Raw genomic sequence first — 69,699 nt, forward strand, 5'->3', positions numbered from 1 at the left:
GTTGGACGATCCTTGAAACCGAGGCACTAAGAGACCCTGCATCAGGCCTCAAGAACCTGGATGAGGATCTGTCGTCCCTCATAGACAGATCCGGGGACACTGAGACCCTGGAAGGGAGAGCTGCCTGAAGTCAAACAAGTATACAGGAGCAGAGGCAAAACCAGGGCTGAGTGCTGTTTGGGGGTGGGGTGGGGCATCACTTTTTAGTGGCCTGATGGAGGAGCTGATAAGATGGGGACGTAGGAAGTTGCTTAGCTCACCGCAAACCTGCAGGGTGGGTGGAGAAGAATCCAGGGGCCCGCAGCAAATTGTCCCTGCTTGCAAAACCCAGGAACGTTTAATCCGTTTAAAGAGAAACACGGGAGACTGCCCAAGAGGCCAAGACGCCTCAGGAGGCTTTTTGGTTCCTAGTTCCGGCCAACCGGGCGGGCCTTGTCCTCTGCCTGGGGAGGGCGGATGGGGAAGACGCCATCTTTGGTCTCCAGGTCCAAGGTCATTTGGCACCATCTCTCCCGCCTACCAGATTGCCGGCAGGGCTCCGCCGGTTCTTCCCCTTTTCTTTCCCTGCAGTGGAAGCATGGAGTCTTAACCACTGGACCGCCAGGGAAGTCTCCCCCCACCCCCTTTCTTTCGGGGCCTTTTGCACTACACCCGCAGGTCTTCCATAGTCTTTTTGCACAGAGGTTCCAGATTGGTGATGGAAAGACTGAGGTCTGGGGCCTCTCCGGGAATCAAGAAGGAGCAGGAACCTCAGTGGTGCTTCTCAGACCTGCAGGCCAGAGATCACCTGGACACAAAGCCGTTTATTTTTCCTTTTAGCTCGGAGGATGAAGAGAGAGGGCACTGCTTTCTATAGAGACACCGAAAAGTCCTTTCTTAATTCCCCACCCCGCCTCGGCAGGCGGAGGTGACCGGAGATTCTTAAATTTTTTATTTTTTAACAGCCCCTCCTGAGCGTGTCCAGCTGTTTAAAGTAAGGCCCCGCGTTCCCAATACTGGCAGAAAGCGAGCGCATGTGGGAACCTGTGCTGGGGGGAGGGATGGGGGGCGCTGACAGCCCCATCCGCAGCCAGGGAAGGGTCCATCCGTTTAAGGCCCCATCACCTCGGGGCCCCGCACAGCCTCGAAGTGTTCCTGACCGGATCTGGGAGTCCCACGCACCTGGAGGGCGCTCGGTGTCCACTCCCAGAGGGCGCTGCAGACCGTCGCCCACAGTCGACAACCAACTGCCGCCCCTCCCGCCACTCTCCCGGGCAGAGCCTCAATACCCTGGGCCGGGGCGCAAAGGAGTGCACTCGGCCCCCACCACCCGGGAACCTTGGAGCTGCTGAGCTGCAACGCCGGAACCGCGGCCAGCTGGGAAGGTGGCTCTGGAGGTAGGCGAGGCTCTGCCCACGCACCGCGGGCCGGGGGCGGGGCGCTCCTGAGGGGCCGGGCCACTCAGGGGGCGGGGTCCTAGGGGGTGGGGACTGGGGCTGGCCCCAGGACCTGGAGAGCTGGGGGTGGAGGGCTAGTTTTTGCAACGGCTAAGGGCCTACGGCTTTATTATAAGGCGGAGCTCGGCGGGAGAGGTGCAGGCGGGAGCCGAGCTGAGCGGGGAGGAATCCAGCCGTAGAAAGGATTGCAGCCGGCGGATCCCGCAGCCCTCACCTAGGACAGCCAGCCGCGCGCTGGACATCGCTCGAAGGAGCTGCGCGCAGCGCAACCCTCGGAGCCGACCCGGAGCCCCGTGCAGTCCGGGCAGCGCAGCGCAGCCCTGACCCGCGCAGCTCGCCGCGCTCCAGCCGCCGGTCCGGGCAGCATGAGGCGCCCGGCGCTCTGGCTCTGGCTCTGCGCGCTGGCGCTGCGCCTGCAGCCGGCCCTCCTGGTGAGTGCGGCCCGGGGCCGGGCTGGGAGGCGGCGGGAAGCCGGGGTTGGCAGAGCCGCCGATGTCGGCGGCTGCACGTGGAGGGGGAGGGGAAGCGGGGACTTGCCTTCTTCCCGCGCTAGCCCGGCGGGCCCCGGTACCCGGAGCCCCGAAATCAGGGCTCCCGCCCCAATTACCTCCGCCGTCGGGGGGCGCCGCACGGGTGCCGCCGCTCGGGGCGGGGACCCGGGGCCCGCGGCGCCCAGTGGAGCGGAACCTGCGCCGGGGTTCCGAGCTCAATTAGGTAAAACGGTTCCACAGGCGAAGGAGCCCGCCAGCCTGCGGCGGCGCCTGGGGTCGCCGGCTCCCACCCGGTCACCCCGGGCGCCGCGGCGGCCGGCTCCCCCGCCCGTGACCCGGGAGGATGCGGTGATCGCGGCAACTACGCCCCGTCCGCGGACCCTAATTCAAACCAGACTCGCCGAGCCCCGGCTCCTGGCCCCTCGGGCGGAGGCAAGTTTGGGCGCAGCGGTGTCGGCGCGGGAGCAGGCGGGCGTGTTCGCTAAGGAGCCCCAGCCAGGGCTGCGAGGGGGACTGGGGCGGGCGGGCGGGCGGAGGCGGGGTCCTTGGCTGTCCGTTGGCTGCCCGAGAGGAGCCGGGCCGAGCTGGTAGAGGGAGGTTCCGGGAAGTTGGCCCCGGAATGCTAGAGACCCGCAAGAACCCAACTTCTGGGCTGCTGAAGTTGTGCTGCCCGGGGAGGGACGCGAGCCGGCGCTGGGCACCGCCGCGGCGCGCGGGCTGCTTCCCTGAGAGTGGACCCGCGAATGGCTCTTCCCCTCCCCCGGCCTGGCTTTGTGCTGGAGCCGCGCCGAGGGAAGGCGGGTCCCTTGGCCCGCCCAGTGGAGCTGGAGGAAAAGGGGGACAAATGTGGAGCCCGAGGCTGGGGGGGAGGCCTTTGGGTAGGACTCCAGCATCCACCTTTGGCGAGGGGTGAGTCCCCTCTGAAGAGAGACCTGGCCGACAAAGAGCATCCCGAGGGTCCCCAGAAAGTGATCTCCCGCCTCAGCCGCAGTCCGCTGGCCCGCCTTCCCCAAAGGGGGCGCTTTGTTCTCGGCCCCTGTAACCCTTTCCTGGGAACCGCCCCGCAGCGCCGTCCCTAATATGGGCTGGGACCTGGGCTGCCGCCAGGTGTCACCCCTGGCCGCCGGGTGGTCATGTCCACCCCCGAGTCCCCACACCCATTGCTAGAGTCCCGGGGTCCTCCCCGCGGGCCGGGTCGGCCATCCCCCGGGATGGAGAGGGGAGGTGCGGACCGAGGGGCTCTTCCCGTGCCGGAAGTGGCAGTCTCTGGCCACCACATCTGGACGGCTCGACTTCCCTAGCTCTGGCAAAAGGAGGCACGTGGGAGGAGGGGAAGGAGCGGCTGCCGGGAGTGGGTACTCCGGTCCTCCACTTATAATGTATTATCTGGACAAGTCCCTCAGCAACGCCAACCCTCTGAAAGCGGGTCCCTCCATAATAATAGTAGCTCCCAGTTATTGAGAGCCTTGCGGTATTTTGCAGGGTCTGGCTCAGGTGAGGTGCTTTTCAGGCTGATATGTGAAGTGCCCTCCTTGCTTCCCAGGTGACTGTTATGCTTGGAAACATTTTGGAGTCCAGGAAAGGGTCCCTAATGCCGCTTGAACTGCTGATGAGTTGGAGTGTTCATGTGGGGTGCCCTATCTGGGGGAGCCGTGGGGAAGGACAGGATTTCTGAGCTGGGTCTCCATAGCACTCCTGGCTTCTAGGTCCAAGAAGTTGGCATCTGGCTTCTCCTTCACTCTTGAAGAGCATGGCTTCTGTGGGATTCAGACTGCACCTTGAACCAATAGTTAGTACTCTGGAGAAGAGGGTGAAGGTGTTTGGCTTACCTCCCTGGCCCACCTGGCCTTTCCTGGCTGCCCCACTCTCTCCAGGCACAAGATGAGGCCTCAGCAGTGCTCCACCTATTTCCAGCCAGAATCAGGAGTGCTGGTGGTGGTTCCTTTGCTTGCCTTAGGTGAGGCTGGCATTCCTGAGCGGGGATCCCAGAGCGCCTTTTAACACGGGGAGGCAGATGGGATTAGAGATTCTCTGTGGGCCACGTTTCCCGGACTTTTTCTGTGTGCTGGGAAGGAGCAGATGCTGCATTTTTTTTTCTACCCTAGAAAATGTGATACATTATGGAAAGGCAGGGCAGTTGAGTTTCAAGGGGGAAACGAGGAAGGGAGGGAGGCTCTTTAGAGCTGCAGTGGTGGGAGGGCTTCCTGGAGGGGGTGGTTGAGCTGAGCCTGAAAGCACTAAGCTTTGGGGTCAGACACTGGCTCAGAACTTAGGTTTTTGTTTGTTTGTTTGTTTATTAAGTGTAGTTTGTTTTCTCTTTCCCAGCCCTGTCCTCTCCCTTTTACAGTGGCTGTCTATATTTGGTTCAAAGTGGGGGCATAAAATACCTTCCCAGAGCCCTCTTCTACTCTCTTCCTAAAAGAAATAAGGCAGTGGGATTTGCTGAAATAGGAGAAGGTGTCCACTGGTTGCAGAGATCTGGCTTCTCCCAGGGTTCACTTTGGCCCCAGTGGGAAGCAGGTCAGAATCCCCTGGGGATCAGTGAGGTAGGGTATGATCCTCGGCGCCTGACTTTGGACAAGGGAAGGCTGCTAGGGCAGGAGGTTGCTCAAAACCACTCCCAAGAGACGAGAACAGGTTTGTCTAAAGAAGTTTCCGTGTGGTTGTGTGTGTGTGAGATTCCCATGGTCTTTTGTTTTTGCCATGCAAGAAAAATTGCTTGTTCTGGAAAGTTATTTGCTGTTTCCTCTCTTTCTCTCTTCTCTTTCTTGAAAGGCAGAAAATCCCTTTTTGCCTTAATTATGGGGGCTAGTAGAGACATTTCCCGACGGCCTGGCGGAGTGGGTGGGGCTGGGGGAGGCATTAACTTCCTCCGCCTGGGCTCAGAGCCTTCTGGAGGTGATGTCACTCCTGGCTTGAGCTCCACAGGGAGGGTGGGGCTGGTTTAAGTCTCTACCTGTGGCTCATAGTGGGTTCCAATAAAACCTCATTAACCCAGATTGGTGGGGAGAGGGATAAGGAAGGGAGGGAGAGGAGCCTGGAAAGAATTAATGAAAAGCTTGAATTTTGGAGTAGTTTATAGAGGAATCTTTTTTTATTGCCGCAGAATTTTGGATTCTGAAGTCTCTTGAGAATGAGGTATCCTTGGTATCCAGTTTTTTTCAGGAAGCTAAGAATCCTTATTACCCTCAAAAATATTCTTACTTTGGGCGGGACTCTGAAATATTTATTTCCCTTCCTTTATTAACAAAAGAGTACTAAGCATAGTTTAATCTCTGGATGCCAGGGTCCTCATAGCTGTCACCATGTTAGGTTATGCCGTTTGTCTCCCGGGTTTACTGAGCTGTGAAGAGCACTTTCCCCCTGGGCCTGGTGCCCTTCTGTTGGTGCACTTGGAATTCTGGTTTGCTCTTTTTCCCCTTCCATCCCTGTCTGATAGCAGCCAAAAGTGACATTTGTGGGCCTAAGTATAGCAAGCGGCTTTTCAGTTCAGTTCTAACTGGCACTTTTCTCCAGCTGTACTAAGAAACAAGTCAGATTTGTTAGAATTATTTCTAAGACAAGAGTTTTCAGCGCTGAGTAAGGGTCTCACCTGTGAGCAATGACCTCTGTGGTGTCCTGATAGTACCTAGAATAACAAAGAGGCTGTCAAGGGAGGTGCTTATGGGCTCCCTAGGGGAACAGATGTCAGTGACCTCTGGAGTAAGCACCTGATGATGACCCCATGTTCCAAGTTCTTCCACCTGGCTGAAGTTGTAAATGACTTGCCAGTCATGGGTAGCCTGGACCCAGTAAGGCTAACTCCGTCTAAATGCTGGTTGGCAAGGGCCCTCATTCCTTTTTTTTTTTTCCTTAATTTATTTAATTAATTAATTTATTTTTGGCCACGTTGGGTCTTCGTTGCTGCGCGCGGGCTTTCTCTAGTTGTGGCGAGCGGGGGCTACTCTTCGTTGTGGTGCACGGGCTTCTCATTGCAGTGGTTTCTCTTGTTGCGGAACACGGGCACTAGGCACGCAGGCTTCGTAGTTGTGGTATGTGGGCTCAGTAGTTGTGGCTCGTGGACTTTAGAGCGCAGGCTCAGTAGTTGTGGCGCACGGGCTTAGTTGCTCCACGGCATGTGGGATCTTCCCGGACCAGGGCTCGAACCCGTGTCCCCTGCATTGGCAGATGGATTCTCAACCACTGCGAAGGGCTCTCATTCTTAGCTTGGGCCCTGTCTCTAGTTTTCACACTGTGTTTTATTTGGGTGGCAGTGTACCCATACTGTTTGGCAGGCCAGAAACAGCTTTGGGTGAGGTAGAGCCCTGGTATTGGGTCTCTGCTCCACCACTAATTTACCACGTAGTCTCAGGCGAGTCACTTCACAGCCAAGTCTTGATGTCCTGTGTAAAGAGAACATCATACCTGTTCTCCTTGTCATTCTTATTTGCGTATTCATTTCATAATGAAGGTGTGAAAGTGTTTGCTAATGAAAACGCCAGAGGAATGTTAGCTGTCGATAGAATTAGGATCACCTTTTTTTTTTTTTTTAAAGACACTTTAAAGCCTAGGTCTGACTTTTTATTTATTTATTTATTTATTTATTTATTTATTTAATTTTGGCTGTGTTGGGTCTTCGTCTCTGTGCGAGGGCTTTCTCCAGTTGCGGCAAGCGGGGGCCACTCTTCATCGCGGCGCGCGGGCCTCTCACTATCGGCGGCCTCTCTTGTTGAGGAGCACGGGCTCCAGACGCGCAGGCTCAGTAGTTGTGGCTCACGGACCTAGTTGCTCCGCGGCATGTGGGATCTTCCCAGACCAGGGCCGAACCCGTGTCCCCTGCATCGGCAGGCAGATTCTCAACCACTGCGCCACCAGGGAAGTCCAGGATCACCTTTAACTGAGTGCCTGCTATTGGGTGCTCGATGCTTTTCCTGCATCACTATTTCATATTTACCCCAAACCTTTACCATGTATGTCATTGTCCCCATTTTGTGGATGAGGCCTGCAGAGGTGAGCCCCTACAAGGGGCCGACGTGGGAGAACCAGGATTTGTACATACGTGTGTGCATATGTGTATGGCGTGAAGAAATTGAAGGACTGGCAAGTCTCCCCCATGAACCCGGCATAGGAGACTGGCTGAAACCAGCAAGGTTTGCCCTTGTGCTTGTCCCCAGGGCAACAACCAGCCTGCACTGACTTTCATCATGGACACTGGGGAGACATTTGTGGAATTAGTAGATCTTTTTTTAAGCCTCGAAGCTGGGCACCGTGGCCCCAGTGGGGCGACCAGAACCCAGGACTCGTGGCTCCTGTACTGGGCTCACCTCCCGGCCCCTTCAATGCCAGGTCCCGCCACCGCTGCAAGAGCAGCCATGAGGAATTGTCATTAAATGAGTTCTAGTCCTGGAACCCTGGGATTTTTACAGAACAAACGATTTCCTGATTTCCTCCTTCTTTTCAGCAACGAATTTTGGAGTCTTGGGTTGAAAGCCCCCCCTTGAGGGCCTGTGTAAGTGTGTCTAGAGAGAGGGAAGGGGATTAACAGAGTCTGTGGAAAGAGGGCTTTTGGTGCCAGGATCCTGCACCCTGGAACAGATTCAGTGCGGTGTCATTTCCCTCTCAGCTGTTCTGGCAGAGGTTGGGCGTGCATTCTGGAACCTCCCTCTGAGCGGCCATGAGTGCCCCGGCAGTGCGGAGAGAGGGCAGGCGTGTGGGCATCCCCTCACCCACAGAGGCACGACCCTGCGCTCGGGGTCACTTCAGCAACTATGCAACTTCCAGCTCCAGGTGGACGTGGGGAGCCCCCTCCACTGCCCCCCCAGAAGCGCTGGCTTTATCTGTGTGGTGTTACCACCTCTGCCTGTCCTTGGGATGCTGACATTGGGTGGGGAGTCAGCCCTAGGAAGTCCCTTGCATTTCCAGGTCCAAGGCAGGGGCACCTGGTCAGCTCCCTGGGGCTTGGTCCCCTGCGGGGGAGTGGTGCAGAGGAGGGGTGGCACGGGCCAGGGTGGGCTAAGCTTTTTCTGGAAAGGGTCCTGCTGCCTGTCATGCCGTTGTGGGTTTGGGGAGCCAGGGGGTCTGGCAGGGCCTCAAGGCTGTGGAGGCACTGGGCAAGTCGTGGGGCTCGGGGCCGTCGGATCAGGAGGGGGAAGGCTTGAGGGTCTCTCTCCCGCGTTTATGGCTCTGTGGTGCTGCCTAATTATATGGAGAGGCTGCTCTTCCTCTGGCCTTCAGCCCTGGGAAGAAACTCCTCTGCCCAGTGACTCACCTGAGGGTTGCAGCCCCACGAGAGGCCGTGCGTGCGCGTGCACGCTGCATGGGTTGCAGCTATGGCTGGGCTCTGCCTGGCCCGTCGATTTCCCCACTGGGCTTCCCCGCAGGTTAGGCTGCACTCTGAGATTTGGGGAAACCTGGTCACCACCTGTCTGCAACTTCCTCCTCAGAAACCAGGAAGCTGTCTTCCTCCCTCCCTCCCTTTTTAACTGCAGCTCTTCCTCTATCCCTGGCTTTAGAAGAGTGCGGAAGTTATTCCTACAGACAAGGGTGGCCAGGACCCCTGTCCCGCCTAGTCTCAGTTTAATTCTCCATGGTATGACTTGGGCAGGTCCGTGCCCCTCTGCGTCTCAGTTCCCCTGTGCACTCAGGGGGCCCCTCTTATCTGCTTCAGCTCTAACAGCCATGTGGTTGCAAAGAGACCTTGTCCTGGGGAGGGTGAACGTGGCCCTGGGGGGACCCAGCGGGGGCTCAGAACCCTCCAACATTATTCCTCTGGGGACTCGAGGGGGCACTGCCTGCCCGAGGGCTCATCTGTGGGGTGGAAGTCGCGGCAGGCTGCTCTTGGAAGGGGTGGACTTAGGGCTCAGTGTGGGAACCAGAGGTGGATGGAGGCCCCTGGGCAAGGTCAGGCTGGGGGTGAGGGCCGGGTGGTGTTCTCTGCACACGCCCAGGCCTCCTGGCCACCTGCCCCAGGTCCGCTCATCCTCAGGAACGGAAGCCGCAGCGGGCAGGTTGTGGCAGTTGGGCGGGCAGGCGTGCTTATGGCTCCACTCCTCGGCTGAGTCATGGTGCCAGGCCCACAGATCCTCCCCTGAGACTCATCCAACCAGCTTGCCCCTGAGCGCACTGTGTGTGAGGCAAGACTAGGGCTCGGGGGCCTGGCTTCCAGCCCGACCCTTTTTACTGCCGAGTGACTCTGGGCACGGGCCTCTCTTGGGCTCAGTGAGTCCGCGTGTGAAATGGGAGTGCGGCTGAGAGGCAGAGGCGAGGTCACGCATTTGGATGTTGGTGACTGTGGCTGTGTCACAGGGCTGGTGGCGTCTGGGTGGGGCCTGCCTCTGCTCCTGCTGCCTCAGGAGAGTTCTGCCGCAAGCGCGGGGGGTTGGGAAGCCTACCTGGCTTGACCAGATCTAAAGCCCAGAGCCTGGCTGGCTGCCTGCCGTGTGCACAGCCCTGAGCAGGTGGGGAGGGGTCCGCGCCTGGTCCGGGGCCGCGTGTAAGAGAGGGTGGCCGTCACTGGGACCAGACAGCAGGGTCGGTCTGTGCAGACAGGCCAGGGGGGCAGTGACCACCAACGGTCATTCAGCCTGAGAAAGGGTTCATCCCAGAGCCCCTCAAATCAGGAACTCAGGCCGTAAGGCAGGGCATTTTCTGTGTTAGGGCAGGGGGCCCCCCGATGGAGGCAGCGGGAGTGGCGGAGACTGCCAATGCTGCTCTGGGGCCCCTCTTGGGCTCCCTTCGTCTCCGGAGCAGTGCAGAGACTTGTCCCACCACGGAACGTTGAATTCACAACCTTTCCCGCTTGGGCTACCTGAGGCTTCCTGTGGCCATGCTGGGCCTCATTGGGTGCCTTCTGCCCCCCAGCAGGCTTAGGAGATGGGGTTCTGGGGCCTGGCCCAGGGTGGGTGGGGCGTGGGGAGGTGGAGGGGAACTTCTGGAGGGCCGAGGTGGCTCGTCCACCCCAGCTCCTAGCACGTGCTGGGCCCCAGGAGGCCTCAGGAGGACCTGAGGACTTGCACTGCTGTTTCCACGTCACGTCTGATGCCCTGGCCGCGTCTGACCTGTTTGGGGACTTGACTGTGTCAGTCCCGTGGCAGGGGCACAGAGTGCATTGCCTCTTCTTTCTAGTAGCTTCTCAACATCCCTGCTGCCCACAACACTGTCCAGGGCCTTGGAGTCCCATCTCTGGGGAGTGTCCCGGATGGACATGTGGTCAAGTTTGGGCTCGCAGGGTGTTTCAGGAACCTCTGAGACTATAGTAGAGGCTGAGGTCACTCCAGCTTCTCCCGGAGAAAACCGCTGGGGGCCATACTGCTGTCCCTGGTGACCACACTCCTCCAGGATGCCGTGGGGGGAGGGCCTGGGCAGCACGACCTCCAGGCTGGCCAGGGCCTGCGGGCTGGGAGAATGGGCCCGCTGGGGCTGAGCTGAGATCCTCGGGTGCTGCCCCTGCCTCTCTTCCCTGCCCCCCACGGGCACTGGGGAGCAGGGGACAGGGGTCGGAGGGTGAGCATAGGGCAGAGTTTCCCTGGGGCAGGCCTGGTTGTTGTAAAGTTCCGGGAGGGCTCAGGCCAGGAAGTCGGCCCTGAGGTCTTCATGGTGACTCTGAAGGAGTGGCTGAGGCCACCTGGGTTCTGGGAATCGTGTGAATAGCAGAAAGCCCCCAACCTAACCCCCTCTCCCTTCCACCCCTCTGTGGAACAAGATCATCCTTCCAGAGCCTCATCTAGGGGCTGGGCGTCCAGTGGATGCCCTGGTCCAGCTCTCCTCCCAGGGTAGTGGCGGCAGCCGGAGCCTGAATGTCTGAGTCTGCCTGCCTGTGGAGTGGATTTGGGGCCCCGTCTGGGGTCCTGAAACCTTGGGCCTGGGCAGGCGAGGTGGGACCCAGAACTGGCCGGTCAGTCTGCTTTGGTTAGTCCCACCTGGGGCTGGCGCAGAGAGAGGTGTTGTGCGGAGGCCGGAAGCGCACAGGACGTGGAGTCTGGGCGACCCACGTCATTACCAGGCTCCACCGCTTCCTCCCCGGAGCATCCTGGGCAGGTTTCGTCACCTGCCTCGAAGCTTCAGTTTCTTTACACGTAAAATGGGATTTTTTACGTCCTGCTTCGGAGGGCTTTTGAAGAGATCCTGTGGAATAACCTGTGTGGTGTGATTGGGAGCCTCTTCCTTGTCTGGGCTCAGAGGAGCAAGTCTGGGAGAGCTTTGGGGCTGACGCTGCTTAGGGAGTCCCCTGGGGAGAGCCCCCCGTGGCTGTGACTGGGGGGAGGGGCACAGCCTGACCTGACCTGTGTAGTCGTCACTCAGTGTGAATGGCCAGCTGGTCTTACCCCAGGGTGCTGATGTAGCAGGACCTACAAACACGGCTTTTGCCCCTTCTCAGAAATATGAGCCTTCTCTGTCAGGCCAGACTTTGCTCGCCTCTGCCTGAGCCTTTGCCAGGGGCCGGCTCCTGCCCCGAGGAGGTGTGGGCTAGGCTGGTAAAAAGTGGGAAGAGGCCCGGTGAAGCCAGATGCCGGGGCACCTGAGGGGGGTCTCAGGCCAGCTGAGCAGGGCCCCCTGGCTGTGGGGGACCCATGGCCTGTGCCCAGAACTGCAGACTGAGGGGTGCCCTGGAGTGGGAGCGGGGCTAGGCTGCAGGGTGGAGGGGGAGGGCCCCACCTCGAGGGCCCCACCCCCACCCCAGGGTCCTCCTTCCTTCTACACTTTCTCCTGTGCCGCCTCCAGTGGAAATGATGGCTGTTTTCTCCCTGAGGGTCAGAGAGCCCGCAGTCCTCCCTGTGATGGAGTGGCTAACTGCATGCCTGCTGGAGCAAGACTTCCTGGCCCCAGACCCCCTCTCTAAGCACTTCAGTGGCTGTGTGCCCTGGGACAGATGACTCATCCCCTTTGCCTCAATTTTCTCATCTGTAAGGTGGGTTTGGTACTAGAATCTAAGGTTATCATGAGGTGTAAATGAATTCGTTCAGGTAAAGTGCCTAGACTAGTACCTGGCACATAGTACTCAAGACATATTAGCCGTGATTACTATTTTTCCCCCCAAGACCTAATTCCAATATTTCTATTTTTCAAGTGACCCCCCCCCCCCCCCCCCAGCCCAGGTCAGATCCTTGGGTTCTTACTTCTGCCCCATGACTGTCCTGAGCCCTGGGCAGATGTTAGGGCTTCTTCCCCTTTCTGGGGTTTCTCTGAGTTCATAAGACTGGGGCTGCATCCACAGTCCTCCTTTTAACTGCCTTAGCACCTACTGTGTGCAGAGGCTGCCAGGGCCTGGGAACTCAGTGCCGGACATTTGAAGCTGTGCGAACCTTCTAGCCATCAGGAAGCCACTGGAGGAGGGCAGGCTGACAGTGAAGGGGCCCAGGCTGCTTTGCTTCTTATTGGTGGGGGTCCCACCAGTAATCTGGGGAACAGGCCCAGCCTATTCAGACCTGGCCTTCACGGGAAATTCTGCCTTCCATCACTCAGGCCGGAAAGTACCAGCTCTGCTCTGCCGCTGGACCCCTTCAAGGACACTCTGACCTTCCTTTGTCTTTGTCTGGGCTCCAGCAGCCTCAGTGCCTACTTGGTCTGAATCGTACTTTATCCCAGAGGCAGGTTCCCAGACTAGCCCATTATTCTTCTGGACGTGGGAGGAGAAGCCATGTACACCTGTGGCTTAAGCAGGAGCAAAGGGAATTTCGTCGTTCTTTCTTGGGTATGGGGTTGGCTGGCAGCCACATTCTGACACAGGTTAAAAAATTTGCTCTTGGCATCTTTCAGCCTCCTTTTTGCAATCCTTTCCCATCTTCCAAAGCCCCTGCCTATCCCCAGTGCCCCAGTTCCGGAGCTTCCCTTCCCCCGTAGAGCTAGTTTCTGCTCTGGTGTCAGTGACTAGCACCCCTTAGCCCTCCCAGAGTCATTTTCATCTTAAAAGGGATGCTCTGTAACTTCACGGACACTGCTGGGGAGATCTGGAGGATAAAGTGCTCCCCTCCCTCCGCATACACACAGCTGGAGCCCTGACCAGCGGCTGCAGGTGTGTCAAAAGCTGCAAGTTTCTGCCTCCTTGAAACTTGAAGACACTTTATTTAGCCAGAGCAGGGGGAGGATATCTCTAGAAGCCCCTATGCCAGACGTGTCAGGCCCCCAAGCCAGGAGGAGTTTGGGGATTAATCAGCTAGAGAGCAGCTCCAGGGGCCCTCGTGGGGTCCGACTGGGGGATCCTGCCATGAGCTTCTGGCCTTAGCTGTCTCGTTGGGACAGCCAGGGCGGGGGTGGGGGGGAAGAGGCTCTGGGGGCCTAGGCTGCTCATTCTGTCCCCGAGGGTTGACAGTTGCCATCTCCAGAGTCACTTTGATGTGGGACATCTCCAGCATCCTGCCTAGGCCATCATGCCCTTGGGAAGCGGAGAGTGGTGACTCCGAGTCACTGTGATCAAGTACCCCTCCCCCCACTTGCCACTGCGGGTCCTCCCCCTGCTGAGTGCCATGTTGGTGGTTGGCTGCCCTTCCCGGGCGGGCCGTGAGTCCCCACCCACAGACTTGGGACTCGGACCCCCCTTTCGACCTCTTGGCCAAGCCCCTGTCGTGCAGAAGGGCACCCTGAGGCAAGGTCTCTTCAAGGTCATCCAGTAAGTTGGAAATAGAGCCCAGGTTTTCCAGTACCAGGTCTGGTCACTCTCCCCTGGCCAGCCCTTGTCTGGCTCCCAGGACAGTGCTGGGCACAGAGGCTGGCTGGGCCGGGCCAGGCGGCCTTGCTCAGTGCCCAAGTGGAATCCTACCCTGCCTGGCCCAGGTTCTGGCAGGTGGGGAAAAGCAGAGGAACTGGTCTTCCAGCTCCTGGCCTCATACCCAGCCCTCAGCTGGGCCTGTTCTAAGACGAGCCTCGGCACGCGGGCAGTGAGGCAGGCGCCAGCTCTCCGGAGGGGTGGGTACGGGGGTGCTGGTGGCAGCTCTGACCTGGCTTGGGCATCGGGGCTGGAGCTGGCTGCCAGGATCACCCCTCCTTCAACACAAGCCTGACCCCTGGGATACTCCAAGGGAGAAAGGCTCTATGACCTTGACCTCGGGTTTCCCTTGTGAAAACCTTGACGTGCAGTGCCCTGGGAAATGCTACTGCAAAGGGTCTTTAAGCCAAGTGTGGATGGCGCCCTGCACCCCGGCCCTGCCCTGGAATCCCCCAGAGCAGTGAAGTCTGTCTCCTAGGGGCAGGGTGGGAACAGCTGAGGTTGGGTCGTGTGTGTGTGTGTGTGTGTGTGTGTGTGTGTGTGTGTGTGTGTGTGTGTATGGGGGGAAGGGTGCATGCCCAGGAGGTCCCCTGAAAGGTGCTCCTCTTCAGGGGCCCCTGTGGGTGCCCTCACCGATGCACGTTCTCAGGGCGAGGGCAGAAGAAGCCCCTTCTTCCCTGCCTGTCTGTTCCCGGGCCCCTCCCGCCTTGAGCTGTACCCATCACCCCTCTGCAGGTCCCAGCCTGACTTGGTTCTTGGTGAGCTGATAAATCACCATGCCTGTCAGGCCAGGAAATGCTGGTGCTGCCCCGAGGCAACGGTGGGGCCCCTCCCTCCCGGAAGTAGAGGGGGTAGGGGGAAGATTTCAGGGTCTTGAGGCCAAAGCCAGGAGATCCGGGCCTCCTCAGTGGCCTCGGCAGGCCTCCCTGGCAGCTCCCAAGTGAGGAAAGCAGCGTTCAGAGAGGAAGTGATTTCTCCGTCATCTCCTGGGCTAGGGGGAGCCCAGCGTCTTCCTGGGCCCTGGGCTGCGGTCCTGCCCTGCCACCCACCCCGCCATGACCATCTGTGGCCAGTTTATCACCCCCACGCCACTCTGGCCTCACTGGTAAGGAATTGGGGCCGCAGGGCCCAGCCTAGCCTGTCAGAACGCTGAGAGGGTTTAGGCTCTTCAGCCAAGCCTCTTGTGTCGTCCAGGCGGGAACCAGGTCCAGTGAGAGGCAGAGAGCTGCCCAGGTCCCCCAGCAAGGGAACAGTAGAGCAGGACCTCCGCCTGGGGTGGCCCTCCCTGGTCAGGACTCTCTTCCCCCGGCATCCTTAGCTCTGGTCCTTTCCCAGAGACCCTTGATCCAAGATGCTTTGGCCTGCTTGGCCCCTCAGGTCCGTGCTTAGGCCGTGTTAGCAAGGGCTGAGGGAGGGAGTGCAAATGATCCCTCCGATGAGGGAAGGCAGAGTCACAAACCCCACTGCTGCCAGGCACCAGGGCGTTTGGTGGGCCACGGGAGGGGGCTGGGTATTTGTAACATTCTCTTCCCCCGCCACCCCTAGGCGGGCAGGCACCCCGGGACGATGGCACCGAGGCTCTGCATCTCCCCATCCCCTCTCAGCTCCTTGGCCTCGTTGGTGGTGCCCCCCCCCCCCCGACTCCCACCCCCGAGAGAGGGCATCAGCGGCTCTGCGCGGCTCCTGTTGGTTTCAGCCTGGTCACTGCATCAGGCCAGCTGACGGGATGAGAGTTGCCCGGAGAATCAAGGAGGTCCTGCTCAGCCCCGGGCAGGCAGGATGGAGGCTCAGCTCAGCTTCAGGACAGACGAGTGTTGCTTTTCTTTGTTTCCTGTTTCTAGCACTACTGGGAATTGAGGGGTTCTCCCAGCTCTGCGGCGAGGCCTCTTCCTCAGACCGGGTAGGCACTACGGTGTACTGACTATAGAGAATGGATGTATCAGAAATGTAGAGAGAATGTTCTAGAACTTTCTCGGATCACTTTGTCCCTAGGACTTGTTTTCGGGGCTACTTGGTACCTCTTCTTTGAACACTGGACCTGAGTGGGGCTGGGGGTGGGGTCTCGCCTCCCCCAGCCCCCAGGCCACTCTGGGTGAGGCCTTCTCCTGTCCAGACTGTCGTTCTCCACGTGCAGTCCGCAGACCACCTACAGGAGCTGGAGCTTGCAGCGTGCAGAGTCCTAGGCCTTTGCCCCAAACCCACTGAATCAGCCTCAGGGATGGAGCTTGGAAGACTTCATCTCCAACAGTCTCCTGGTGATGCTTAGGGACCCCAAAGAAGAGAGCCCCTGGCCTGGAGGCAGGTGATGGTGTGAATGTCACCTTGGCCAGTTTGGCATCTTGATACACAGGTCAGGGGCAAAGGCTGAGGTTCTGTAGCCCAGACACCTCAGCCCCCGAGAGTTGTGTGGGGTTGGGGGAATCAGCTCTTTTCCCTTAGATCCATACATCTGACCAGGAAACCGAGGGGGGTAAAAAAGATTTTAAAAAACCATGAATCTCATTTAAGCCTCCCGAGAATGCCTGCTGTTGGGTGGGATTTTGGTGGGATGGGAACGAGGAGTGTTTATCCTGGTGTGATTGTGCTGCCCACCTGCCTTTAGACTCCTCAGCCTGGGCTCATGGAACAACTTGGGCCCCTACCCTCCACCCGCTGTCTTCAGCCCCAGCGCGGGCACCAAGGCTGGCCGCTTGGGAAAGGCTGTGACCTGGGCACTGTGACAAGGGGCAGCTCTTTATCCTTGTGGATTCAGTGACTGAGCTCCCACCACGGCAGCCAGGGCTTCTGTCGCCACACCCAAGCCTCACAACCAACAGATACCTAAACCTCCCTTTCCCACTTTGCTGCAGAGGCTGCCACATCAGTGAGGCCCCAGCGTCACCGAAGTTGTGACTCAGGGCTGAACGTTGTCCTAACCTCTCCGGGGTCTGGCTGGAGGCTTCATCTGCCGGCCCTAGCGTCCCCAGTGGGGTGACCCTCTGTACCCCAGCCTGTGCAGCTCGCCCTTCCAGAAGCATCCTGGAGTGGGGGCTATACCTGGGAGCTCACCAAGGCCAAGACGAGACCATTTCTTACCCTCTCTTCTCCCCAAAACCCCTGGATGATGGTCCCCTGAGTTTTGAAGTTGAAGACTCTCTTTGCTATCAAAGGACCTTGCGTGATATTGTACTTTTGGCATGTGACCTCAGTAATGCTTTTTTCTTTTTTTTTAATTTATTTATTTGGTTGTGCCGGGTCTTAGTTGCGGCAGGTGGTCTCCTTAGTTGTGGCATGTGAACTGTTAGTTGCGACATGCATGTGGGATCTAGTTCCCTGACCAGAGATCGAACCCAGGCCCCCCTGCATTGGAAGCGCGGACTGTTAACCACTTCGCCACCAGGGAAGTCCCTTCAGTAATGCTTTTTAAAGGATTTGTGTTTATCCATCACTTAGATCAAGCAGTGGGTAACACATTAGTGACTCAGGGTGTGGGTTGGAAACCACAGGTCTTTGGATCTGACGGCTGCGGGTTGATGGGGTGCTGGGGTCAGGGGTCAGACAGGCAACCTCTTCAGTCAGCCTGGAGTTAGAAGCCCTTCACCTGAACATCTCTGAGACGCCCACTTGGTATCCTGACTTGTGACCCTCCCAGGGAACTTTCATGCTTATGCCCAAGGTGTCTTGGAGGGATGCTGCAACACAGCCCCAGGCCTCCTGGGCCAGCCTGGGCAGAGGTCTGCTCAGATGGAGGTGGCCCTCCTATGGCCAGTGTGGGGTGAGCGATGGCAGGAGTGGGCTTGAGGCTGCCTTCTTGAAGCTTTCTCTGCCAGCCCTCTGCCCACAGACTCCCAACATGCTCTTGGGAATGGCTGACAACCTGGTGATGGAGGCCCTTAGCCCCTAGTAGCCCTGACCCTGCTTGTCCATGCCATCCTCTCTCCACCTCTGAAGCTGGGCTGGCATCTTGGTCTCAGCTGCTGGCAGGGGTCAGGAACTCTTTTTTTTTTTTTTTTTTAATGGTTTGCCTTTTTAAAAAATTTATTTATTTTATTTATTTATTTTGGGCTTCATTGGGTCTTCGTTGCTGTGTGCGGGCCTTTCTCGAGTTGCGCTGAGTGGGGACCACCCTTCGTTGTGGTGCGTGGGTGGCTTCTCATTGTAGAGCACGGGCTCTAGGCGCACGGGCTTCAGTAGTTGTGGCTCGCGGGCTCTAGAGCACAGGCTCAGTAGTTGTGGCGCATGGGCTTAGTTGCTCCGCGGCATGTGAGATCTTCCCGGACCAGGGCTCGAACCCGTGTCCCCTGCATTGGCAGGCGGATTCTTAACCACCGCGCCACCAGGGAAGCCCAGGAACTCTTACTTGTTGAGGATGACATGCTCATCCCATGGCTCCTGGGGCCTGCAGTGCATTGAGGAGATTTAGGCAAGTTTCCCTTAAAACAGCTGGACCATCAGGGAAGGTGGTCCTTCGGGGCAGGGGAGGGAGAGAAATGGCAGGTGAAGGGAGCAAACACTGCCTGCAAGTCTGCAGATACTTCACTGCCCGGTGACCATTGGCAAGACCCTCGCCCTTATCTCCGGGAGATGCTGATCTCAGCCCTGCCTGCCTCAAATCAAAGGATAATGGTAGGAAAGGGATGGAAAATGTTTCCAGTGTCAGAGAAGGCCTCCCTCCTTTCACACTCCCTTTCCTGCTCCGCCAGACCCCTGACCCCAGGTCCTCTCTCGGGGTGTCCTCCTCACGCCGCCCCAGGTGTGGCCCGGAGACCAGTGTGGCTGAGATGAGATGGGCTGGCCGTTCCTCTCGTGTTCCTTGTCCCCCAGGCTCCACGTGTCTGCCCCCCGACCTGAGCGAAAGATGCCGGCAAAACCGGGGAGACCCAGCCTCTCACCTACACAGAGAGGCCCCAACAGGTTAGCAGTTTCCCGAGAGAAGGGCTTCTCTCAGGACTAGATAAGACTTTGGATCTGCCCAGGCCCTAGAAACAATTTGGGACCATTTGGCTTTGGCCTTTCAGGCCCTGGGCTTCCAGGGTCTGTGCTGCGTGTGGGAAGGACCAAATTGGCCTTTGCCTTGAGCAGACCAAAGGTGTGAACATCTAGACCTTCTCATACGGCTTTTGATTTGTTGTACAAAAAACTGATTTTCCTGGGCCTTACAGAGGTTAAAGGGCCCCATTAAAGGCACAGCTGGCTCGCCTTTGTCTTCCCAGGCTGTTTGAAGTGGGTTCCAAACTGGGCCAACCCACCCCTGGCATCCCTGAGTTGTGGCCGTGTGGTCTCAGAACAGTGTCAGAGGCCATGCCGAGGAGAGCCCCATATGGGGCTTTGGAGGCAGCTGACCACAGGCTCGCAGCACAGCAGGCCTGCTGGTGAAACCGGAAGTCTCACCCCAAACTCCAGAGTCAGCTGGCACCTGGTGATCCAAGTTCAACCTCAGCAGTTTCTGCGAACTTCCTCCCCAGGGAGCTGAGGCTGCCACTGGAGGTTCAAGCTGGAGGTCTGGGAGATCACTACAGCCTCTCCCCTTGGTGGAGACCCAGCCCCAAAGGGGAGAGGCTGCCCTGAGGCCTGGGAGCTGGTTTCAGGGGAGAAGGTGTTTGCTTAAGAGCTTGTTGTATAAACAAGACTGCGATAAGGTGAGGGAACAAATGGTTTCTAGGGCCTGGGCAGATCCAAAGTCTTATCTAGTCCTGAGAGAAGCCCTTCTCTCGGGAAACTGCTAACCTGTTGGGGCCTCTCTGTGTAGGTGAGAGGCTGGGCCTCCCTGGTTTTGCCTGCATCTTGGGCGGTGCCTCCAGGGTGGACGGGGTCCTGGTGCATTGTGTTCTCTGCAGGCCTCAGTGCCCCCGTCTGTGAAACAGGGCCTGGGCCCGGGGACCCTGGCTTCTGCTTCACAGTGTGCAGCCAAGGCTGATATGGCTGCGGCCCTGGCCCCCTGCTCCAGGTCCAGCTTTCTGCCCAAGGCTGGGAATTGGAGCACTGCCGCCTAGGGTCTCCTCCAGAGCTGCGAGGGTGTTGGGCGAAGTGAAGGGGGGTCTTGGTGAGTGTGGGTGGGGCGTGTCCCCTGAATGCTTGTCCCCCTCAAGCTGCCCTGTTGGGAGCATCTGCCGGGGCCTGGGGCGGGGGTATGTTAGGGTGCGGGTACCCACTCTGCGCCTGCCTGGGGGACGGTGTTCTTTGTTACTGGAGGGGGTAGGCTTTGGGGAGGCGAGGGTCAGCTTCGATCGAAGCTCCGTGGAGGCAGGACAGGTGTTTGAAGTGCCACCTGGGGACAGTACAGACAGGATGTGGCCTGAGGCGCAGCTGGAGGCCAGGGGCTGTGACTGTGCATGGTGGATGGGCCGTGGCAGCTCATACAGGCCCTGCTGCGGCCAAAACTTTTCTCTTGCGGGGCGGGGGGGCGGTGGAGAGGGGAGGAGGTACAGTGTGCGTTTTGTACTTTCAAAGGAAGCCCAGTGGTATTTCAAGCCTCACGGTTTCTACACGTTTCTGAAGCTTCCCTCTGACCTGGGCCCTTGGGTGGAGCCTCCACCTGATCCAGCTCTGCCTCAGGAGACCAAAGGTCTTGCCTGTCCCTCCCTGCTCTGCTCCACTCAAGAGGGAGGCCCCGTGGCCCGTGGCCAGGACCTGGCAAGGCCTCTCGGGCTGAGGAGGCCCATTCCCTGGAGCCCAGCCTTGGGCGGGGCCTGCCCTCTGACAAGTCTGCACAGAGCTACCCATGAATTGGCTCCCTTCTGCCCCCTCTTCTCCTGAAACCCTACCAACCTCCACTCCCCCTCTTCCTAGACAGGCCCCAGAATCCTCTTCCCCAGGCTGAGTGGCTCTTGCTTCCCCAGCTTAGAGCAGCCACCACTGTTGGTGGGACCCTTACTGCGAACCAGGCTCTGTTAGGTTCTTTTCATGCATAACCTCATTAAACTTCTGCAACAGTCCTGGGATGTAGATATTACTGCCGTCCCCATTTTACAGATGGGAAGACTGAGGCCGTAAGAGGTTTAATGATGTCCTCAGGGCCATTCAGCTAGTAAGTGGCAGAGGTCAGGGGGCCTTGCGGAGCCCATGTGCTCTGAACTATGCTGTCCTGCTTCTTCATTCGTTCTTTGTTCTGGCCCTTGACATTGGGACTGCAGCACGGGGTCATTTGGGTCAAAGTCTTGTTGCTGAACAGGGTACTTAGGGCTACTCTTCCCACCACCTGGCTGCTGGGTCCTCCCTTCCCCATCTGCTGTCCTGGAGCCAGTGTTAGGGGTGGGGGTGGTCCCCCCAGCCGCCGGGTTTCCGCGCAGGCCAGCTCGGCTGTGTGTGGTGTGTGCTACCTCCGCCTGGTCCCACTGCCTGGCCCTGCTGGCACAGCCCCTGCTTCAGGGCCTGGGTATATGTTTGCAGTCTGGCACCTGCAGCCTCTTAGGCTCGGCCAGGCAGGCAGCATCCCTGGGGCGGCTCTTTGCACACAGGGCCCATCCCAGGCTCACAGACCATTTGCCTCCTTAGTGCAGGGTCCCTTCTAGATCAGCCTCATCTATCCCCAGGCTGATGGATGTCCTGTCCTTCCTTCCCCAAGTGGGTCTGGACCCAGTTTTTCCAGTGGATGAGAAAACAGGCTGAGTGTGGGAAGGAGCATCGTGGCCAGGCCTGCCTCAGCACAGGCAACTCACCCTGCGCTCATCCCTGCCCCTCCCTGCCATGGGGCCCTCGGCGTCCCCGCACCCTGGTGCTCAGCGTGCCTGGAGGTGGCCTTCCTGGAGCCAGGTGGTTGTGATGTTGTTCCGGGGTGCCCTTGAAAGCCCCACTCTTGGACCCTGAAGCTCCCTGGTCAGTGGCCCCCAGGACCTGATTCTCAGTGTAGGGTGGGCTTTGGTCCCAGGGGGGCCACAGTCTCTGTTCCCACCAGTGGTGTTGTCTGTCTGCTCCTCTGAGAGGTGTGGGGCGCCCTGAGCAGACTGAGCTTCTAGGGGGTGTGTGTGTGTTGGCAGGGAACCAAGGGGCAGCCCGGAACCGAGGGTTCCAGAGCCACACACGAGGGCTTCCTTCCTGTGCTGTGTGTAGTGGTGTGTGTGTTTGGGGAGCAGGGGGGGTGCATGATTTACTCAGCTACCTAGGATGGGGACCCCAGAATAGCAGGGCCCCAGCCAAAGCTCCACTCATATTCTTTTCTGATCATTTTCCAGCAAACTGTGGCTATAAATGTGCCCCCCGAAGATCAGGATGGCTCTGGAGATGACTCTGACAACTTCTCTGGCTCGGGAGCAGGTGAGTGGGCATGAGGGCTCCACCCCAAGACGGCAGCAGGCCGTGGGCTGGGGGTGGCGGTCAGACAGCGCCCATAGCTGGGCCAGAAGGGTGAGGCTAAGGAAGAGAATGGGCACCCTGCTGCAAGGAGAAAACATGTGTGGGTTGAGGTGGGAAGGGTGTGGATTCCACGAGGTCCTGGGGGCTGCCTGCTGCAAACAGACTTGGGCTCGTGTTTTCCTTTTTAACTCACTGGGCAATCTTTGGAAGGTGATTTGACTTCTCCAAGCCTCTATTTCCTCATCTGTACAATGGGAATAACATCTTGACTTCATAAGGTTGTTGGGAGCTGTTAGGCTGCGCAGAGCCTAGTGGGGTATAAATGTTTCTTTATCTTCCCTATTTCCCCTTTCCCTGGGGGAATGAAATCCTTGAGCCTAGAGGTGGTCAGGGAGGCTCTCTGAGGAGGTGCTCTTGAACTAGACCTCAGAAGAGGGCTATGGTCATCCCTGGGGAAAGTGGCCTAGGCAGGGGCCCGGGAGCTAGGACGTAAGACACAGGCCTCTGTACTTGGGAGGCTGGGGAGAGGGCAGGTGGATCAGGGAGGGGGCCAGAGAGGTGTGTGTACGGGGATATGGCGTTCAGGCCCCTAAGGATGCCCCCACCCAGGGAGCGGGCTTCGGCGGTCGCAGGAAAGATCCCTTCCCAGATGGCTCCAGAGACCAGGCTGTCCCCAGGCACGTGCAGCAGAAAAGGGCAGCTTTCCTAGTTCATTTTCCAAAGTTGAGTTTCGCCTTAGCCAGCTCTACCCCAGGAAACACAGCTTCTCACGGGAGGAGGGGTTTGCTGTGCTGGCCTGGAAGTCAGAGCCTCGGGTCCTTGGCCAGGCCTTCCTCATGGCCTGAGCTTGGCTGGTCTTGATGTTCAGGGGCCTCCCTCAGCTCGCACGCTTTGCTTCTGGTCCTGCAGGTGCTCTGCCAGATATCACCTTGTCACAGCAGACCCCCTCCACCTGGAAGGACAAGGGGCTCCTGACGGCCATGCCCACGGCTCCAGAGCCCAGCCGCCCGGACACCACCGCCACCTCCACCTCCACCTCCTCCACCTCCACCTCCGCCACCTCCACCTCCACCTCCATCCTGCCGACTGGAGAACAGCGTGAGGAGGGAGGGGTGGTGCTCCTGGCAGAGGTGGAACCTGGCCTCACCGCCCAGGAGAAGGAGGCCACCCACCCACCCAGTGAGACCACGCTGCACCCAACCACCCACCGGGCATCAACAGCCAGAGCCACCACGGCCCAGGGGCCTGCCACCTCCCATCCCCACAGGGACGTGCAGCCTGACCACCACGAGACCTCAGCTCCCACAGGTCACAGTCAGCCCGAGCCTCAGGCTCCCAGCGTGGAGGATGGAGGTTCTTCTGCCACTGAGAAGGCTGCTGAGGATGAAGCCTCCACCCAGCTCCCAGGAGGGGAGGACTCTGAGGAGCAGGTGGGTGTCGGCCCGCTGTCGTCCTCTGCATTTCCTGGGACGTTGGGTAGCCAGTGGGTAGGGTGGCCCTTAGTGCCTGGTGGGGCACAGTGCATTGGGTGGGGGGCACTGGCCTGGACACCTGGCACGGCCAACCCCCTACACCCTGTGAGCACGTCGTAATCCCACAGTGAAGGCAGGGTCCTGAGGTCCCATCCTCCCCTGCCCCCAGGGCTGAGCCCAGGGCGGGACAGACTAAGTACGAGACCAGTGCAAAAGGGCCCTTCAAGATCCCCGAAGAGAGGGCTTCCTAAAATGTACGCCTCTGCGGCGAGTGTGAAAGTTCTACCAGGTCTTATTTTTCGTCTTATAGCATCATGGTAATGTTACACTTTACACTAAAATGAGCCTATTTATTTTCACATAAAAACGTGGGCTTTATATCACTTGATGGGATACCTTTGCCACAGTCCAGCAGGGTCCAGTGTGATGTGGCAAGAGGGACCTGGGTTTGGGTGTGTCTGAGCTGGTGGCAGAGGTGACCAGGGAAGCTGGAAGTGGACCTGGATGCAGCTTTAGCTGTGGTCGCCCAAACCTGATCCCATACCTGCCCTCCCCTAGGACTTCACCTTTGACGTGTCCGCGGAGAACTCAGCCGGGGCCACTGTGGAACCTGGCCAGCGGAATGGGCCCCCAGGGGATCCCGGGGCCACGGGAGCCTCGCAGGGCCTCCTGGACAGGAAGGAAGTGCTGGGAGGTGAGTTTTCTCTCTGGTGGGTAGGATGGGGGACAAACTGCTGCTCTGGGGGTGGGGGGCTGTCTTTAGCCCTGGCGGGGCCGCCACTCAGCCCAAGGAGCAGCCGAGCTCAGCTCTGTCCTCCCCGCCCGCCCCAGGGGTCATTGCCGGAGGCCTCGTGGGACTCATCTTTGCTGTGTGCCTGGTGGGTTTCATGCTGTACCGGATGAAGAAGAAGGACGAGGGCAGCTACTCCTTGGAGGAGCCGAAACAAGCCAATGGCGGGGCCTACCAGAAGCCCAGCAAGCAGGAGGAGTTCTACGCCTGATGGGGGGATGCCTCCCCCTCCCCCTGCCACTCGCTAGGCCCCCACTTGCCTTTTCTGTGAAGAACTGCAGACCCTGCGCTCCTCCACCACGCCACCTTCCTGGCGCACCCAGCCCCGCCGGCGGCTCCCTTCCCGCGGAGTCCTGGACGTGCCGGGGAGAGGGCTCGTCTCCGCTTCTCTGACTTCTGCCTGGAGACTCGGGCACAAGGGCTTTCTTGCATATGACTGACCTTTCCATCACAGCCGGCACCTGGCAGCCCACCACGCTGACTCAGTTTCTCCAAACCGGAGCAGCCCGTCCCCAGGCCCAGCTCTGGAGAGAAGGGGACCCCGCTGCCCGGGACCCGGATGGCTGGAAGATGCTGTGGGAGGGCTGACATGTCTGTAGCACTTAATGGTAGAGACCAGCGGGCCTGGCTGGGGGTGTGTCCCGCTGAGTGGTGGGGACAGGAGGTCAGGGCTCTGTCGGAATTCACTTTGTTTTGTGGAGAGGTCTAATTTAGATGTCAAATTGTTTTTGCACATGTTTCCTCTAGTTTCTTTGTTTATAGCCCAGTAGACTTTGTTACTTCAGAGGTAAGTTAAGTAAGTTGATTTGGTTATCCCCCATCCTGCTTCCCTAATCTATGGTCAGGAGATAGCATCAGGGTTAAGAAGACTTTTTTTTTTTTTTTTTTTTTTGACTAGGAGAACCAAATCCAGAAGCCAACATATAGGCTTAGTTCGTGTGTTGTCTCTTGAGTTTGTCGCTCACGTGTGCAACAGGGTATGGAATGTCTGTTGGGTGGCCCTGTTGGTGGGCTGGCCCATCCCGGCTGCCGTGGGTGGTCACCTCTTTGAGCAGTCATGCCTGTGTCCATGAACTCGGGGCCAGGGCCATGGCCCAAGTGGCTGGCATGCTGGGAAGCCTGTGTGAGAATTGAATCCTGGAGCCTCAGGCTTGGGGATCGAGGAGAGAGGACCAAGCCCTTCCTTTGATGCCATCTCTGGGGGACACTTTCTCCTGGAAGGTGACGAGAGGGATCTTGGCCCTACCTGCCACTGAGCTGCCCCACGAAGGACCAGGTTCACTTTGATTAGCTCCTGTGGCCCGACTCCGGGCTGGAATCAGGAATATTCCAAAGAGTTGATAGTCTTTTGCTTTTGGCAAAACTCTGCTTAATCCAATGGGTTTTTCCCTGTACAGTAGATTTTCCAGATGTAATAAACTTTAATATAAAGTAGTCATGTGAACTCTACTGCCTTTGCTTCTTTCTGTGCTGGTCTTGTGGCCGTGACCAGCCTTTTCTCTAAACGCCAATGATATTGGGAAACTTGGCTAAAAGCTCTGTGCCTTCATCTTTCCCGTGGGGAGGGATTCTGGGGCCAGAGTCCCTCTGGTTTGTTTGTTTTTTTGTTTTTTGTCTTTGCTGAAATTATTCTGGAGATTGGTAGGTTCATTCAAGGTCATACAAGGCCTGATGTAAATTTCCGCGTTGCCAAGTTCGAAGGACAGTCTCCTAAATGGTGACGAAGCTGTGTCAGCCCCAGTCCAGTTTGATCCGAGGCCACGTGTCCCATGGAGGCCTGGAGCCAAGGCCTGCCTCTCAGACACCTTTGCTGGGACCAGAGACCCCCAGCCCTGGCTCCTGGGAACTCCTGTGGTTGCTTATTTAATTTGACAACGTTCCAGCTACTCTGTTGGCCGCTCCGAGAGGGGACCGTCTGTGATTTGGAGAGATGCCCTGCCCAACGAAGGGAACTTGTGCCCTGTGTTCCATACAGAGACTTTCTACCAGAGTGTATGACTGGACACGACTCCGGGGTGGAGAAGGGGCTGTGACCGTGCTCATCTCTGCTGGTCCATGGGACGGCGCTCAACCCATGGCTGGGCCCATTCATGTAGCTAATAAACGGTACTTGTCATTCGGGCTGTGGTGGTGGTTGAATCTCCTCTTGGCCTGGTGATGTCCTTGCCTGTCACCTTCTTGTGGGGAGCCTGGCTCTGTGCTGTGGCAGGATGGGAGCCAGTCCCGTTTGCTGTTAGGGAATCCGTGTCCACCCCTGCCCCCCTCCCCCAAGCCCTGTGTCAGATCTTCATCTCACCTCCTCCTAGGCCTTGCTCTCTGCCTTACTCTGTCCTGCCCAGCCTCTCCTTCTAGATCATTCCCTTCCCCAAGGACACAAGGCTCCCTGCTGACTCAAAGTTTGCTACCTATTCTGTTTGCTCATTGTTGTACAACTCCTGGAAACTCACGAGCAAACGGTCTCAGTGCCAAAGGTCTAAAAAAGTCTGCATGTTAGGGGAAAACTATAATGAAAATTTGGGGGGTTGAAAAAACGCAGTGCGCTGCAGGAACCCTAGTGTTCTAAGGGCATCTAGCCACCCTCCCCTTGATTCTCGTCCAGACTGCTGACCCCCTCCCAGCCCCTCAGGTGCCCCTCCATGGCAGGTCTCCCCACCTGGGGCCCTTGGCACCAGACCTGCTCTCTGGCCCTGGGTGCAGGCCAGCCCCTGACACCAGAGCCCGAGTGTGTCCTGGGAACACAGAGCGGGAGGGACTATTGCTCCCAGGGCCCTGCACCTGCTGGTGGGGTGGGCACTGCGGGTTCAGGGCGGCTTTGCAGAGTGAGTTCTGTTCTCCCCGACACATTGTGCTTGAACCGACACATTGTGCTTGAAGGGTTCAGAGGCAGAGACGAAGTCCTCAGATCATTCATTCAACAAACACTGTCTATTTTCTGCCTGTCCCCGGACTGGACAGTAAGGGCACAGTTGCAGAACTGGCCACCTGGATATTAATACTTTCACTGTGGGCTGGACACTGCTAGACATAGCACCTGGGTGATTTCATTCACTAGGAAAAACTTCAGCTGTGTTGGAGACACACTTCTATGACTTATCCTCGCTTTGCAGGCAAAACCTGCAGTATGGAGGGTAAGTACCCTGCCCATGATTGCATGCCAGAGAGCAGTGGAGCTCACAATGACCCCTGAGTCCGCAATGGTGACCCTGGGTGACAGTAGGACTGGGGAGGACGTCCCCGCAATGTGGGACCTGCACAGCCCCAAGACCCCAGCCTCCTGGGCCACTTGCTTTCCTCGTATTCAAATGGGCTAAACCGCGCCCCGCCTACCACTCTCCTCTCACTCACTCTGCTGATACCCCTACTGCTCTGTGCTTGCCCCGGATCCCCCCAATCCCAGGGCACCGCCAGCACAGCGTGGTGCCATAAAACAGGCTTTCCTGAGTGTTTGAGACGAACAGTGAAGAAATGAAAATGTGAAGGGGTTCCTCTAGCGTCCTGGCCTCAAGCAATTTCTCTCTGCCCATCTATCCTCAGATGTCAGCTTGCTGCCCTACTTCCCACGACCTTGACCCCCTTCTCCTTCTCTCTTTTCTGCTTTCCCAAGATTCTGCCCTCCCGCCCCGCCATGCCCGAGAATGGAGCAATTGAGCATTATTTCATTTTCCCCTCACCTTTAGATCACACCCATATGGCCTGTGTGTGTGTGTGTGTGTGTGTGTGTGTGTGTGTCCATGTCCGCGTATGCCAGTTTGTACATTGTATGGGGATGGGGGACTTGCTGCATTTCCACTGAGTTCTTTCAAGTTATTTTCTAAACTAATGAGCCATCTTCTCTTAGATTGATTGTGTTGCCTTCTTAATTTGCAGCCAGTTTCTGCTTGAAATTGCGTTTTCTGCCTTGCTTGCCTCTTGGGTTTTGCTCTGGAGAGCAAGCACTGTGTTTTCACTTATAGAACAAAGATGCGCAGCCCTGCTCTCAGGGAGGTTGCGGTCCAGGGGGAGACGGACACCGAGAGAGTGGCGTCAGTGATAGAGCTCGGTGCGGGCTGGAGGGGGAGTCAGGGCACCTCGGTTCCCAGAGGTGGCACTTGATCTGAGTCTTGAAGGACAGATTCAGATCAGCCTCTCAGACAAGGGGGAGAAGGCATTCCAGGCAGAAGGCACAGCTTCAGCAAAAATAAGGACTCGAGGTGCTTCGTGCTGGATGTGGATTGAAAGCAGGTGTGAGAAGAGAGGGGGCTGGAATGTGGTGAGAAGGTGGCAGTGACCTCTTCAGAGCGAGCGGATGCAGGAAAGATTAGGAATTGCAGAGGGATGGGGGTTGGGTGGGGACGGAAGCCCGGGGACAGAGGAGGGCTGAGGTGGGGAAGGCTGGGGAGGAGGGGCTGGACTGGAGAGCTTGTTAAGAGGTAAAACTGGCAGGACCTGCGAGGCGTGTCTCCACCTCGCGGGGCGTCACCTTGCTCTTCCAGTTTCACATGGAGCCCGAGGGAAAAGGCACCTGTGATGAGGTGGTCCTCGGAGCTGGCGGTCAAGGGTGGGGTCTAACAGGGGCAGAAGGGACAGTAGTCCTAGAGCTGGGCCTCGAGGAGTCTGGTCTCACCCCTCCTAGGTTAGACACTGCTGGTAGACCTCAAAACAGCATCTGGGAGAGAAGGCAGTTTTGAACAGATGCAGGGAACTCCTGCACGGAGAGGCGCCCCGGGGCCACGCTCCCACCTCTCTCCCCATCAACCCCACCCACCCCCTGTCCCTGGAGCCTGGCAGAGGAGAAAGTCAGGCTGAGTTGACCTCGGGAGGAGGGGAGCTCCTGGTTCCTGGAGCTACAGGGGCTGGGGAGGCCCCAGCCCAGGGAGCCTAGAGGGGCTTGGGATTCTGCCAGCTCCGCCGGGCCGTGGGCACAGCCCTCGCCTCGCTTTCTGTCTTCCTCCCCCTCCCTAACAGCTGCACTCCCTCACCCCCAGTACTGATCCTTGAGCCATGCCAGCTTTGCACCCACTCATGGTGTGTAGGTGTGAGAGTGAGTGTGAGGGTGCCCCCAAATCAGGCCCTCGGCTGTGCTACCCCAGTGCCTGCGCGACTTCAAGGCTCGGCTCAAAGCTCCTCCAGGGAGAGGCCTTGCATCCCCTGTGCCCCTGCATCCTCTGTGCCCCTTGCATCCCCTGTGCCCCTGCATCCTCTGTGCCCCCATAACTTCTGGGTCACTGCTCTCGGCACCTCTCGCCCCATTACCGCAGGTGTCCGTTTCCACGCTGGCTGCCTGTTACCTCGGGTGCTTCTTAAGGGTAGATGCGTTATTATGAGCACAGCATGAGGCGTGGCATGGGGGAGCTCGCTGCAGATATGGGAGCCTCTGCTTTTGGGTTTTCCTTGTGGACGCCTGGTGCTGCTGTCCTGTTCTGCAAGTCAGGTGGTTGTTAGAAGCTTACTAACGGTGCAAGACACTACCACACACCCCCCAGAAAGGCTGACGTTAAAATTGGACGATTGTTGAAGGGCCCGTGGAGCCACCGGGAAGCTCCTGTGCTGCTGGAAAATGTGCCAATTGTATGAGCACTTGGGAAACTAAAGCCAAACCTATGCCTATGCTATGCTCCAGGCAGAAGGAGAGCACGTGTCTGCGGAAAGGGGTGTGTGAAAAGGTCCACAGCAGCCTCACGCATCACAGACCAAACGTGGAAACAACCCAAGTCTCCACCAACAGGAGAACAGATAAATAAATTGTGCTACGGCCCTACAATGGAGTACTACTCAGCGATGAAAAAGAACCAACGACTGCTACGCATCCAACATAGATGACATCGCAGGCTATATATTAAGCACAAGAAGCCAGACACAAAAGAGCCCAGACTGTGTGATTCCATTTATATAAAGTTCAGGAACAGGCAAAACTAATTGGTGATAGAAGCCTGTGGTACTTCTGCTGGGGGTGTGGTACTGACAAGGCGGGGGCATGAAGGACCCTTCTCTGAAAGGTTCCCTGGCTTGTTGTAGGTGGTGATTACAAGGGTGTATGTATCTATAAATAAATCATCAAACTATACACTTAAGAGGCGTGTACTCTGTTTTATTCTGCAATAAGAAAGTTAAAGGGAGGGGGAAAACAGCTTATAAAAGGGCTTCTGAGATTCTAATTAGTTCCTTTAAACCCACTGTAGCTTTTTCAGCAAAAATGAGGGAGGCCGGCATGACCCACGTTCTCTTCAGGATCGCAGAGGATTCTAATTTATGGGCGGAGAGGCCCAGGACAAAAGCCTTCCAGGGCTGCTTCCCGACCAGGAGGGTGGGCACCGCCCAGAGGGCAGCCCTGATGACCCCCTCCTCCCCCAGCTGCAGCCAGACCCCGCTCTTCCTCTGGTTCCTGGAACCTGCCCGACCCAGCGGTGTTTCCAGCACTTAAGGCTGGGAGCTCAGCCGCTCCTCCACTCCAGGAAAATATTTGCTCAGGGACTTGGCACCCGTAGAGGAGGAAATAAAAGCCACCTTGGAGTCGAGCAGGCGGCCCTGCTGCGGTTGCTTTGTCTGCCCCTCCAGGTTGCCTCGCAGGCTCTCAGGCCCGCCGTCCGGGGCCAGGCCCAGGAATCCCACTCCACAGATGGGCCTGCTTCAGGGGTGGGCCTGGGGTGCCAGCTTCTCCTGCCTTCCTCATTCCGTTCAGGCAGTCATCTGTCAGTCTCATCAGCAGACGGTTATGAAACCTACTATGTGCCTGGCACAGTGCAGGGCCATGGACGCTGTCAGTGAACCAGGCCCTGCCCTTACCTCAAGGCTCTTGCAAGCTAGCGAGGCAGGCTGACCCGTGGGGAGACCGTGACAGCCTAGGGGGAGCTGTGGAGTGATGGAGTTGGGGCCAGGGTAGGCAGGCAAGGCTGTCAGTCGGGGGAGGATGGGCGGGCACCTGGCGTCAGGCTGAGGGGTGAGGAAGCAAAGGTTAGGGGCGATCAGACAGAGTAGCATGGTCAGAGGCCCAGAAGCGAGAGAGAGCGAGGGGCTTTGGGGTGTGGACGGGGGGTGGGGTTGGCTGTGGCCGAGACCCAGGAGTCAGGAGACCGAAGGCGGAAGCTGCGCCTGGCGCCGTGGGACCTCCCAGCGTGAGTTCAGGAGCGTGGACTTTATCCCAGGGCAGTGAAAGTTTTTGTTTGTTTTGCAACATTTAAACACATTGATTTCGATTCTTTTTGATATAGCAAAGTGTAAAGAAGAAACCGAAATTGGCCTCAAATCCCCCACCGCCCCAGATCTTTCCTGATGACATTTTAAACATTAAAATACTCTGTGCACACGATTCGAAATCCAAGCAGAACAGAAGAGTACACCATGTAAAGTTAAAGCCTCCTTCTCCCCACCTGTCTCTCTCTCCAAAGGCAATTTCACTTAACAGATTTTTGGTGTGTGCTTCCAGAAATTTTTTCCATGCATATACTTGTTAGGATAAGTCTACACTTTCGCAGAGCTACACCAAAGGGATGGTGCTATATGCCGAGACTGCAGCTCCCTTTTCTGACCTGGTTTCATTTCAGCACGTGCATTCGGTCCTACCCCGTTGTTCTCTTTATTTTTTTGGGCTGAGCCGCATGGCTCGGCCTGCAGGATCTTAGTTCCCCGACCAGGGATCGAACCCATGCTCCCTGCATTGGGAGCGTGGAGTCCTAACCACTGGACCGCCAGGGAAGTCTCTACCCCATTGTTCTTAACATCTGCGGAGCATTTGCTTGTACGGATGCAGTAGATGAACACTACCGACTCTTCCCCCTGGGTGGGCGTCTTATTTCCAGGCGTTTGCTGTTATAAACCTTGCTGGAGGAAACCTTCCCTGACAGCCGTCAGAGTATCACGTGGTCCAGACACAGGCAACTGCTGGAAGGATATACCACGGGCACCTCTCTTGCAGTGGGTTCTGGAAGGAAGGGGCCGTTCTTTATGATCATCTTCCAAAAGTTCCACCAGTTTGCCACACCTGTCACCACACCCAGCCTGTGTGGGAAAGGCCCTCCCATGTCACCACACATATCATCAAATGGTTCTATTTTCTTTTCTCCACTGGGATGGGGGATGGAGGTGGTATCCCATGGTTGTTTTGATTTTCATTTATTTAACTATAAACGAAGTTAGGAATCTCTTCATATGTTTTTGCCATTTGCATTTTTTTTTCCATAGGCGAACTGCTTCTTCATATTATTTGGCCCATTTTTCTAACGGGCCCTTTGTCTTTTCCTCATTGATTGGCACGGGTTTCTTGCGCGCTAATGATTTTGAGCGAGAGTGGCCTGTCAAGCTTTGGTCTTGAAAATATTCCTCTGGCTGCGATGTGAGGGGAATGGGGGACTGGTCTGCTGGGAGGCCTGTGCGGGGGTCCCTGTGAGAGGTGCCTGGCCTGGAGCAAGCGGGGGCCTTGGGGACGGGGGCTGTGAAAACATTCAGGAAGGAGCACCTACAGGACTCGCCAGGGGATTGATTTTTTGCACAATAGTCCAGGCACTCTTGGGTCAGTGAGAAAAAAACATCACCAGCTGCCCTCCCCAAACGTAGTAACACTGGATTCGTATTGATAAGACACAGTTGGGCCAGAGCCCCTGCCTGGTAGCTTATGCCACCCCCTGCTCGTCTTCCCCGACTGTGTGGGGCACCAGAGGGGTGAGGTGACAAGGAGGACGGAGGTGTCGAGGACGGTTCCCAGGTTCCCACTTCATATATTATGGTCCCATAAACCATGGAAATGTCTCAGAAATTCCAGTGTTTCAGCACATAGATATCGATTGACCCACATTAGGCAGAAGTGATCCAGAGTCCCCCAAAAGGGAAATAGGGGTGCACTGGGCCTGAGCCCGTGTGTTGGGAGGTGTAGGGGGAGGTACGGGCTGACGACACAGCTGAGGAGGGGCGGGAGTCCCACTCCCGTCTCCGTGCAGAGCAGAGGGCCTGGCACACAGGAGGCACTTCAGAAATATCCACCAAGTGAAATTCGTTAATATTCAAATTTAGGTTAAGGTCAAAATGAATGGGAAAGGGACTGAAAAGGAAATGTAATTTTTTTCTGTTTTTAAAAAATTAAGTTCTGTTTTATGTACAGTAATTCATTCTTTTTTTAATTTAAAAAATCAAAATCCAGTATTTTTTGTTTTTTTAAGTCGAAGTATAGTTGATTTACAATCAGTAATTCATTCTTATTGTTGTACAGTTCTTCTACAAACACGTACAGTTGTGTAACTACACCACAATTATGATATAGAGCAGTGTCAGCACCCCTAAAACTCCCTCCCGTCCCTTTGTGGTCGAACCTCCCGCCCCACTCCCCAGACCCAGCAACCCCGGATCTGTTTCTGTCCTGGTAGTATTGTCTTTTCCAGGTGTCCTATAAATGGAATCATATAGCATGGACCCTTCTGAGTCTGGCTTTTTTCATTTAGAAGACTCCATTTGAGCTTCATCCGAGCTCTTGTACCAGGATCTGCTCCTTTGTGTCGCTGAGTAGTGTTCCATGGTACCGATATGGCGACTTTATTTGTAATCACCCCAAACTAGAAAAACCCAAGTGCTCTTCAACTATAAGGATTTCCTTATTCCTAGATTCATACGTCAGAACACTTCCTTTGTCCAAGTACAAATCCTGATTTAGGATGCAGAAAGCATGGTGCCTATTGCCTGAGGGTGAGAAGTTAATTTCAAGACCCTGCAGAGGTTAACAGGCCCCTTGTGAAGAGGGGGACCAGGGCCGGAGGACGGGACACCTGCTGCAGGACTGTGGGACTGACTGCCCTACCTCCTTAGGGGGAGGCCCACCCCCAGACTGCACAGCGTGTCTGGTGAGTCGGAAAAAGTTCCCCATTTGGGGCCCAGCTCATTTGGCGGATGGCGCCTTTATCCGTTAAGAGAAAGGCACTGTTCCCTCTAGGCCGGTGAGCCTCACAGCAGGACAACAGGATTTCAGCCCTGACTTGCTCCTTGACCCAGACAAAGCCCACGGGACAGCCCAGATTGGGACCTCCCACCCTCAAAGGCTGCGAAGTGCTGAGACTGCAGACCCAGGAGGCAAGCAAGCATGAGACCCTGTGTGAGCCTCACAGCTGGCCTGTGTGGTGTCCCCCGCGTTGCCTCAGGGCCCCAGTGGGCAGTCGGGATCCCAGAGACCTTGCCAGGGGAGCATCTTGACCTGTCAGGAGGCTAACCTGTCAGGACCCACATTGGCCTCCCCTTGGCACACCTGTTCCAGCAGCCCCAGATCTAAGGGCTTCCCCCGATGGGGGCTCTTGGCCCCCATGTTAGCCCCCAAAGTGAAGGTGGTGTGCGGGAGCAGGAGGTGTGGTCACCTCTTCAGAGCTCGTGGGGAAGGCAGGCTAGCATGGTGGTTAAGAAAAAGCCCAGAGCCAGTGGCCTGTGCTCAGATCCTGGTTGCTCCATCTGCCAATCACGTGACCGCCCTCACGGGGTGTCCTGAGGACTACTAGGTATCATACAGACAGCATTTGATCATTGCTTCCTCTCAGCAAGTGGCAGACTTTGGGGTTAAACCAGTGACAGCAGCACCTGCTGGCAAGGTGTCAGGAGCCCCAGGTGGACATTCTCTTGCTAGGGTTCTCTCCCTCTGCCCTGTTCCCCAGTGGGATGTGGCTGTAGGTGAGATGACCCCTCCCACCTCTCAGGATTCTGCCAGAGCAGGCTGACCAGACCCCATGAGGACCAGGTCCAGGGGCTTCAGTGATGCCACCCCAGCACCCGTCCTTCTGGGAGGCGTTCCTGCAGCCTGAGGGTCCACACAGGGCTCCAGGCGTCCCCAGTGCAGAAGCGGCCTGAGCCTCCCCGATGTGTCCAGCCTGGCGGCTCTGAGCCACGACAGAACCTGCGTGGGCTCGTCCAAGTTCCAGCTGATGGCTGCCTAGCCATAGTCCACAGAAGGAGGAAGAATTTTACCAACCACTTTTCTCTATACCACCAGGTTCTCAAGACCACATAAAATATGTATCTATTTTCTCTTCTTTAATTAAGACGTTTTGCCATATCAGTTGTGCTACCGCTCGAAACTATGAAAGAAGTCTTTCCTGGTGTGACAGACAAGCAGCTTTCAGGCCTGAGAATGCAGAAAAGAAGCAAAGCCTCCTTCCTTCTATCACAGGGACCTCGTTATGCTCTGTGCACCTAAGTGCCCACATAATCACTGTTCCCAAGGTGAGCTTAGCGGTCCCTGAGATGTGCTTTTCCGCTACAGTTCAGTGCGAGGCTGGCTACCCAAGGCTCATAGGACACCCCTCCCCAGACAGGGCTCCTTCCCCCGCTACAAGGTTTACGGGGTGTCATCAATCATCAGCTCCTCGCATTCTCACAGACTCCTGGGGCCTCACAGTGGTGCAGGTATCGGTATTGTTCCCATTCTACAGATGAGGAAACAGAGGTCTGGAGAGGAGAAAAATTTGCTGAAGGTCACCCCTCCCCCCACTCAGTTCTGTGGCCCACGGTGGGGGGCAGAGGAGGGGGCCGGTGGGGAGCGGAGGGTCTCTCTGCCCAGACACGCCCGGTCCAGACCCAACGGTCAGCCCTGCTCCTCAGCTCTGTCTTTCCAGCCCCCTTCCTCACCACACCCACAGACAGAGCAGGTTTCTCCGATGAGCCAGGAGCAGCTGCTCACCCTGCAGAGGGCAGCCTGGGAGCCTGGACCCGGTGCTCAGCCAGGGTCTGCCAGGACTATATGTGGGACCAAAGCCTGAACCTCCTTAGGCCTCATTTTCCTCGTTTGAAAGCTAGGAAAGCTGGTGCCTACCTTTAGGTTCAGGTTCAGAGACTTTGGAAGAGATTTTTTTTTTTTTGGCCACACCGCGAGGCTTGCGGGATCTTAGTTCCCTGGCCAGGGATCGAACCCGGGCCCCCTGCAGTAGAAGCGTGGAGTCTTAACGACTGGACCACCAGGGAGTTCCCTGGAAGAGATTTTTTTAAAACTCCATGTCCTGACACATGCCAGTCAGCAGGATTGGGGACAATTACTAATAATAGCCCGACACACACCTACCCTCTAAATTCAGGGGCTCTGCAGTTTGACCCCACTTTACTTGCTACGTGACTCCCTTAGAACCTCGGTTTTCTCGTCCATGAAATGGGGCTAACAGCTCTTATCTCATAGGGTGGTGCGGGGATTAAATAAGATAATGTGAGTAAACCGCATCACAAAAACTGAATTTTGCTGTGGCACTTTGTAAGCATTCCATAAATAGTGGCCATTACTCTTATGTTGACGAGAACCCTGAGAGGCAGGCATGACTACCCCGTTTTACAGATGAGGAAACTGAGGTCCCAAGCCATGACTTCCTACAGCTGCTGAGTGACCAAGCTGACACGTAAACCCAGGTCTTTTTCACTCGGAAGCACATGGCACTCCCTTGAACACTGCTGCTTCCTGTTTCATCCATTTTGGTCACACAGGACCACCTGGACAGGTGCAGGAGGCTCTTCTAGGCGGGGGCTGCCCCAGCAAGCCCTGAGGCTATTTCCAGGTACAGGATAAGATGCTCCCCCACCCCCGAAATGCCTGGGTGCTGGTGCCAAAGTCAACAATGATAACCTGCCCTGCAGGACACCACGGTCACAAGGATACGAACAACAGCTCCCTTCTGCCCCAGCCCCTGCCAGCTCTGTGCCTCTGGGGGTGGGCTGGGGGTGACACCTGGCATATCTCAGATCCAAGAGCTGAGGGATGGCCCCCTCCCCCAATCCCTGTCCTGTAGCTCTCCTAGGAAGCTAGCCAAGAAGGTGGTGCTGGGATCTGCCGGGAAACATCCAAAATCTCGGCTCGGGCCCCTGGGGCAGCTCTCCCCCGGGAGCCCTGAACATGCAACTTCATGCATCTCATGCCCTCAACACAATCACTGAGGCTTTTCCTGGGTCAGAGCCTCTGCAGAGCCCACAGTTTCGTGATATGGACAGACCCGCATTATTGAACAATATAGATGTCCAAGGCAGTATCCTAGGGACACAGATGAAGGGCACCTAGTCCAGCCTGGGGAGTCTGAGAAATGGCCTGGAGGGGGAAACATCTGAGCAGGGTATTATTAAAGGAGCTGGCCAGGCCGAACAGGAGAGGGGTGTTTGGGGCACGCGCTAGGTGCACTCAGGGACCCGCAGGTCCTATCTAGTGGGCGGTATCTGTAGGGGGGCAGGCAGGAAAGCAGTGGGAGATGAGGCAGGAGGGACAACAGGGGCCGGTAAAGGAGGGCTTGCACCCTAGGCCGGGGTAAAGTGAAGAGGTGTGAGGAGCCGGCTCCTCCGGGCTTGTGGGAGCTCGAGTTCAGTGACCTCACGTTGGTGGTTTGAAATTGGCCATGGTGGGCATTGGCAAGCGCTACAAATCAGAGTCAGTCGTTTAAAAAATACAAAAGGGCAGACTTTGGCGGATTTAAAAGTCAGGGCACAGGATGATTAACTTTGTTCCTCAGAAGGATGCTCTGTCTGGCGTGAAGGACGGGTGGAAAGCAACGCACTTGGAGACTGGAGCTCGGCCTTGGGTGACCTCCCGGCAAGGGAAAGGGGGAGGGAGGGAGTGGAGACGACTGGCCCATGGGTCACCTGACGCCGCTGTGTCGGCGCAGCCTGGGGGTGGGGAGGAGGCTTGGGTAACCCCTCAGTCTTTCTCAGCCGGAGCCTGAGAATCTGCAACAAAACCCTTAACGAGAAACACCTGGGCTCTGCCCCAGCCCAGGCTGTGAGCTGGGACCCGAGGGGATTAGGGGATTGGAAGTGAGGTAGTCCATGCATTCACTGGCTGGTTCATCAGCTCCTGGGGCCTGGGCCTGGGGGAGGAGAATGGGGTGCTGGAGGAAGAGGGGCAAAAGAAGCCACAGTGATGGGATCACTGCACACGGGCCCCCGGGGATCATCTGAGGCAAGGTGCTGATTGCGTGGGTGCTGATTCTATGGAAGCTTCTGGTCAAGGTCACAGCGTGTCAGAGCTGCAATAGGCAGGGTCCTGGGTCTCCCACGACTTCCCCAGAGAGTCCTGCGTGGGGCTAAGGGGTTGATCGGTGAGAACGCAGGAAGGATGCAGGCTGAGCGTCACTCCCCCGTCCCCCCCCCCCCCCCACCCTCTCCCCCACCGCCCGGGATGCACAGGGCAGCGAGTGTCTGAGACCCCAAAGGGGAGACTGGCTGATCCCCAAGCCCACTGGGGCTTGGCCTGGCCTAGCCTGGCCTTCATATCTGAACTGCCCCATGGGCTTTGGTGCCTGGAGAACCAAGGTGGCCACTGGGGAGGCTGTGTCCCAGTCCTCCGCCCACCCTTCTCTTGAAGGAGGTGCTGACAGGGCAAGACTTGCCTTGGGTGGGAGGGCACTTCCAACTGGGCAGCATTTCTCTTGGCTTCTCGAGACCGTCCAGGGCTGGCGCAGAAGCATCCATGGGGCTCCCGGTCCCCGTGCCCACTGGCAGAGCTGAGGCTCCCAGTTGGAAGTGCCAGTGGTCAACAACCGGGTGGGTCAGAAATTGGAAAAAGGCTGTTCTGTCACTGGGGGATGCCAGCTTGTGAACTGAGTTCCCACCGGTTATGCACCTTCAGAGCCCTCCTCCCCATCCATATTCTGCCCAGGGATGGGTGACTCCCAGGCACCGTCTCAGGGCCTCAGGGGCACACAGATCACCTTGGTGTACATTAGAAACAGCAGCCCCTCTGGGGAGACCCAGCCCTCTGGGCACATGGCTTGGTGAGGAGACACGACCTTGATTGCAACTAGGAAGGAGGATACTTTCTTCAAGCAGACACAGCCCTCCCGAGGTGACCAGCGGGCACACGGTGGCCCCAAGCACACGCTCCAGAGGCTAGAGAAGAGGCTCTGTGCGCATACACACAGCTAAGGCTGCCATGCCGCCCTGCCCTGCCGCCAACCACGGGCCACCCCAGCCCTTGTCATAAACAGCCCTGGAAAGGATCGGAGGGACCTGAAGGGTGGGGAGGGGTGCCTTGAATGCAGAAAGCGTCACCCACTCTGCACCCCACTCGGACCACCCACCCCCTACTGACAGTCCTGCTGCGGCCGCTTCCAGGAGAGGAAGGCCCGCGCTCCTTCTGGGCACCAGGTGGGGAGGGAGGCCCAGGCATCTGGAGATGAAAGGTACAGGACCAGCTGCAGCCCCGCCACCCCTCCAGGGCTTCCCTCCGGTGCCATGTGGTCCCATCTGGCCCCCACCCCACCTCCAGACAGGCGGCGTCGGGGGCGGAGCCACAGACCCTCCTGGGCAGAGGAACTGGTCTTGCCGGCTGGGCTCTGAGAGGTGGCTCCTTCAGCTCAGGCCTTGCAAGTTAAACACCCTTCCCAGCACGCGGGCCCTCTTCTGACGGTCCACCCTTTAGGGCAAATCCTCTGGGAAAAGAGGGGAAGAACACAGAGCTGCAAGCCGGCAGGCCCAGGGACCGGCCCTAGATCATGGGCACATTCTTCCCTCCGTGTGTGTGTTGGGGGACCCTCCGGTCTCCCCTCTGTAAAACCAGGTCAGAAAGTTACATAATGTGCAAGTGAGAGACAGAGCTGGGGTCAGAACCCACAGCTGCTGGTTTCAGAGCTTCCTCGCGTCACCACAGCGCCGCTCTGCCAGCCGGGGCGGACGGTGCCAGCTGGGACATGCCCCTAACGGGCTCCTTTAGGACATGGCCTGCTCCTGAGTGCTTCTTCTCAGATGTGGACTTCTGGAAGTCCCAGAGTTGCGAAGATTCTTAGGGTTCTTGCAGCCACACCTTGAAACTGAGGTTCAAAGAAGGGAAGTGATTTGCCAGGCAGAGGGGGGACCAAGACTCCCTGGGTCTCCTTGCTCCCAGCCCAGTTCTCTTTGCGCTGCTCCGGGTGGGCTCTAGAAACCCATGTTAGTTAGGCTGCAGGTACATCGAGCCCATGTTGTGCCTGGGGGCCTCCATCCAACGGGAGGAGCCGTCCCCCGGGAGAAGCAGAAGCGATGCGCCTCCCTCGGTGACTGTAGCTGTCACATGAGACCACCCTCTGCCTTTGCCTCCAGTTACTGACTCACACGGACGGCACTTAGTTCCTCGAAGGGAGAGGAGCAGAGGCCAGTGACCGGAGGAAAGAAGTTGTTGAGAGCTCCCTGGGCGGTCAGTTGCTAAGACCAGGCCCCAGGTTTGTGCAGGCTGCAAGAAGCTGGGCTGCGGCCCGCATTCCTGGAGCAGGGCTGAGCCTGCCGGCAGGAATTCCGGTGGCTCTTACAGGCGGGCCAGCGCTGGCCTCGGAGAGTGGCGAGAGGGTGTAGACCAGAAGGGGCTGGAGCTGGGGAATCAGTCCATCAGAGTCCCCACTGAGCACCCAAAGAGGCCCAGCCTGGGGTCCCCTCTGGGATAGGTACCCTGCCCTTAGGGACCCTATGATCCTGCTGGGAAAACACACATCAGGGGACCTGGCAAACTGTGAGCTGGACCCTAAGTCCTGCAGAAGTGCAGGAAGGAGGCAGAAGCCTGCTGAGGGTGGGGGAGGGGGAGGGAGGAGGGGGGAGGGGGGTTGTCAAGGAGGGGTCCTCGGCCTGGCCTGCAAGGATGGGTAGGAATTCCCCATGGGAAAAGTCTAGAGAGATGAAAAAATCGGAAACTAAAGTCCAGGCTGGGGAAGTAAGTTGGCCTGGACCCCAGCCTCTCGGGTGGTGCTGGTGATGGCACTGGCTCTCCGGGAGCAGCCCCCTGCAGCAGCCAGAGCAGTGGTCAGAGCAGGCCACCCCCGAGGGGCATGATGTCTCGTGGAACTGTGATGATGTGGGTTCCAGTGAGTCAGGGGCCGCCCCCTGACCCCTGATTCCCAGCACTCCCTCCCTGCTCGAGGACCACTTCCTGTGCCGGTTAGTCAGCTCTGTGGGTGCCCCCAGGCGGGGAGCTCAGACAGCACAGTTAATAAGTGTGTCCCCCATCCGCCCAGCGCCTCCTCTTGGTGGGGGGGAGGGGCTTCTCTTGGGCCTCCTGGACGCTCCCTTTGTCCTGTCCAGAGAGCTTCCCTCTCGCTGCTGCCTCTCCGCATAGCTCCCCTTGTGCCATGGGCGGCCACCTGGAGGAGGGGTCTTCAGGAGCTGGGTCCCCAAACCCACAGAGCCAGCCTCCCGGGGAGCAAGAGCCCAGGATGCACCTTGTGGCTTCTTCTCCCTCTCCTTCCTCCTTCTTCCCCCTCCTCCTCCTCCTCCCTCCTCCCCACCTCTCCCACCAAGTGTACTCCCCTGGCCTCTTCTTTTCCTTATTACTTTCTCAGCAGCTGCTCTGATTCTAAGGCCATCCGCACTCACAGGGAGGACTTCCAGGAGGGCGTGTTCACTCAGCTGGGTCCTTGAGCACAAGGACAATCTGTCTGTGACTTTAGAAACTTCTGGGAGTTTCTAGGAGCTTCCAGGGGAGGGCCGAGACTGTGAGGGGAAGCAGCTGGGCCCCTCATTCCCCACCCTCACTCTGACGGACAGATCCTCTTCCGGCACAAGTGGGAGTGGGGGGTTGAGCAATGGGAAGAAGGTAGGACTAGACTGAGGAGTTCTCAGGGTACGGGACAAAGAATTCTGTCTGTCTGGTGGGGTCCTCAGGTCCGGGGCTGCCTGGGGACACAGCAGGATTTAGAACCCCGAGAGAGAGGGAAGGGGGTGAGGCTGTCCCTCGTCAGTGCCCCTACATCCTGAACACAGGAGCGCTTCTGACTCTCACATCAGCGTCCTGGCATCTCTGTCGCCAGGCAGCCCCTCCTCGGCTTTTCCCTGGAGCCCCTGGTGATCTTAGGATGGTTCCATGGTGCCCTTCCCCAGAGAGGCCCTTCTCCCTGTGCTGTGCTGTTGTGCGGATTGCTGTGGAACCCAGCCTGGGCGCCCAGCGCAGAGAGCCCATGCTTTAGCCAGGTGCCCTGACGGTGGCTGGACGCTGGACTCGTGACAGTTACAATACCATGCCCCTCCTCCACCCTGCCAGGGAGACTGATGACTTCCTGAAAAGGGGTTAAGTGGAAGGGGTTTGTGACATGGAACATCTGATGTGACCTGAGAACTTCCTGTTCAAATGATCCCTGGGGCTCCTGACCTCAGAAAGTGTCCCGTGCACAGTTAGAACGAGCCCCGAGAGTCACGCTTCTCTAAGCAGAGATGCTTACAGGCTGGGCCCGCCCTGGGCAGCGGAATCCAGGCTCCTCTATCCCCACAGGCTCATCTGAACTGCTGCCACAGAGGCCTTTAGGCTCCGAAAGTCACCAGGGGAATCCCAGGAGGAAGAGGACGTCATCACATTCCATCCTCCACCCTCACAACTGGAACCCTAGAGTTACAGTTTAATTCCTTCATGCCCAATAAGGTGTAGGCTCACTAGCTGATCACCTAATGGGTCTTCTGGAAATCCCGAGTCCTCAGCAGGTTCTGGGATGGCAGAGAAAAAAGACCCAGACAGCAGTCCTCAGCCGACTAACACCCCCTACACTGTGCACTGACCAAAAACGATTGCTGGGCTACACTAAGGAGCGGTCCCAGGCCTGATGGCAGAGCCGGGAAGGCTCTCTGGGAAAAAAGCCCTTCTGAGATTTTCAAGGTTTCAAGGCATCACCTGGTGAGTCAGGGCAAGGGGCTGTTCCGTGGGCCCTGTCTTAGCCTCCCAAGGCTGAAGTACACCCAGCTGTTCCTGTGAGCTGCGTAGACCAGCAGTCAGTCAGACCTGGGCTGCCCACAGCATCAGCTGTCTGCTCACTGGGCTGCCTGTGAAGCAATGTGGCTGAATCAGGCCTTGACTAGACATGAAAGGACTGGGGCTCAAAGCTGTGGTGGCGGGGGCTTGAGGGCGCCTTTCAGGAGAAGACGATGTGGTAATTCACGGTGGGCAAAGGGAGAAAAACATTGTGCAAACTACCGCCCCCTCAGAGGCATTGAGTGTAAGATAAAGACTCTAGCTGCCTGGTGTTCGGTGGGTGAGAGCCAGCAGAGAAGCCTGGAAGCGGTCCCAGGAGAGGGTAAAGCATGAATGTGGTCAGCTCGATGGAGAGGCAAAACCAGAGTGTGTTTGATTTCCTGGGAGAAGGCAAACTGAACAGTGACTCAGTTGAGAAATATTCAATCAAGTGTTTGTTTTTGGAAGGACGATGTAATCAGAAGGCAGTCCAGCTATGAAGGGGATGAAGCCCTGGAGAGGTCTAATAGAGTTATCCCCACGCCCCCTTCACCCCATGTAGTATTGTCCTAACACAAGGACCCACCCTGGAGGAAAGCCTGGACCTGACCTCCTGCCTCCTGCAAGCCACAAAAGATGAGTGGTTAAAGGGAAGATTTAAACCAAATATCCCCCAAATAGAGGTGCCTCATGGTGTTCCACATCCCTGGCTGGTGAGCAAAAGCATCTCCTGTCAGCTGGCTGCTCCGGCTTTATTTAACCCTCAGCCCCGCTGGGGATGGAGTCCCCTTAGACCTCTCCTGGAGACCCCAGCATCCTCCCATCACTCCTCCCAGCTAAGTTCACGCATCTGAGAGCCTTTTCCCTGCCTCAGAAAGAGAAGGAAAAGTCCAGCAAATATTTATTCACGGACTGTTCTCCAGGGCTCCCAGGTCATTCCCAGTGTGGTGGCTCATCTGGGAGAACTGAGTGGGTCATGGCTAAAGGTTGGGAAGAGAATCAGGGCTGCAGGAAGGCGGGGTACACCAGTGCATTTAGCCACCTGGATATCCTTCAGGCACCACCACAAACTCATCGTTTCCATGCCAAATCCCTGACTCTCTCCCTGGGGATCCTCTCTCAGCATCTCCGTCTTCCCAGCTACCCCCGCCAGCAAGGCCACTCATCCTGGAGCTTCTTCCCGCTCCCTCATGTTCCTCCTTCGGCCTGTTCAGCTTCTAAATATGTCTCCGTTCCAGCTCTTCCTTCCTCTCACCAGCACTGTCCCATTTTGCTGCTTCATCTTCCTTTATCAAAATCGCAGCAACGGTCTCCTAACTGGTGTCTCTCTCCAGTCTCGCTCTCTTTGAATCAATCAGCCAAGTTGCACTCAGGATAAATTGAGAAGAGTTGGCAAAGATGTGGGCAAGGGTAGTGAGACCCCTAGAACTGGTGAGGTAAGTCAGGCCTCTGGCTGTGGCTTTCCCTAAGGGAGGCAGCCGGCTTGCAGACACCCCGCAGGGAGGGGTTGGGGAGTTAACCTCACTCTCCTCTCTCTCCCACTTCCTGCTGGGCTCCCCATCGTCTGAGCCCATCAGGCAGTAGGAGAGCAGAGGAGCCCATGACTCTGTCCACACAGGTTGGTCTTCCCAGCACAGGGCAGTGGGGAGGATGGTGGAGAAGGGTTCTGGAGGGCAAACCGGTGTTCACACAGATGCCCAACCGTTCTCCCTGTAACCACCAGGGCAGTGCCGCCAAAACCCATACCTGAGCAGGTTCCTGCCTATGAAGCACGTGAATTAATAACCGTCACCCTCTCACCCTAGGTGGCCCCTTGCACAGGACTTTCAAGGTCAATGCCAGGTTCCCATTTTACAGCTGAAGCTCAGAGAAACAAATGCCTGGGTCTCACAGCCAGGGCCTGGTGACACTGGAGCCTGAGGCTGGGCTGACCCTTCTGTGACAACACCTCCTCTCTGGGTCCTCAAGGCCCCCTCCCATCTTGGCCAGCCCCGCTCCTCACTCCTGGGGCCCCTGGGCTCTGGTCCATCTGCGTAACTAGTTCTCTGCAGCCTCCATACACTCTCACTTCTCCGAGCCTGGAGGACGGGGGTCAGCAAACTGTGGCCTGCGGCCCAATCACTCTTCTGGGCCTGCTTTTGTACAGCCTGAGACCTAAAAACACTTTCTACATTTTAAACGATGGAGAAATGTACAAGAAAAATATTTTGTGGCCTGTGAGAATCACGTGACATCCAATGTCTGTTAATAAAGTTTTATTGGCATATGGCCAGGCCCATTTGTTCATATACTATCTGGGACTGCTCTGGGGCTCCATGGGCTGAGCTGAGTAATTGTGACAGGAAAGGCATGACCTGCAAAGCCTCAACTATTTACCGTCTGGCCCTTTATGGGAAAAGTTTGCCAACTCCTGCTTCAGAGTGTCGCTTTTTGATGTGCTACTGTCTTCATTGTGTTGGCGTGTGTGTTTATGTTGCGCCTGTAATCCAGGCCTAGCTCTGCCGCCATCCCGTCTGGGAAGCTTCCCTGGCCCTCCCTTTCTTATCTACTTTGCTTTGTAGGCAGCGTAGCATGGTGGCTAAGAGCACAGGTACCAGGGTTTGAATCCTGGTCCTGCTACTTATGTCCTTGGGCAAGTTACTCAGCGTCTCTGTATCTTGGTTTTTCCCTTATCCTGCAATGAGGGTCATGAATTTATCTCCTTCATATCTTGCCGTGAAGCTCATGTGATGAAAACAAGTAAATACCTGTGACCCGCTTAGAACAGGGCCTGGTATACAGAAGGTGTTGCTTAGGAGCCGCAGCTCATGTCACAGCAGCCGGACTGGCCTCCTTCACGGAACTTCCCACTCGTTCTCTGCCATTTGTTCACGTGCCCTGAGGGCAGTCAGCGTATTCTATTCTCTTCACCAGAGCAGGTGTTCAGTAAACACACAGACTTCCCGTAAGGAGGCAGGTGCGAGGGGTCAGGGCAGGGGTCTCACGTGGCCCTGAGAAGTTGAGAACCGGGTCTTCCCAGTCCAGGTTGGAGAGGGGGTCCTCCTATGAGGGAATAAACAGCATATGGTACCCCTGAGTACGTAGCCCAGAACTTGGGGTCCCGGAGAGGCTGGGCAGGTGAATCTGGGGCAAAACAGGGCCTAATCTGTCGGTCAGGAGGAGCCCACCCTGTGTTGCTGCAAAGTTTCTGGAAATCCTCGAGGTCACAACGTCCCTGGGTTGTGAGGAAGGGCCGGGCAGCCCGGTCAGGCCCAGACTCGTGGGCACCATTGGGCCTGGGGGATGGTCTGCTGAGGGGCCTTTCCAGAATATCGAGGAACCCAAGTGGGGCGGGGGAGAGGGGCAACCTCGTCCGAGGCGCCCTCCACCCCCTCCCACCTTCAGAGAAAATTCTCTCTCACTGCCCACTCCCCACCCACCTACCCACACATCCCAGCCTTCTCCAGACTCTGGAGTGGAGAAGCTGGACCTGAAACGGGCACAGAGTTTATTGAGGACAAAGGAGTTCAGTGCTTCGTTCAACAAACAAACGGAGGCCCAGGTTCAGGAGAGGCTGGGGTGCGAGGGTACGGGTGTGGCAGTGAGTCTCCAGGCGGATTTTGGCCCAGTCTGAGTGTGAGTGCGCCCCCACCAGCACTCTGGGAACAAGGTGCTCCCGGGGAAGGGGCCCCGGGGGCTGGCGCGTGCGTGGGTGCACCAGGCCTGGGACCCGCATGCGCCTGTGTTCTTCGACCGGCAAGGAGCAGGGAGGGAGGTGCAGGGGAGCAGTGTGCGGGGCTCCCTCCCTGTCCCGGGCCCGGAGCCGGGCTGGAGGGCCCAGGGTGAGCTCCCGCCTCCTCCGGGCCAATCTGGCGCGTGCTGCTCTGTCGCTGGAGCCAAGGGGGCCGTTTCAGGTGACATTGTTTGAGGAACATCTTCATCAGGGCGGACCCCGTGAGCACTGGGGCTGGAGTCTGCTCCTGTGGTGCCCAGGAGCCCCCAGAAGAGGCTCCACGAGCTTGGGGGCTTGGGAGGCGCGGACTGTGGCGGTGATCACGTCTGCAGGTCCAGCCAGGGTGTCCCTTGTCCTTCCCAGGGCCGTTTCCCCAGCTTCTGGGAGCCTGCCCGGCCCTGCCCCCTGGGTCACCCCCGAGCTGGGCAGGCGGGTGCGGCAGCCGTTGTGCAAGGGGTGAGCTCACCCGCCGTGCCCGCCCTGGCCTGCACCGGCCTGCCCGCTGCAGTTAATCATTGTTCAAACACCCTGGCAGGCGAGCGGGCTGCGGAGGAAGGGCAGGCACCCCCGCCCCGGCCAGCTCTCAGCAAAGCTCGAGCCACTCCCCAGGACCCCACATCCTACAGTGGGGCTGAGACCACCTCTCCTAGTTCTTTCGTAGGAACTCGGCAAACATCTTCTATCCCATCAAAGAGCGTCCCTTTGTCGGTTTCCTCTCTTAGGGTGAACTCAGAGAAGTTCAGTGGCAGGGCTAGGAGGGCGGCCCAAAGCCAAGAGGCTTTGGTTCAAACCACAGCTCTGCCACTTACCAGCTGTGTGACGCTGGCCAAGAATCACAGTCTCTCTGTGCTTCAGTTTCCTGGGCTATAAAAAGCTGTTGCTGCTGCTGCTGCTACTTTCCTCAAAGGACCATTGTGAGGATTACGATACACGTATACAAAGTGCTTTTACTGTGTCAACAACACAGAAACCCCAGTGCCCAGAACCAGACCTAAAACAACTCGTCACTGGGCTCTGCTAACTCCCAAGAGGAAGCCAAGGGGCTGGGCTGGGCTGGGCTGTTGGTGCACGTTGTGTAATCACCCTTCATGTGGTTCGTTATGAGTCAGGTACAACTGTCCCCATTTCCCTGATGAGGACACCCAGCTCTGGGAGTGAAGTGACTGCTCATGGGCACGTGGTGTAAGTGACAAAGCTGGGATTCAAGCCCAGGTGCAGCTGTGCCCCAATCCCGAGTTCTCTCAGCTACCCAGCGCTGCCAGGTTTGCAGATCAAAGATGTGAATCTGAAGTTGTCAGGCGCTTAAGTTCTGCCCACACTCACTGACACCCTTGGAGCATGGGGGCGGGGGTGGGAATGGGGCGAGGGGTTCTGGGCTGGGTTCTGCTGTGAGAAAGACAGAGATGAAAAAAGCCCAGCCCAGTTCATATGCTCAGAGAACCCCAGACAGACGAGGAGACAGGAAGAGCCGTGCACAGGCCTGCAGAACCCCAGCGCCACTGTGGGCTGGGATCTGGGGGCCCCAGGACCCCAAGACAGGCCAGGCTTGGGTCGTAGCTGGAGGGACAAGGGCTTTGAGGCCCGCTGGGGTTTTTCGGCAGTCTGTGTTGACGTGGCACGGCTTGGGGAAGGGGAACCGTGAGAGGGGACTGTGAGAGGCCTAGAACCCCTTCTCCAGCCCACCCCAAGCCTCCCCAAGGCGCAGCAGGAGGCAAAGACAGTCACAGCGGGATTGTGCCAGAGATTCCAGCTGAATGACCCCGGCAGAGGAGCACACACCTCCAGGGAGGGACTCTGCCCCCTGCAGGGAGGGGCTCCTCTGCTGTTTCAGAGGCATACCTTGCGGGAGAGTCCTGGGACTCGGGTAGCCTGCCCCTGGGCCAGGGGGAGCATTTGGGGGCCCCGTGGGAGCCAGCACACCGTGGGATTAGCAGCTAGGAAAATCCCTGTCCGACATGTGATCTGAGACCTTGGGAAAGAAAGGGCCATGAGGGCAACTAATGCAGCCCGGAGACCTCAGGGGGCTGTGTGTGTGTGCGTGTGCACGTGCCTGTGTTGAGAGCTGCCTAGGGCATCAGTGCTCCTCCTCAGAATTCTGCAGTTCATTTCATGACAGCTCTAGAAAGCTCCCTCTGGATCCTCCTGCCACCCTCCCTGCGTCCATCTGTTGGCATGGACGCCCACCCCTTTCCTCCCTCCCCCACCCCCTTCAAACACTCAGCGCCCTCAACCCACTGCACCTCTCTCCAGCCAAGCAGGCCCTCAGAATACGCTCTGGTAAACTCGCTTCCCCTGAGCTGTTGATGGCTGAGAATAAGGCTTCCTGCGGGGCCCCTCCCAGCCCCTCCCGCCATCCACGACTGTCGCCCTGCCTCTAAGTGCGTGGCTACTACCTGTGACCAGGGAGCCCAGGGGGCGCGGCTCTGAGCAGCCAGGCCCCTGGCTTCATAGGACAATGAGGCAGGCTGTTCCCGCCTGGCTACAGCTGGAAGCAGACGAAAGGGAGCCGAAAACCAGGCTTGGCCACCATGATGAATCCCAGGCCCAGAGGCCAGATTCTGGCCCCGGAGCGCTTCTGCACGTTTACTGTCGTGCCTCGGAGGCCTCGAGCACAAGGACACCTTTCCCGGCCGTGGTTGAAGCCACAGATGTAGGCGTTGGGAACATGGGTGAGACCATGGCGGGGTGGGAAGAGGTGTGATACGCGGTGCTGGTGCCAAGGAGGTACGTGAAAGATGTTAGAAAATTCCTGAAGGAAGTGACAGGGGTCTAATCTCCCCTCTAATCTACCCCCTCCACACACCACCAGCATTATCCTCCTGATCTCAGCCAATCTGGCTGTTCAATGGCTATCAGGGGCTTAGGTAAACACTGGTGTCCCCAAGGATTAGGCTGGGACTCTGAGTCGTTAGGCAATGCCCTAAAGGAGCATATGTTACATAAAAGCACATTTCAGACCAGATTCTGCCACAGTGACATATTTTTAATAACAAGTAAGCACCGAAACAGTCATTTGACCCCCTCACTAAGCTTGGGGGCGTCCCCTCTCTTTGTCAAGCACTTGCATGAAAAGTTCAGTGCCCCCAAAATAAGCCTATGCTCTGTCATCAGGACCAACCCACCTTCTAGCTGGACCAGGACACAGAGACGTCTATCAGAACTGGGGATGGTTGGGCCCAGAGGAGAGCCCAGAACCAAATGGGAATAGACCCGGAGCACTGGTCCATAGGCGTGAGGCAACGGGTTTGCTGGATCCTTCTGTCTTGTTTAAGCAAAGACAAAGTTGCTTGCACAATCATTCCAGCCAAACACATTTCTTTTCTTTTCTTTTTTTTTTCCTTTCTGCCCACGCCGTGTGGCATGTGGGATCCTAGTTCCTCGACCAGGGATCAAACCTGTGCCCCGTGCCTAGGAAGCACGGAGTTTTAACCACTGGACCTCCAGGGAAGTCCCCAAACACGTTTCTTGAACATCACTTATTTCTTCAATAACAAATTATCTAGAACACCTTTTGTTTGTTTTTGTTTTGTTTTGGCCGTGCTGTGTGGCTTGTGGGATCTTATTTCCCCCACCAGGTCCCCGGCAGTGGAAGCGTGGAGTCCTAACCACTGGACCGCCAGGGAATTCCCTAGAACACCTTTTATGCTAACTAATGAATTCTGGGGAGCAGATTTAGATGACTATATTGGAAGCCCTGGCTAGCCACTTCTAGAGTGTGAATTCCTTTCAGTGTTAATTAATCATCCCTAGAGCATAAATTACCGTGAACTCACACATGGATACACATTCCTCCTGTTCATACAGCAGTGCTTTAAGGTAAATTGCAGGCAATTCCACATGCCTAGGTTCCTCAGCCTCAGCGCGACTGATACTTTGCGCCGAGTAATGTCTTGCTGTGGGGCTGCCTGAGCACCTAGCAGCATCCCTGGCCTGTACCACGAGGTGACAATCACCCCCCCCAGCTGTGACAGAATGACCCAAAACGTCTCGAGATGCTGCCAACTGTCCCCTGGGGGAAAAATCCCTCCTGATGAGTGAACTAGAGTGACCATATTTCTGTTCAGTCTGGGACACTTTTTAAAAACTTTTTATATCAGAAAATTTCAAACAAATATAAAAATAGAGACGAGTTAACGAACACCCATGTATCCACACCAAACCCCAGCGATGATGAACTCAGCCAGTTTTGTTTCTGCTCCCACCCATTCCCTCCCACCAGCCCTCCCCTCAGATTTTTTGGAAGCAAATCTCAGACAACATTCATCTATAAATATTGAGGTATATATCTCTAAAAGACAAGAACTCTTTTTTAAACATAACCACAAGGCTCTTATCCTATCTTTAAAAATTAAAACTAATTCCTTAATATCATAAAATATCCAGTAAGTAAAACTAGGATACTTTTGAGAGTGTCACGGGGAGTGGACAGGGATGGCGGGCATAAATCAAGACTGTCCAGGAGAACCAGGACTGAGCCAGGCACACTGGAACATTTGGCTTCCCTAAACAGAACCCTCCTAATGCACATGTCCTAAGAGTCATTCCCCAGCTCAAAAACCTCCAAAGGCTACCCGGTGCCAAAACACAAAATCCCGACCCAATCTGACCCTCAAGGCCCCCTATGATATGGTTCCCCTTGCTTCTGCCTTATCCTCTGATGGTCCCTCTCCTGCCGCTACTGAGGTTACATCTGGTGACCAAATCTCCCAAGGAGACCATCCGCCTGCTTCCTGCTGCCCAAAGACAATGCTGGCACATGGGGCAGGGTGTGTGTATGTGCAGCGAGGCACTGGGAGAGCCCTGGACGTGGTTTCTTCGTTCACTTAAGTTCTAGCTCTCCCTTCCAGGCACATGAATTTGACAGCTGGCAGAAGTAGGATGTTTGGTGTTTGCTGTAAAAGACATGTTCTGGGCTAGTGAGGGCTCAGCCTGGTCTGACGTTTTTTTTGTCCCTTTCCTCCCTCCCTTGTTTCTTTCTTTTTTTTTTTTTTTTTTAACTTTTTGGCCACGCTGCTCGGCTTGTGGGATCTTAGCTCCCCAACCAAGGATGGAACCTGGGCCCGGGCACTGAAAGCACCAAGTCCTAACCACTGGACTGCCAGGGAATTCCCATTTTATTTTATTTTTTATTTTATCTTATTTATTAAAAAATTTTGTTTTCTTCCCTCCTTTTTTTTTTTTTTCAAACACATACCCTACTTTGCCTTTGCAGGACTGAAAACACTTACTCCCAAATTCAGGCTCTCATCCATCCTCAGCCATGCCCGGGGAAGGGTGCAGAGCTGGGGCTCGGCCGAGGTGTGTAGCCAGAGCTGCCAGCAGTGGAGGGGCCATCACCCCCGCACAGATGGACAGACAGACATACACAGACGTCAGCTTGTTTGTCCAGAGTCAGTAGTGCTGCTTCCTAGGAGGGTCTCCTCAGAGCCCAGGGCTCCCCGTAAAGGAGTCTTGCCCTCTCTGCCTGGAAAAGGCAGAATCTCTTTCCTCTCTGGCAACCCCAGCTCCACAGCCAGGCTTGCTGGGGGAGCTTCTATCTCTGTACGTCTCTACAAACCTCCTGATCTGGGGGGCTTCTTGCCGAGCCACGACTCTGAAGAATGAAAGCAAGCCATACTGACTGAGATGAAATTTAAAAATAGCCAGAAAATTGTTCCAGATCCCACAAGGCCATACCCCTCAGCTCTGTCTCATGCCACATGCCCAGGACAGGCTGGAGACTGGCCTGTTCAGGTCCTGGCCACCTACCACCAGGATGCCATCAAGACAGACCTTGCCCTGGTGCTTGCAGAACCCCGTTCCTTGGCTTTCCCCACCCTAGACAGGTCTCCCTCTGTCTGCCCAGTAGGGAGGACTCGTTTGCCCAGATCTCTAGCCAGTCCTCTCTAGTACCCAGTGCCTGGCCCAGGCCTTGAGTTGGCCTCATGTTTGCCCTGTCTTCCTGGTGGGTACCCTTCTGGGCCCTTAGAGTCCTTTCCTGCCAGCACAGCTTCATTCATTTATTCATGAAACAAATACTGAGGACCTACCACGTGCCAGGCACAGGACTAGGTGCTGGAACACATTGAAGCAATACAAACCAAACCTGCACTGTGGGGCTCTTATTCCAGGGGCCATTTGCACCCAGGTCACCATGATGAGTTTTCATATAGGGGTTAGGGTCCCTTCTTTTTTTGGAAGCCCTGGGATTCTTTTTTTTTTTTTTTTTAAACATTTGTTTTTTTTTTTTTTTAGTTTATTTATTTTATTTTTGGCTGTGTTGGGTCTTCGTTTCTGTGCGAGGGCTTTCTCTAGTTGTGGCAAGTGGGGGCCACTCTTCATCGCGGTGCGCGGGCCTCTCACTATTGCGGCCTCTCCTGTTGCGGAGCACAGGCTCAGTAGTTGTGGCTCACGGGCCTAGTTGCTCCGCGGCATGTGGGATCTTCCCAGACCAGGGCTCGAACTCGTGTCCCCTGCATTTGCAGGCAGACTCTCAACCACTGCGCCACCAGGGAAGCCCCAGCCCTGGGATTCTTATGCAAATGATTCTCCTCTTCCCAAGGGACCAGGATTGCAGGTCAAAGGCCCTGAAGAGAGGCCTGCCCTGGTCAGGCCACAAAAGGTCGCATTACCCCCTTACCCTGGACACTGGGGGACTCCAGCCCCTACCTTTACATAAGAGATAGATCTGTCAAGTGGCCTCTCTCTGAGGAAAGAAAGCGCAGTTCAAGGTGACTTTCTCTTTCCCTTGGCGAGGACAGAAGTGTGTGTGTGTGGGGTGGGCAGTGGGGATTTAGGCTACTAGAAACAGTCTGGTGAATTCTATGTGAATTTTATGTGGCTTCTAAAAGGATTCTATGAATCTTCTACGTGGATTCCGTTAAGATCGCATAAGGATTTTAGGTTCATCCACAAGAAGTCTGCACGGATTCTGTAAAGATTCTGAGAGATTTCACTGTGTCGAGCGCTGAAGCCCTGGCGTGTGAGCTGGGAGATCAGCCTCTGCTTTCGGCTGCGCCCCGCCCACCACAACTGGCCGCCCACCTCCCCTTCCCCTATGAATTATATAGCATTTCTTTTCCGCTGGGTTCCTTCTTTTGCCCTTTACAGAACCAATCAAGATGAGTTTATAAACGAATAAAAGGAAAACCCCAGAGCAAACAGCACGTGGCTGGCTTCGCTAGGGACATCCTCCGACATCAAAGGCTCCGAGGAGCATCAAAGATGCCGCAACACAAACACTCAGTGCCCACCCCCTCCTGGGGCCCCTCGTTAGGACTAAGGCGAGCGGCTTCCAAAAGGCACACAGAATCAGCTCTCTTCCCAGTGCTGGGTTTCCGGACGCCAGAGCCTGGGTTGCAGGCAGGTGGGCGGCGGCCCTCGCAGGCCCTAGACCCCTGGGCCGCAGGAGGCTCAGCTGCTCCCATGACTGCTGGCTCCTGGTCAGCTGCCTGCAGGTTCCCGCAAGCCGCATTCCTCGTCCCTGGGTGGGTGTGGGCAGCAGCAGACAGGCGTCCGGTCAGGTTAGGCAGCCCAAGAGAGGGGCTCAGGCCTGGGCCCTGGGTGGGGCCCTTCCCCAGCTAGCTGGTCCTTCAAGGTCTTCTCCCTCCAAGAAGCACACCTCCGCATCTGGCTCAATTCCAGTGTTTTTCATTTCACCTGGCTTCCTTCTAGGGCCAGTGCTGTCAGTAGAGTTTTCTTTTTTTTTTTTTTTATAAATTTCTTTTATTTATTTATTTATTTATTTATTTATTTATTTATGGCTGCGTTGGGTCTTCGTTGCTGCTCGCGGGCTTTCTCTAGTTGCGGCGAGCGGGGGCTACTCATCGTTGCGGTGCGCGGGCTTCTCATTGCGGTGGCTTCTCTTGTTGCGGAGCACGGTCTCTAGGCGCGTGGGCTTCAGTAGTTGCGGCACACGGGCTCAGTAGTTGTGGCTCGCCGGCTCTAGAGCACAGGCTCAGTAGTTGTGGCACACGGGCCTAGTTGCTCCGTGGCATGTGGGATCATCTCGGGCCAGGGATCGAACCCATGTCCCCTGAATTGGCAGGTGGATTCTTAACCACTGCGCCACCAGGGAAGCCCATAATTTTCTGTGACAGTGGAAATGTCCTGTATCTGACTATCCAATCCAATAACCTCTAACCAAATGTGGCTCTTGGACCTAAGGAACTGAATTTTAAGTTTTACTTAATTTTAATTAATTTAAATATAACTTGTGAAACGTGGCTAGTGGCAGTGGAACTGGATGGTGCCACCGTGAGCAGGGCCCCCTTTGGCCCATGGCTGCTCTCCTCCTACGTGCTGTCTACACAGAGGGCCTGGCACAGGCCTGGGCACACGGCAGGCCTCAGGCTGACTCGTCTCTGTGTGTCTCATGCAGCTTCTTCCCAGTTCACGCCTGTCTGCAGTAGTGGTTCCTGTTGCCCAGTCCCCACTGGGCCCAGGTCACAGGGGCTGTGGACGTGCCTCGGCCTGGGGATGATGGAGGAGACCTGGGTTCTGGTCCCAACTCACTGCAGACTTTGTGGTGCCCTGGGCTTCTCTGCCTCTCCACCGTAGCAGAACAGGGCTTGACGGTGCCTGAGTTCCATTGCTCTCCCGTGGCCTGGGGTCCAGAGAGGTACAGTTCAGCTAGACATCCTTCCTTGTTTCTCCTCCTCTTCCCCATCAGGCCCACCAGTGGCTAATGGGACGGCTTTCCAGAGCCAAAGAAAAATATTGGAGACAATTATCCCAGTGGTAGTGGTTAAGAATGTGGCTTTGGAGCCAGACTGGTTTCAAATCTCAACTCCGCTACTTACTACCTGTGGACCTCTGGTACGTTTAGCTGTGTCGAGTAGGATTAAGAGCGTGGGCTTCCGTGTCAGAGGTCCTGGGTTTAAATCAGTGTGTGCTGTACCCGGCTTGGACACTTCACAAGAATGATTGTGAAATTTTTGGAGATTTTGCAAGCCAGTTAATAAACGTGGCCATTGTTAATAATTAACTTAAACTTGAATAAATCATATGAAAAACGAACATAGCAAACAATCAAAACTCACCACTCCCCAATTATTTTACTATTGTCTACACTCTGAGGTCATTTACAACTACTGTGTCTGCAGATGGAAATCCTACATAACAGCCAGTGTCCCACTTTACATCTCCTACCAACTCTTTTCCCATAACATCACTTTGGTAGCTTGAAATCAGCCACAGTGAGAATATTTACACCGTGGAAAGTGGCAAAAACTATAAATCATGGCTTGATTTATTGTTTAGTTGGTTGTCTAGATGTAAGAAAGCACTGGAGGAAATGTTAATAATGCAGGTAAAATGTGTGTCGTGTCTGTAGTTATTACATTGTGAATAGCATAAGAGACTAAGGAAATATCCAATTCAGCAAAGCAGACACTTGTGTCAGTGATGAAAGAGTGAAGTTCCAATATATGTCTTTGTTGTTTCACTTCTGTTTTATTCATTACCAGAAAGAAAAATATCAACCAACATTCCTGTTGGAATGACACGTGGAGAACTGGTTTTCAAAACTTTGCCAGCTCTCTACTGGCTTAAGTCCCTTAAGTCCTGGTTTTGCCAGTTGCTAGCAGGGTGACTAATTCAAATGCTTCTCCTCTCTAAGCCCCAGTGTCGCCATCTGTAAAATGGGAATTTAACGTGTCAAATATGCCAGCAGCCTGATGGACTGTCGGCATCCATTTTCCCTGCCTAATGTGCCTTCCCGCTCACTAGAAGTGAGAAAGATCAAACTACATTTATACATTCCCTTGCAGCTAGCGTTCTGGGGGTGAATTGGTCCCCCCATACAGATGCACTCACAAAAGATCTGGAAAGCAGAGGGGAGGCAGAGCTACGGTTCTGGTGCTTCCAGCAATGTTGTGCAGATGTGGGATTGTCTGGCAGCAGTGCCTCGGCGCTCCACCAATTCTTTAGTGTCATGAGGAAGTTGAGGTAGGCTTTCCTCAGGCTCTTCTTAGTAGCAGTGTCAGGCTGAGGCTCCCAGGCCCTCTCCAAGCCCCAAGGGAGAACCCCAGGGACACAGTACATGGAAGACAGGTGCAGAGGTATGCACAGGTGAGCTCTCACTGCTCGAACTGGTGCCCAGGGCTCCCGGGTCAGCCCAGGCCATACCCGGTCTGACATGGACCCACTCTCTCCCTCAGAGGGCTGCATGCCCTCCCAAGCCCCGGCCTCTCTTCCATGGGCCTTTGATAGCCCCTCAGCCCAGGCTGAAGCTGACTCGCTTTCTGCCCACTTGAACCTCTCTGGGCTACGTTGGATCCAAGGACAAACTTCCCCATTTCTGACACCAGGAATAAAGTCACACTTTGGAGGATGTCCACGTCAGCCAGGAAATGTTTAGGTGCATTTCCTATGCTCAGAAGAAGGCCAACAGTAATCCAGCACCTCAACATGACAGTGACACCACAGCAACCCCAGAGAAGCCCTACAAAACCTCCTTTCAGGGATCTGTACCCTTCCTGTAGGAACTTTACCATGACCACACTCAGAATGGTGCATTTTCATTTCCCCAAATCAGGTGTTTCCTTCTCCTGGAATGACCTGACTTCTGTCTATCTCTGTGTGTCTCAGCCCTTCTGGTCCTTCAAGGCCAAGTTCAATGTTACTTTCCCAACTGAATGTGATGTTTTACTACCTCGATCTTCCCAACTTCACTTGCTCCCTGTATATCCCTCTATTAAACTTCTGTCAAAGACCCCAGTGAGATGAAACTTCTCAGCTCCCACCGTCCTGTGGGCACAAAGGAGGCCACGTGACCATGGCTCCCCCTTCCACTGTAGGGCTGCCGGGCACCCCACCCCACGACGGCTCAGGTCTGTTCAAGAACGAGCCACACCTGCTGGGCGCCGCGGCCTTCTCTCCCAGCAGGCCTGGGGGCATTTACCTGCCCACTGAAACCTGTGTCGCCTGCTCCTTCCACTTTTGCTGCTCCTCGTTCCAAAGCATCAAATGCTTGAGCCACCAACCCAGGGCAGCGGTCCCTTCAGGCCCCCTTGGGGTGGGCCACACCTCCAGGTCTGCTCTCCTTCTAAACTTTTGTGTCACATTTTGTCACCTGGGCCTTAAGGTAGTAAGCTGCTGATGTCCAGGCTCTCAGAAAGCTCTTTATTTCAAGAAAATGAAAGGAAACAAAACTATTTTCAGTTTTTGTCTATAACCCCTCTCGCCATACAGCCTCAAAAACTAGCCCAAGGGGTGGGCAGGGGACCGGAGGAGGTCACATCCCTCCATGGTCCTATGCGTTATCGAACACAAGTTTGTGTGCACGACACAGTGAGGCCAAACAAACTGAAACATCAGCATTTGGAGCAGAGAAAGGTTTATTGCAGGGCTATGCAAGGAAAACGGGTGGCTCGTGCTCAAAGAACCCTGGACTCCTCGAAGGGTTTCAGCGAAGGATTTTTAAAGGCCAGGTGAGAGAGGGGCGTCCCATGGTGTGTGATCAGCTCGTGCACAATTCTTTCTGATTGGTTGATGGTGAGGTCACAGGGTGGTTGACGTTATCAATCCTTAGGCACCAGTAGGTCTGGGGGATACGGCTCATGATCATCAAGTAGTTAATTTCTTCCATTTGGTGGTGGTGTTTAGCATCTGAAAAACTCAGGAAATATGCATGAGATACTATTATCTGGGCACTTCAGAGAGGAGCTACAGCAGAGGATATGGGGGCGGGGTCTGTCCCCAGAAGGCCCCATAGGTCCTGCTCGGCCACATACGCTCCCCCGCACTCTTTAGACAACTGTCTCTTGCACCTGAGGTTTCCTTTCTTTTTCATCACCACCCCCCTCCCCAAAATAAATGAAAGGGCAAAAGAAAACCCATGGGTAAACCTACTTGCCTAAAAGGATACCCAGGAAACTCCTTGTCAATCTGACCAGCACGTCTGCTTAGGTGGGCCCTTCCCTTCCCCATCCTGCACATGTGGGTCCCATGTCACTCCAACTCTTAAGTACAGATCAGGGGAACATTGCCAGAGGGGGACTTGTTGAAAGTCATCGGTCAGTGCCAGGGAGTGTACCCCACTTTTCCACGTATAAAGCCTCTACGTCTTCCTCTCACATGCTGTCTCTACCTCAGGGATGGGTGGGCGTCATTTATGCCGATCACCCAAAGGACTTTTCAAACCCCCTCCCTCCTGCAGAGTCTGATGCACCTGTTCCTCCCTCAGGTGTAAACAGAAGGAAAGGAGGGTGGGGACCCACTGTGCTACCCCTCATCGTGTCAAGTGCAGAACTTGAAACCTCCCCTAGGAAGCCTCCTGTTCTGTCGTGTGGCTGCCCTGGGGCTGCCACGAGGGGAGTCTGGGTTCTGGTTCCCTCCTTCCAGGCCGCTGGAGTCCGCCTGTTGCAGGAGTGGGGACTCCTTCGGGGCTCGAGAGTGGGCTCTTGTCTAACACTCGGAAATGAATTCTCTGAGGAGACACACATGCTGACAAAGCAAGAGACTTTATTGGGAGGGGGCGCCCGGGTGGAGAGCATCAGGGTAAGGGAACGCAGGAGAACTGCTCTGCCACGTGGCTCGCAGTCTTGGGTTTTATGGTAATAGAGTTAGTTTCCGGGTTGTCTCTGGCTAATCATTCTGGCTCAGGGTCCTTCCTGGTGGCACGTGCATTGCTCAGACAAGATTGATCCTAGCAAGAAGGATTCTAGGAGGTTGGTAGGACATAGGGACTGGCATCTCCTCTCTCCTTTTTTTTTTTTTTTTTTAATAGTTTTATTTATTTTTGGCTGCGTTGGGTCTTCGTTGCTGCGTGCGGGCTTTCTCTAGTTGCGGCGAGTGGGTGCTACTCTTCGTTGCGGTGCGCGGGCTTCTTATTGCGGTGGCTTCTCTTGTTGCGGAGCACGGGCTCTAGGCGTGCGGGCTTCAGTAGTTGTGGCTCAAGGGCTCAGTAGTTGTGGCTCGTGGCCTCTAGAGCGCAGGCTCAGTAGTTGTGGCACACGGGTTTAGTTGCTGCGCAGCATGTAGGATTTTCCAGGACCAGGGCTCGAACCCATGTCCCCTGCATTGGCAGGCGGATTCTTAACCACTGCGCCACCAGGGAAGCCCCTCCTCTCTCCTTTTGACCTTTCTCGAATTCTTCCGGTTGGTGGTAGCTTGTCAGTTCTGTGTTCCTTACCAGGACCTCCTGCTGTAAGATAACTCATGCAGGTGGTGACCATCATGCCTGGCCAGGGCGGGCAGTTTCGGTCAGTGGCTCCCCTAACACACCCGCATCAGGAGCAGGAAGGGACTTCTGGTCTTCGTCCATGAGGTGTGTATGGGAAGGAGGTCTCGGCTGACACAGCACTACAGCGGCACTTGCACAGCAAGCCTCAGGGCACGACCACAAGCAAGGCCTTCCCCAGACCCCAAGGCTGGGTGCTGGGAGAGGCCTGCAGTCTGCCAGACAGGTGTAGCGGCGGGAACCTGCTCTTGGCGCTGGCTGCCCTGGGTGTGGAGGCTGTACTGGAAGCAGGCTGAGGTCAGAATTGTTTTCGCCCAGCCTTGTATTTGTGGACACTGTTCTGCAACCCCACAAATTTCCTGAGATACACTCAAGCTCGGAGATTCTTCCCTCAGCTGTGTCCAGTCTATTCATAAGCCCATCAAAGGCATTCCTCATTTCTGTTAGTGTTTTTGATCTCTAGCATATTTCTTTTGGTTCTTTCTTAGAATTTCCATTTCCCTGCTTACATTGCCCATCTGTTCTTGAATGTTGTCTACTTTATCCATTCGAACCGCAGCATCTCAATGACAGCTGTTTTAAACGCCTGCTCTGAAAATTCCAACATCCCATCCGTGTCTGGTTCTGACGCTCTTGCTCTGTCTCGTCAAATTGTGGGAGTTTTTTGCCCTTTAGTATGTTTTATAATTTTTCTTGCTAGCCAGGCATGATGTACTGGGCAAAAAGTATTGCTGTAAGTAGGTGTTTAGTGATGTGGCTGTGAGGGGTGGGAATGGGAAAGTGTTCTATAGCCTGTGACTAGGTGTCAGTTTTTTTAGAGAGCCTAGGCCTCTGGACTCTGTTTCTTAGTCTTTTTCTCCTCTCTTAAGTGGGGCAGGGCGGCTACAGTGGACTGGAGATGGGTGTTTCCCTTCCCCCAGATCAGTTAGGTTCTGATTTAAAACCCAGCAAGTTAGGCTCTGGTTAACCAGTTTCCCCTGAGGGCAAGGCTTGTTAAGAAGAACCTTTAGAAGGGTTCCTTTTCCCTCCTCCTGCCGGAAGCCCGAGGGGATTTTTCTCTGCTACTTTACTGGAGAGCTCTTGGAGATAAATCTCACAAAAGTGTGGCCCTGCCCCCATGACTGGTCCCCCTGCAGATTTTCTACTGAGCCTCTAGCAATTTGTCAATTACAGTTCAATTTCCCTACTCAGCACTGCTTCCAGCCCAGGGAAGGTTTCTGCTCTGCTCCCACATTTGCAGTAATTCCTGGATTTGCTTGTCAGTCTCTCCAACTTTGGGGAAGGTGGCTTGTTCAGTGACCCCACTGCTCTGAAAAATCTAAGAAGAGTTGATTTTTCACTTTGTCCAGCTTTTCACTTGTTAGGATGAAGTGGCATCCTACTAGGGTTAGATTCTTGTGTGCTGGATGGAAAACAGGAGGTGACCCCATAAATTTATAGACACACTTTTTTATGTATGTGCATTTTTAATCTACAGAAAAGTGTCTGTAGATTTTGTCAGATACTCCAAGGTATTCTGAGCCCTTTGTCACAGAGCCAGGTGGTGGATAGAAGAAGGGCTTGGGCTTGGAGCCAGGGGATGTGGCTTAGAATCCTCACCTGGTTCCAAATTACTTCGTGAACTGGAGGAGCCAGTTTATCCTAGGCCCTCTCTAAAATGGGACAATAGTCTTTGTCTTGTGTGGTGAGTTAAAAACACATTCACAGTCATGTTCACACATCTTTGACATGCTTCCCATCAACAGGTGGAATCTGTCTTCCCCTTCAGTATGGGCTGGCTTTGCTGAGATGCTTCTAATGAATAGAGGCCGGAATGAGGCTGTGTAACTCCAGATGCTCGGTTTGAAAAGGGGGTATAGCGTCTGCCTGGCTTTCTCTCACCCAGGATACACGCCCCAGGAGCCCCTGAGCCCGCATGTCAGAAGTCTGGCTGCCCAGGAGTGGCCATGCTGGAGAGATAGGAGGCATGACTCTGGGGTGAGAGGGAGGAGCCCCAGCTGTCCTGCCCCCAGCCATCAGGTATTCCCGGGCCGGAAGCCAGGCAGGTGAGTGAGCGGCTTCAGATGACTGTTCCCCACAGCCCTGGAGCTGCCCCAGCTGATGCCAAGGGGAGCAGAGACAAGCTGGCCTTGCTGAGCCCTGCTCACTTTGCACATTCACAAGCAAAATACATGTTGCCGTTGTTTTAAGCCACTAAGTTTTGGGGTGGTTAGTTATGTAGCATTAGATGATAACCCAACACCCTGCCTACCTTCAAAGGAAGTCATAAGCATCACCTAGCAGGATACCTTCCACATGGTAGGTACTCAATAAAACCGAATACATGTGACCTAAAATCGGGCCAGTGTGAGCAACTGTCGGTCATGTTGCAGAATAATCTGGTCACTAGCACGTCTGTTTAACTAAGCTAAGTCACTCGGGGTTTCTAGAGGTGCAAAGCCTTAGTCACCCCAGGCCAGCCAATCAGCTGGTTCCTTGGGGGAGGGGTGGTGTGTGTGCCTCTGGACCAGACACAGGCCCTATGGGGAAAGCACACAGAGGGAGGGTGTTCTTTTTCCTACTGGCTGTTGGTCACCACGCGGTTCCCAGGAAGGGGTGGGGACAGTGAGGAGGGCCTGGGAGCAACACGCTGAGGCTGGGCTGGGTGATGGTGGTCCCTTTGGGATCCACAGCCTGCCCTTCCGCCATCTGGGCTCTGTGCCCTCACCCCGAGGCTGGGGGCCTCTCCTCTGTGCCTCCAAGACCGGCTGTGCGTTCTGTTATGCCTGTACCATCACACATCTATTTGCTGCTCTCGCTCCCTCACAACCAGGAAGTCCTTCAGGGAAGGCCTTGTACTTTATTTTGTTAGCCCAGAACTCAATACACAGGCTGGCATGAGTTAAGTGTCCAATAAATGTGTGCTGAAGGTCTCTGAGCATCTCGTTGAGTAGCCAGAACAAGGGCAGGGGGTGGCCATGAGCTGAAGTGGCCCCCCGAACGCTTGCTGTGCTGGTGGCTGAAGGACCAGAGTGGGAGCACCCCCCCACCCCCCGCCCTCCCTTCAGGCTGAGTTTGGAGGTCCTGTCCTGCTTTGTGCCCCATATTCCATGGCGAATCCCCTGGCAATAACCTGCCCAGTCCTGGGAGTCCCCTAGGATGGGGTCCCATGGCTGGAGCTCCCGCACTGCCTGCTCGGCGGCCAGCCTCCTCCAGCCCCTACCCGGTCACAGCTGATGGGTGAGGCTCTCCGTCTTCCTGCCCAACTGGTCGTACAAGCCGCAGTCTGATATCAGCTCTGACTGCTGTTTTCCCAGAAGAAGGTTTGCCCAGACCCAGAACTTAAAATCCACGTGAAGACCCTTTCCAAGAAAAGGCTGCGTCCTCCGAGGCTCTGAGACCATAAAGGAAGCAACCCAGGCTGCCCTGAGCCCCACCCCCAGCCTGCGCTTCCTAGTAGACACAGAGCTCTGCAGCAGGAAGGCCTGCCCACCAGAGCCTCAGGGCCCAGCTGCTCCATCCGCCTGCCTGCCCTGGGCCTGGATGTCTGCCCGAGCATATGCGATTTAACTTGCTGCTGGAGAAATATCTATAAAACATGAACTGTCAACATAAAACAGCCTGTCAGACCCAGGGCTGGGCTGATGGAGGGGCGCCCAGCAGCCGGGGGGAGTCCCCACCATGGAGGCCATGACACACACCCTCTCTTTCTTTATCCCCCCAATTCCTGACCCCAGAAGATGTCTTGACCCCTGACACCACGGAGCTACCCTGATGGAAGGACAGGTCAGCCTTGTGCGGTGTGTCACAGCCGCGTCTCAGTGTCCACGCCCACGCTGGTAGGGCCCTGGAACCCCGTGCTCCTGAGACAGGGACTCCTTCTGTCCCTGTGTGTGGGACAGGGTGTGGCCCGTAACTGGTGCAGCCCAAGTGCAAGTTGATTGCCTGAAATCAGCCTTCACTCTGGGATCTTTTAGTTGCAAAGGAAGTGAGGGAGCAAGGAGGACGACATCCCCTGGCCACGTGGCTGAGAGCCCTCCCAGCGCGACCTCCACAGCAGGCTTGCCCAGAGATGGTGAGCATCGGCCCCCTGGCGCCCCCGAGGGGCGTGGGCTCGATGGTGGGAACTGGGGTCATCTCAGGAGAACAGCTCCCTAGGGGGCTTTCTTGGTTCCTCTGGACCCTCTGCTCCTGGCCCACCTGCTGCTTGGAATTGCCACAGAGCTTTCAGGGGGGTGAGGGGGCTTTAAAAGCTGGGAAGGACTTTAGCTCTCAGTCTAATGCCGGCCACAAAGCACAGCGCTCCTGCCTCCCTCCTCCCCCCGCAGTGCTGGGGCACAAGTGCTCTCAGAGCAGCCCCCAACCCCCATCAGCTGGAACAGTAACTCATGCTCAGACCCAGGAGACCCAGCAAGACGAGCCGGGCAGGCTTCTGGGGGCCACTGTGCCCACGTGTCCCCACGTCGTGAGATGGGATTTTTTTCTTTCTTCCCACATTGCCCACATCCTCCGTTCTGGGCCTGGCAAACACCAGTATCCCTGGCACATAGCAATGCCAGGGTAATGAATAGAGCATTGAACTCAAGGTGAAGAGAGAGAGAGAGACTCTGAGCATAATTCCACACTGGCTGTATGCAGATAGGTGGCCCACGGTGGCAAGGTGAGTGGACCATTTATCTTGGAGACCTACATCTGGGATCTGAAGTCAATTCCCTCCCTCTGGGCACATTTCGAGTGAGAACAGATGGAGCAAAATAGCTGACAACACAAGCCATTGGTTGGGGGTCAAAGGGTCAGCGTCCAGCCAGAAAGGAGAAGGGAGAAGGACCTTAGTGGTTTCGGGAGGGGACAGAAGAGAGAGGCCAAGAGGGAGGGGCTTGCTCCCTGTGACCTGCAAGAGTAGGGTCCTGTGAGGCGCCCCCAAGGACAAGGGGGTGAATGAAATGGAGCAGAGGTGCCCCAGCAGAACCTCCTTTCCTGCGGGGCCTCTGCCTGGGCTGGTAGACGTGACCTTGAAATAAAGGACTGCTTGGGTTTGCTCCGGGGCTCCCTGTATGAGCCTGATGGACAGAGGGTAAGGTGTGCAATAATAATAAGACTGCTAACAGCAGATGTGTGGACTAGACAGGGGGGTGTGTGTACGTCTGTGCATGTGCACTTGTGCGTGCACACGCACCCTTCCAGGAACGAGGTATGCTCAGACAGAAGCTCCCAGCAGGGCAGGCAGCTAGCACTGTGCACTTACTGTGTCTCCACGGAGCCACAAAGGAAGAAGAGGACCTCTCTGCCGGAGAGGGGTTCCAATCTGTCTGGGAAAGACACACCCCGCCCACACCCCGACCCCAGACACCAAAGGGATAATCAGAGTGTGAGTAAGCACTAGACAGTGGCTGTGTCACCCTGGTCTGCGGTGTGAGTAATGGGGCTAAGCAATGCCATGGGACACGCAGAAGACACCCCGGGCTCATGAATCTCTTTCTTCTTGGCTTGGTGTGAATCACAGCTGCCATTTGCCAGGCGCGAGCATCCACGGAGTTTTGAGGCTCTCCTCCCTGGAGATTGTGATATTCTCCTGCCGTCTGGAGTGAATCCCACTTAAATCCAACTCATCCTCACCGTAACTGGCAGGCGGCATCAGGAGATCTGGAGAGTTCAAGTGGGGTCTGCTATGAAATACAGAGGTGCTGGACTCACGTATCCAGGCTTTTGTAGTTGACAACATCTCCCTGCTGGGTATATTTCTGGGAATGACCAATGAGCTGGCCTGTCAACCCAGAGATGTAGACAATTGCTTGAAAGTCTTGGGTTGAAGGACACCCGCCCACACACACAGCCGCCCCAAAAGAGCTGAGTCAGCAAATTGAGGTGAAGAGGCATGCTTTGTGTAGTTGCCCCTGTGTGTGTGTGTGTGTGTGTGTGCGTGCGCACACGCACGTGTGTGTGGGGAATCCTGCTCAGCATGGCCAGAAAGGATGGAGAAAGGATGGGACACATCCCGAGGCCCCTGTGCTTCCAGAGCACATGGACCAGGCTCCTGCCCTTCTCTGGACAGAAGAGGTTCCCTGGCCCGGCTCAGCGCAGACAGGGAGAGCGAGGGGGGGGGGGGCGGGGGAGGGAGGGATGGGTGTAGCCCCAACACTCATAAAACCTCTTCATCTGAGTGTTTATGGGCCCAGATCCCTGCGGTAAGCCTTTAAAGTCACATAGCAGACTCCTGTGTGTTCGTAAGTTCCTTTCTGTCTGTAATATGTTGCCCCAGCAACACTTGCTGGTCCCCTCCCACGTCACAGCCACTGGGAAATGGGGAAGTCGGGGTGTGGGGGGGATGGGAAGATGGGGGAGATGGGGGTGGGGAGGTGGCTGGAGAGTCCATGTGGCTGTCTCAGGGTTGGGGGAAGAGTGGAGGCGGCCACTGGGCAGGGCTTCTCCAGCCTCCCAAGGAACTGCCACTTTCCCTGATTAGCTTCTGCCCAACTCCCTGGTGGTGGAGGGTCCCGGCATCTCCAAGCTATGTCCCAGCTCTTCCTCATTCCAGGGAAAGTATGTGTAAAGTAGGGTTGCCAGATCAAACACAGGTGGCTCCGTTAAATTTGAATTTCTGTTAAACAAAGAGTAATTTTTTTAGTATAATTATGTCCCAAATATTGCACAGGGCATACTTGTACTAAATAAAAAAAAAAAATCATTCATTGTTTATCTGAAATTCAGATTTAACTTAGCATCCTATGATTTTATTTGTTGAATCTGGCAACCTTAACTTGAAGGGAACCACAGCTATTGTCGAAAGTCATTGAGAGAGTCTTTTCTGTGTTCCAGGCACTGGGCTGAGCCTTTGAATGTGTTCTTTCATTTAAACCTCCCCATTACCCCGTATCCCAAACTTGGATGATTTTCCTAATACCTTTAAGATGTTTGCCATACCTTTTGCACAACACCTGTACTATTTTTTTTTTAATTTTTATTTATTTATTTATTTATTTATGGCTGTGTTGGGTCTTCGTTTCTGTGCGAGGGCTTTCTCTAGTTGTGGCAAGCGGGGGCCACTCTTCATCGCGGTGCGCGGGCCTCTCACTATCGCAGCCTCTCTTGTTGTGGAGCACAGGCTCCAGACACGCAGGCTCAGTAATGGTGGCTCAGGGGTCCAGTTGCTCCGCGGTATGTGGGATCTTCGCAGACTAGGGCTCGAACCCGTGTCCCCTGCATTGGCAGGCAGATTCTCAACCACTGCGCCACCAGGGAAGCCCTGTACTATTTTTTTTCTTAATTTTTATTGGAGTATAGTTGATTTATAGTACCTGTACTATTTTTTTAATTTAATTCTTTTCTTTAGTTAATTTACTTTAAAAAAAAAACCCTTAAATCCATTTATTTTTAAAGGAAAATTTACATCCACTATCACCTGTCATAAATAGATGCAAAATTAAATACAATGTTATCATTGTATTCCCTGCTGTAGGCTGAGGTGTTGGGGAGGTATTTTAACCACTTATGGGAGGTTCCAGACTCTCACTGTGGCTACACTGTTAACTTCAGCACTCTTACACCTTCTTCCTGGCTGGAAGGAAGAGCCTACCCCCTCCTAAAGAGGCTAGAAATGCTATGTCCCCTTCCCCAGCCTCCCTTCAGCCAGGACATGGGATTATGGCCCATCTGTGGCCCCTGTGACCTGAGTGAAGTCCGCTGGAAACTTCTAAGGAAGATTTGCTTCCCCTTTATGTGAAACAAACACTGGAAGCAACCAAAATGCTTACCGAAGGATAAATGGATAAAGATGTGGTATATACATGCGATGGAATATTATTCAGCCTTAAAAAAGAAGGAAATCTTGTCATATGCTACAATATGGATGAACCTCAATGGATGACATCATGCTAAGTGAAATAAGTCAGTCACAAAAAGACATACTGCATAGTTTCATTTATATTTATATGACGTATCTAAAACAAACTCTTAGAAACAGAAAGTAGAGTGGTGGTTGTCAGGGGCTGGGGAAAGGGGAAAATGGGTAGTTGTTCATTGGGTACAGTGTTTCAGTTTTGCAAAAAAATTTAAGAAGTTCTAGAGATAGTAATACATAGTTACTATTGTATTGTGCACCCCAAAATGCTTAAGATGATAAATTTTATGTTATATATTTTTTACCATAGTAAAAAATAGTTTTGGAATTAAATAGTAGTGATGGCTGTACAATATTGTGAACTGCTGAATGGTTCACTCTAAGATGGTTATTTTATGTGAATTTCACTTAAATAAAATTTATTTTGTGTTTATCTTAAACGAACAAATCCTGATTTAAGCTACTCTTAATGTCTTTAAATAAGGTCATAGATGCATACGAATCCTGGTGCAGGTGCAGCCATTTTGTAGCTATGAGGGAACATGCCTAAGAACCAAGCCAATAAGATGAAAAGGACAAGGAAAGATGGAAAGGACCTGGGTCTTTCATGACTTCTTTGAGCTGTTGAACTTCCCTGAAAGTGCCTTCCCCTGAAAAGTTATGTGAAATAATACATTTTCCTCACTGTTTTATTCACTTTTAATTTGAGTGTACTATTATTGCACTCAAAGCATCCCAACTTGTACAGGTATCAGAGACTTTCTTCTTATATAGTCAGAAGATTTGCAGGGGAAGGAAGGAAAAAGGAATAAATTTCCCACCATGTAATTCATCATCATTTAAAAGTATGTCAACATACTACATAAAATAATCTATTATACCATTTAAAATCTCCAGTGATAAGCATTCTACAATTTAGGAAACTCTGTAGAATTATTACCCATATTTTTCAGGTGAGAAAATAGGTATGGTGACATAGCTAAGAAGCTGAATAACCTTCTTCACTTCCTAATGAAGCCCTGAATTTGCATGGTGCCACTGAAACCAAGTATTTCAGGGGAGGAAGAGCAGGTGGATTCCAGCCCAGGGCCTTCCTTCCCTCTGTAGCATTCTCTTTTTGCATTCTACTGACCCCGTCTACACTGGCCCCCAGGATGTAGATCCTGTATCCTCTTAGATGCTCCTTCTCTTGGAGCATGGTGGCTACTTCACAAGCCTCTGGCCAGGCCTCCCCCTCAATTCCTGCTGCAGGCCTGCCTCCCCATAAAGGGTACCATCCTGTGCCCTGGTATGTGCAGGCTGGTCTCCTTATTCCTGGACCCATTGCTGCCCAAGCCAGGGATTTGGTTCTAACCCTGCCCAGCAGGTTCCGCCGTACTCACCTTGAACCTCTCATCTTGTCCTCAGGGACCAGTCAGCTGCCAGGCCCCCATTATCCATCCCATCTAGTAATGACCCTTTAACCTTTTAATGATCATGGCTTTGGTCACAGATTCAGGTAGAAGTGCAGGCCTGGCCTCTGAGAGACAAGTTGCAAAGCAACAGGGAACGAGGGAAGTAGGGGGTGGTGGAGAGGAGGCTGTGTGCTGTCTTTCGGGATCTGCTATCTGCTGGGTCCCCACTCAGCAAGCGAAACGGAGACCCTGCAGCTGTCCCTCCCCCCATTCCAGAGCCTTCTGGGAAGTGCCTGGCACTTAGGGGACAGAGGACTTGCATTTGGCCCCAAGCTTCCCTCTCTAAGCTCCAAGCTTCTTCTTTCATAAAAAGGTTCCTATACATATCCTATGGGAACATCCACGTCAAAAGGCTTTGTTTCTATACAACAGCCACAAATTTGAAAATATATGTGAAAAAGATCCTCTTCACAACACAATTAAAACTCACAAAATTTTTAAGACCAGTCCTAAAAAGAAACGAGAGGCTTACTAGAAGAAAACCATGGGGAAATCCCTGGCAGTCCAATGGTTAGGACTCTGTACTTCCATCACAAGGGGCACGGGTTCGATCTCTGGCTGGGAACCAAGATCCTGCAAGCCACATGGCATGGCCAAAAATAAATAAATAAATAAATAAATAAATAAATAAATAAATAAATAAATAAAAACATAATACCGGATATAAAAGAAGACCCAAGAAAGAGCAATAGATACTATTGGTATATAAGGGAATCTCAATATTATGAAGCTACCTATTGTGGAAATTATCTATAAAATTCAGCACAGCCCCAATAACCATCTCACTAAGATTTCTAATTAAAATTACAGTGTTATTATTATTATTCCCACG

The 69,699-nt window shown here is 55.3% G+C and overlaps 1 protein-coding gene across 1 annotated transcript; it reads left to right on the top strand.

The window, feature by feature from the left end:
* Positions 1 to 1,497: 1,497 nt before the first annotated feature.
* On the top strand, positions 1,498 to 26,261 carry SDC1 (syndecan 1). Its single transcript, XM_059942151.1, has 5 exons — positions 1,498 to 1,867; positions 21,758 to 21,839; positions 22,788 to 23,308; positions 23,909 to 24,044; positions 24,182 to 26,261. The coding sequence occupies exons 1-5, from the start codon at positions 1,802 to 1,804 to the stop codon at positions 24,349 to 24,351; spliced, it is 975 nt and encodes a 324-aa protein (XP_059798134.1). The 5' UTR covers positions 1,498 to 1,801; the 3' UTR covers positions 24,352 to 26,261.
* Positions 26,262 to 69,699: the final 43,438 nt, after the last annotated feature.

This window comes from Balaenoptera ricei, chromosome 13 (genome assembly GCF_028023285.1).
Source record: "Balaenoptera ricei isolate mBalRic1 chromosome 13, mBalRic1.hap2, whole genome shotgun sequence".
Taxonomy (NCBI): Eukaryota; Metazoa; Chordata; class Mammalia; order Artiodactyla; family Balaenopteridae; genus Balaenoptera; species Balaenoptera ricei.

What these genes read in the sequence shown, in the direction of transcription:
- SDC1 (XM_059942151.1), top strand. Translation starts at nt 1,802, where the DNA reads ATGAGGCGCCCGGCGCTCTGGCTCTGGCTCTGCGCGCTGGCGCTGCGC. An exon ending in CTTCTCTGGCTCGGGAGCAG is followed by an intron (nt 21,840 to 22,787) that starts GTGAGTGGGCAT and finishes CTGGTCCTGCAG; the next exon opens with GTGCTCTGCCAGATATCACC. An exon ending in GGGAGGACTCTGAGGAGCAG is followed by an intron (nt 23,309 to 23,908) that starts GTGGGTGTCGGC and finishes GCCCTCCCCTAG; the next exon opens with GACTTCACCTTTGACGTGTC.